Here is a 72,089-nt window from a genome sequence, read left to right on the forward strand (position 1 = left end):
AGGTCTTATCTGAAGGACCCGCAACTTTCACTTCAAAGTGCTGAACACATGGCGATGGAACAGTCGCTAGCCATTTTAATGACTCACTCAGCGAGCGCTCTACAGACTGAGCTTATTCTTATGGAGAAACGAAATAGATCATCATATCTCAATTACGCTATTCGTTTTATCAAAAAAAAAAAAAAAAAAAAAAGATTTGTTTCTTTGCCTTCGTGTGGAAGGCAGAAGATTTGAAATTTCGCTTTATAACAAATAGCCTTTTATTTATGGTAAAGACCAAGGCACAGTTTCAGTACAAATTAAGACCCTATTTTTTCATATATAGGAATTCCTTGCAGTAAGGATACACAAATCTCTTCTCTCCTATGAAATCCTAAATGCTAATTGTGACGTCATTAACTTCTGCATTTCCCCGTATTTTTTGAAATAAAATTGCAGAAGGCATCAATTTTTAGTGGATTTTTTAAGGTAAAAAAACACCGTCGCCCACAAAGATTTTGAAATGTGTGATTTTCAAAGCAGTTTACATATTATATTCAAAAACTGAAGTGGCCGAGGAAGACAGACTCTGTTTTTCTCAAGGCAAAACAGCACATAAATGAGTCATTCTGAGGCTTTTCTGCATTAAATTTAGAACAGCGTCAAATTAATGACGTCATATTTCCAGAATGGTCCTTCTTCATATAATATTTTTTAATGATTTTTCATATTTATCTACTCAACTATATTGTTAAAGTCAATCTCATAATTTTTAAATAACCTCAAAATTTTAGGGCACAATAAAGCACAAACCTTACCGTTTTCTTTGCTTGTATCATAGATATTTTATTTTTTGGAATGAACAATAAAAAATCAGTTTTCTATTTAATTGCTGTATCACTAAAATAACGGACTGAAAAAGGATGTGGAACAATCCCGCTTAGCTATAAAAACCTACATTCTTCGGTGACTTTATAGACTTTTCACAGTGTTTCAACTGCGAAAGACTACACCGTTAAGTTTGGATAGGTATTTCATATTTGAGTCTAATATTTGTTTCGACTGTAAAAGTTTGATATGTTAGTGTATTGGGAAACTTAGAATAACTGAGAAGAATAAGATTATATGTCCCAATGATTTTGCAAAAGCTTGAGGAATAAAAATAAAAATCGAGTCAGAAAAAAAGTTTCTTGATTTTAAATAGAATTCAAATTGCAAATACATGTAAACAGTTTGTATTAATTTTTTTTAAATTATGTTTTCAAATTTAGAATACTTCCCCAACTGAACCATTTTCACAAATAAGGATGCTAAATGTGTATCAGAATGTAATAAGACATGATTCAAGAAGCAACGATACAATTTTTCTCATCATACTCATTTTGATCTGTTTAGATGTAAGCGTGGATTGTTATCGACAAAAAACTACACCCATTGCAACCGCAGATTTTCTATTCCTTAATCTAATCAAACAAAAATTGTTATGTAATTTAAAAAATGCATCGAAATTATCAGGTTCAATTAACGCGTCTGTCTCTATAAGCATGTAGATATCTATGCAAATGTGTGGAGTTAAGTTTACGTCAAAGGTCAACATGTCCAAAAATTTATATGATAAATAATGATATATCTTTAAACTGTAAAAGTTCAACTTTATTCCTCACATAGTTTTGGAGCTATTGTAAAATAATTTTTTAAACATGTTGACCTTTGACGAAACCTTAAGACAAAATCAGATGAGTAAGGCTCAAATAGAAAGCTGTACAATTATATTTAATTGCATTTACTTAGTATTGTCTCGCTTCCTTTCCATTTTTCCCCTAGATTTTTTGCAATATCGTCACTTTTCATAAGTCGTGCAACTTCTTTTGATTCACCAAAGGGTGCATGTCAGGAATCCTTAGCCTCTGTTTGTAGTACATCTAGATGTCCATAAAATGAAACAGAATTTGAAGCAGCTGCAAAAGGAAAACAATGTAGCCAGTATGATTCCCCGAGTTGTGAATCAATGCAATACCACTGTGTGTTGAATAACAATTTGACGGGACTAGTTGAAGTGTGTGCAACTCCAAGGTATATTCAATGTATGTAAAGAGTTGATTCTGTTTGTCAATCATACTTATGCTGTACGTGTATTACATGTAGTATTTTAGAAATCCTTGGGATTTTTCTTGAAAAATTTTATATCTTCGAAATGATTATAACTACGGGGGGAAATCAAAAAGTTCGCGAACTAATCGAATAAATTCCATTAAAGAAACAATAAGTAGTTTCAGTGCTGATTATATTTTAAATAGGTCCTCTCCAATTTTAATGCACATCAACAACCGTTCTGCTCATGCACGAATCACGTAATATAGGTGATAACGTGACCCACCCGTAGCGTTCTGTCACAAAAGCTAAAAGTTTTTTTTTCTTTTATAACAAGAACAGTTTATTTCTCAGAAATGGTCAAATCTCGGCAACAGAATTGGTGGATAAGAATATCTTTTCCAAAAATAAGCATGACAACCATTAAAACCCAAATCTTCTGTCTCGGGAGAGACGTTTATTCAAGGTAGATAGGGAATGAATGCCTCCTAATATCATATCTAAATGTTTAAAATCTGAAATAAACCATATCTTAGGCATTAAATAATTATATTACTGTTCAAATATTCAACTATACTTAAAAGTGTAAATTTCAGGTCTTTGGCAGCAAATTGCTTAATTAAAAACACATCTCTTTTCAACCTTGCTTTCACTGGGCAACATAACAAGTACTATTTTTACCCATCTGCATTTCTTCACAAAAACAATCAATCCAACCATTGATTGAATTTGTAGAAAGTCATTTGTATTAATAAACTGTATATAAATTATCATATGCTAATGCAATGGGATTTCTAAGAAATTCAATAAATTGTATAGTCATTTGTTGAACATGTACATCCATTTTTCGTCACATTACACATTATACATGTAACTTAATATACATTCAAAATTTTATACTAGCATAAATAATGGGGAGAAATTTTCGCATATATGCCCCCATTACACAATCATGTGCCCCAGCGATTGATATTTTTCCCACAAAAGTAGATGTGACCTGAATGTATTAAATTCACGAAAAACATTTTTTCGAAAATTTCCATTCACGACTATGCATACTCATGTAAAAAAGCAGATAAAACAAAAGAAAATGGAAACTGTATTGAAAAATACTTCATTTCAATTCTGAGAAAATTATTTTTGCATGTTTATATACCTCGTACGAGTATATCATGTAGATTTACGCATCAAATTAAATTCCCCCTCTTATCTATGTCCCAAAATAGACACATTTTACAGATTAAAACAACTTATATTTTATTTATTGCTACACAGGCTGAAAACAATTATTCTGCAAAACAAAGTGTTTCCTTTTTTTGGACTTAAAGAAACAAAAGCTGAATCAAAAACAAAACTAGTTCCCTCGTCTTGAATCTTGTGAATAAATATTAAGTATTCAACTAAAGTGAATGTAGTTTCCTTGTGTGTCATGTGTATTACATCAAAATCTTTTGAATAGCCATGCATTTATATTAGGTAAACATTAGGTTTTTTTGAGGAAGTATCACTGAATATATTATTGTCCATTATATGTATATTTATATACAGATTTAGATTTTGAAATCACTGATACTGAGACAAGTGTAAATCTACCAACAAATCACCAAAAGTATGTTTGTTCTATCTTATACTTATTTCATTTAAATTTTAATTGATAACTGGCCATATGCAAATAAGAATTGACATTGAAATAATAAGATGATCATTGTCTCTTTGTATAATACAAACTTTCATGTAACTATGTCGACATCAAACTAGACCGTTTTCATTTAAATTATATATAATTTGATACCAAATCAATTTATACAAAATTGTTTGGTTGCCCTCCTTTCGACCGACTAAGAATGGCTCGACCAAAAATGTTTTAACGTTCAGGAAGTATTGTTTTTCCTATGTTGAATTGAAAATATGATTTGAAAAAGAAATAGACTTTATTGATAGTTTTAAAAATTTTCTGGGAAGAAATAGTTTTATCACCTATATTTTACAGTGAACCTACTGACCCAATATTTTCAGACAGAGTATATGGGTATATAAGCATTTTTTTTTTTTAAAGTTAAACCAAAAGTTTGCAAAATGTAGTTTTTAAGTAATAATTTTCAGGAATTAAATTATGATTGTTATATTTAAGGCTAAATGATCTTTTTATGATGCAATAATGCATATTTCTCAAATACAAGTAATGAAAGCTGTTTTCCTTGTTGCTACATGTACTTAATAAATTATTTCTACATAGTTGTTTTCATCAGAATTCATCAGAACTTGTGAAGTATACGTATTATGATATTGCTACGATTTATCTGAAGGTCGATATGTTCAGTCTTCGCACGAAGGATGTACGTATATGTGTATACAACTTTGCACTTGCTTTTCTTCATCGGTACTATGTTAAACATCAAACTCAAATTTAAATCAGTCAAAGCATTGAAAGCATGTTTTTTTCTTTTAAATAGAACCAGAAACAGATATCGGTGTTGCAATTTTTAAAGTGTTGTCAAAATTGAATTATTTGAAAATGACATGGTCAAAAGAGAAAGGCGCAGGGGAATATAATATTTTTTTAATATGGTTAACGAGGGCTACATATTAATTTAATAGTACATGTAATACCTTCTCAATCAAGTAAGAAATTTATTATTATTTTTTTTATTAAATTTATATCCTATCAAGATAATCACCCTTCACTTCAATCCATCTCTTAGGTCTTTTTATCCAGCTTTGATGCACCTCTATACTCCGAATGAGCTACACTCTTTATAATTAATTAGACACTGATACACAGGTGAACCTAATGCAGAACGAGAATGATAATGCCATCCAGAAGGATTTTTTTTTTCAATATCAACAATATAAAGAATAAAGTCCCATGGGGACAAATCTGATGAATTAGGGGGCTGATCCAGTGGGTATTTTCCATTTTTCCATAAGAAATCGTGTGTGTTCCTTGCAGCGTGTGCATTGTCCTGTAAAAGGTTGATCCCACTCATCCTGACTTTGATCCTCTATTTTGTAATGTTTTTGAGTGTACGTAAGACATATTTTTATTTACCTAAACAACTTAAGTAACACTTCTGCCCTTTTTCAGTTGGAATATGAGTGACAGCCTCATTTGAAATAAAAAAAAAAGATTGCATACAAACCCTTCCTTGCTGTCTTGCCGCGTTCAGCAATGGTAGGTCATTTACCTGGCTTTTTGAGCCAGATTGTGTTTCCCAGTTTTCTTTCAGATTCATAAAATGTAGCCAAGGCTTAACCTTCGTAACAATTTTATGTGGACGTCTTTGATCACATTTTATATAGATTTACAAAAGTTTTCGAAAAATTTGCCATCAATTTTTTTGTTTGTAATTTCAAATTTTTGAGATCTACGTTACAGATATTTCATGAGTCCCATATGTTTTTTTAAAATCTTTAAATGCTACCAGATGAATGTTCAGCTTCTTAACAATCTGATTCATGGTCACTCTGTTGTCTTTGTCGATAATGTTTTACTGCTGCAACTGATTTATCATCGATAAATTATCTAGGCTTTTCTTACTGTTTCATATTTTCAACTGAATCACTAACAGTTTGAAATGCTTCATATATCGATAAACGGTTAAGATAAATACAAAGAAGCTTCTATATAATGAAACAAGTCCTTTGAATCCTAAGATTCTATGAAAGCTCTTACTTGAAGAACTTAACAAGGAGCACCTGGGAATATAAAGAATGAAGTAACAAGCACATGAAAATCGTTGGTAGCTTAACCTAGATAAGGACGTATAGGAAGAAGAATGATATGTTGATAACAAACAATACTTAATATCAAAGTCCATAAAGCAATACAACATTGAAGCTGGGCATACACGGACCAACGAAACATCTGAGGTGAGATCAGGTGCTATGGAGGAGTGAGCATCCTCTGCTGACCGATCACACCCATCGTGTGTACATTGTCACGATCGGGAAATACCGGAACAATTAGTTGTCAATTCAGTGAATAAATAATGGACTAACAAATAGTATGAAAAACGTCAGTCTGCATTTGACTCAATTATACATTTTATTTGCTGAAAAGGTCATTGTATGGACCTTAGAACTTACGAAATAATGACTTTAAATGAGACTGCTGATATTCTTGTTTCATCATAATCAATAATTTATATCGTTTTAGAAAGTGTTAATACGTGAAGCATGCTCTTGCGTATTGAATCAACTGAGTTATACATGTATACACTCCGTATCCAGATGATGAAGGTATATTCAGGCACGTAGCATCCGGGGGGGCCAGGGAGGCCCCCCCCCACTTTTTTTCCCAACATTACCTTTAATATAGAATATGTCTTTTGAAAAGATGGTTGCCCCCCCCCCCACACACACACTTTTTACCACAGTATATACATAGCAAGGAAATATAGGAAAAAATTGGAAGTGAGAGGAAGTTTGCCTTGAAAAAAATTGGCCACCCCCCCCCCCCCCCCCACCCCCACCCCGAAATAGGATTTTCGAGTTTGGGTAATTCAGTTTTCGTTTTTTTTTTCTTTTCTTGCTTGTCAACTTTTTTTTAAGGGGGGACCTATGTCCGAAAAGTCTTTGTGTGAATTTTTCAAAACTTTGACATTTCTTTCCTGACCACTTGCTCTTAATTTTTAGGTATTAAAAACAATACCTTTATATGCTTATTTTTACACAGGAGCACGTGCAAAAACAGTTTGAAATGCTAAAAAAAGATTATTTTCAGTCATTATTGTTTTACCCCAAATATGCGCTAAAAAGAACCAAAAATGTCAAATCATATTCAAAATCAACACTTATTTAATTTATATGACTTGTATCTTTAAAATGGAGGCAAATTCAGTGAAATCCATTTCGCATGAAAAATTATAATGGAGCACAATGTAAGTATTACCCCATTTTTCTTGTCGTATTTTTTACAATTCCGACATGCATAACAGGTAATATCTTAAAAATTCTTTGTGTGAAAATTTTGTAATTCATATTTTTTGAAAGAAATGATTCATCTCTTTATTTCAACAAAGAAAAAAGTATACCTTTATGATAAAATAAACGAGAAATATGACGTTTCCTTTTATTTTTGTACTCTTGTGTCAAAAATATTGACCTTTCTGCACTAAAAAAGGGTAAGTAAGCACTGACAAACACCTGAATATAAAACTATTTTGCGGAAAACGAGTATTTTGTTTTGATTAGAAACAATTTAAATAGAAACATATTCTTCTACATTCCATTCATTCTGTTTCTCCCCCCCCCATTTCCCCGTCAACAACCAATGCCTATTAGAACCAAGGAATGACTTTATACAATCTACATGTACTATATAAATCAATAAGAAAATATACACCTGTACAAGTACATTTCTTCATTTTTTTCTTGATTTTCTCCAGAAAATCGATTAATGGTAATTATAAAATTAAACATTTCCCCCTGATTTAAGCCGCTTTCTTTCTTGAATTTTACCTCTTTATTGCACTATTATATCAGCATATTATCGGGGTATTTTTCACAACAGAAATTGCTATGAATTATTAACCAAAGGAAGAGAATTCTAATATTAACAAACTCCATAAATCAAATAAACTGTGATTAATGCTTTTGTACGTAATTGATTACCAACAATGTTATGCGTATATCACAGTTGCAAAAGTCAACAGGTAAAATCAAACGTCGCTATTGTGACGTCACATAACGCTGCCTTGACGTAGAACGACATAGGTCCCCCCTTAAGTAAGTATAAAAAATTTTCTCAGGTTGGCCCCCCACTGTCAAAAACGATGCTACGTGCCTGATATTGCTGCATAAGTAAGGGAAGTTGACGATAGAAAGTTAAAGTCATCACGTTTATCATATAGCTTGGTTGTTAGATTACCAATAACGTCTTTTTCAAGTAAAATAGCCAAGTATGAAACAGATGTGCTAGGAAGTGTCGAGAAAAGTCCATCATATATGTCCGTAAGATACAGCACAAAATCAGCACAATTACATCCCTTGATTTTGGCTTTTAGACCATTTTAGAGAATATACGGGACATTGGCCATGCAGATTACAAAGGGCCAATTAAGACACATGACACGCTCAATGACAACTGACAGCCGAGATTACGGTTTGCGTAGACAGGACTAACTGAATGGATATTGATTGATTACGGGACGCAGTTTACATCAGGTAAATGCAAGTAGTTTGCACGATTGAACGGAATTAAGCATGCACTGGCACCTAACCATCCCTGGTCTACTGAATTTGCTAAGTTAGGCAATTAAATGCTAGGAAGTCGATGAGAAGCCGCACTCCTTTGAGCATAAGTTGGTAGATGTCCTTCTTAAATGCAGGATAACACCATATACCAGAACGGGATCAGCTTTAAACTCGGGAGAGCGATGGCACACTGCTACATGACGATTACTCTACATTTAAATGGTGATCAGATGTATTGTACAAACGTGCAGTGTATATGAAGAATGAAAATGAAGATTTTCAATCTTTACAGATAAAGATAGCAATACCTACTCGTAACTTACTACGAAATTATATCCGCTTAACGAGAAAAATATTTGGTTATACTCTGCTATGTTAGGGAAGGTCAGAGTACACATTCCTTTTACGCCGAATTGGAAGTTTAATTGTGACGTCACTGAAATTTAACAAGCCACAAAAATTAATCAACGACATGATTTTGCGTCAATAACAACTTGAATTTATTTACTTTATCGATTATGTATAAAATCTTGTAAAATTGTGATACTTGATAGCAATACAGTCGAGTACTAGAAGAAAGTCTTTCGTCAAATATGACGTCATAAGCCTTGACTTGACGCATCACAGGTATCCAGAGTACTAGATTAACTGGTTTTATAATTACAAGAATGCTTAAATAAATATGATACCATAGCTAATCTTTAAACCTAATCATTGAAACTAAAAGAAAATAATTTATTAAATACAATGTGTATGGAATAAGAATTTATCTGGTAGCAATGGACCTGCACAGGGACAAGGAATGTAGAGAATATTCGCTAAAACGATGAAAGTATCTGTGATGAACATCAAAATTGCAAGGGCATAAGCTATTTTGTTTGAGCTGAAATTTGGAATGTTTATTGCTTATTTAGTGTATATTTTGAAAAGTGCTGGGAGCTGATCCTGGTCTGCATAAAATTATTTTTATTTATAACAGAATTTAAGCGAAGTGGAATTTTTTAGCTATTATAGGCATTTTCGGCAAATTTTTCAGTATGTATTTCAGTATACAGCATGTAGTTCTGAAATTGAGTGCAATCTTTACCGTTTAAAGCTGAACACGCAGGGACGTAGTATCAGGGGGGGCCTGGCCCCCCCACTTTTTTCCCCAACATTACCTTTACTATAGTAAATGTTCATTGAAAGGATGGTTGCCCCCCCCCCACTTATAACCATAATATAGTGATAGCAAGGATTGTAAGGAAAAAATTGGAAGTGATAGTAAGTTGGCTTTGAAAAAGTTGGCCACTACCCCCCCCCCCCCCCCCCCCCTGCCACGAAATAGGATTTTCGAGATTGGGCAACTTTAAAGTTTGGTTTTTTTTTTTTTTTTTTTTGCTTGTCAACTTTTTCAGGTAAGTAAAAAAAAAATTTCTCAGGTTGGCCCCCCCACTTTCAAAAACGATGCTACGTGCCTGACACGAACAGAAATTTGCTCGCCACATTCGATTAGACTCTTAAAATATAAGGACCTCTATAAGGCGGCTGATTTAGTCAATGTTCAGTTTAATCAGTCGTCATCGGTGCTTTAGAGCACTGGGTACCAACAACAATAACTACTTGCGTCTTCTCATACAAGAAAAGTAAGGTACCAAAGGGTCTTACAATAGTTGCACAGGTTAAGTGCAGTATACAAAATAACAAAAATTCATGCACAACAATAAAACACACACCTAGATAGTGCATGAGAATTAGTACGAACACGAATTATTGGTATTCCACGCCAATACCAGTGACAATAAAAAAGGATTAACAAGTAACAAAGAGATACCCCAGTACTGATTTAGTCGATAGTAATATCAAGAATGGCGTTTGCCAGTTTACATGTACATTAAACGAGTTGTATTCAGCTTAAATGCTGCTATGCACAGAGATATCGTCTAAGTATGACAATTTTCAAGGATCTGTGTGGGAGAGAAGAAATGGACATTCTTAACATGATAATGATTGTATTTAAGGTTAGTATGCATTGTAGCAGTAAAATGCTATATGAACAATAATGTTGTAGGTATTGCAAATTCTATCGTAAAAATACAAGCAAGAAGAATTGTATCAGATATAAGTATCAAAAGTCAGAGAGAGGGCTGAAATATGTTTAATATGCTTCCCAATTTCCTATTCAAAGAGCACAAAGCTGTTGTGACCGGTCGCCATGGGATGCTAATTTCTCCATGGCACCTGATCCCACCTCTGATGTTTTGGAGGTCCGCGTTTGCTCTGCTCCTATTTTGTACTGTTTTATGGACTTTGATATTAAATTTTATTTGTTATCTTCATATCCTTCTTTCACCTTAAAGTCAGTAAATAAAATATTGCTTAGATTAAATAATTTAGCATCAAAAATTGTTCAGTATGACAATGGGAGTTTCAGATCATCATAATAGAGAATGTTTATATCGGAATCAGGATAACTCGTCCCAAGACATTGTTAAGGACAACTCGAACCAAATTTAGGACAGCTCCTTCCTATTGCTTTTTCTTGTGAAATGCAAGGGAAATTAACTGTTATTCAATAAAGTACATTTATATGCAGAATTAGAGCATTATCAATATAAATTTACTATTTTTATAGCTAGTTTTTTTTAATGCATTTACATCATATTTTTGTTTAACAACATTTTATATGCATTAACACCAATCAAAGATTTATCATAATATCCATTATTCAATTTTTATTATTATTTTATTTTTCCGAAATAGAGTGAATGGTTGCTTTTTGACTTCTAGATTTTTAAAATTTATATACTGACACGCAAAAGAAACGCAACAAGCAGTAATCTACAAATGTTTGATTTTTTTTATCTAATGATTTTCAAAATTGAATACAGTTAGGCTAAACTCACTTATCAGAACATCAGAGATTTGATAAAAATGTTAAATGTTTATATTTTTATTTTACTAAGTAACATATGACTGTTTGAACACCCCCCTCCCAGCCATAAAAGTAAAACGTGCAAGACTGTCCTAAACAACAATTGCAGCTTAATTTCTACGATACAATAGCTTAATCAATATCGAGATCTGAGCGAAGGAATTATTCTTTGCCATTTTTAAATACCCGTTTCTCAGATGATTAGGTCGAATTTTCTCTGACTAAGAGCAGTGTAGCCACCCTTGGACTTCCGGTACAAGGACTGTCCTTAATGCATATGATACGTTAGGCTATGTTCAGGTGTAATGTAGTGAATTTTTCCATCAGGAACTCATCATCAGCTTTACATTGAAATTTTCCAGCCAGAGCAATGGAAATGCATACTTAAGCCATTTTCAAGAAGCCTTAGCATCGTTACGGGAAACGAAAGGAGAGTTTATTTTTTGAAATATTACTACATTACTTATGATTAACAGTCAAAACCCTTAAAGCTCCATAATATTGCTAAATAATTTTTTAAACACGCAATTTTTGATTTCTAAATAATTTTTTAAACACGCAATTTTTGATTGAAAAACTTGAAAATCGTTCACCGTAAAATTGCCAATTGAAGATATCCATAATTTAAAAGATACAAAATTCTTTACTTTACATAGTTATTTTCCCCTAAAGTAGGGTGTTGCGGTTCTTTTGCGTGTCAGCATATTACTATAATATGTAATGAAATATGTCACTTATGAAAAACAAATTGCTAATATGACCGAGGTTTTATTTATAAGGTATTCTCAATTTTTTTTATTTCTGTCCGACAGATCAGAAAAACGTATAAGGAAGTCATATTTCTGAATTCTGTGCACAAGGGATATTCACCTTTATTTATCGTTTAGAGGTCGTTGAACGAACAAATTTTGAAGATATAAAACCCTTCTTTCTATATGATAAAAAGGTAAATATTTATGTTTGCTTACACTCACTCTGCATCTTTGATGAAGAAAATTTCACATGATTTAATGCTATGAAAGTCATTTCGCACATTTAATCTTTAATTCTACTTTTACTTACGGTGCCTAAAGTCATCTTATGTCTAGATAGAAATAAATCCCGATATTCATAACGCACTATAAACAATCGTATTATTTCTTGCACTTTAGGCTATCCAATGTGTTACTTCGGAATCTTCTTATAATGTCCATGAAGTAGAAAATGTCAACATCGGTTAATTAATATCCTTTACATAAAATTCGCTTTCTGATTTAAAGTTTGAAACAATAAAACTAATATTTATCGATTCCTAAAACGTACACATCATTAGTTTGATCAGTTGATATATATCATATCTCAACAATCTTCACAATTAAATAAATATATCAACAAAAAGAAGAAAAAATCTGTGTAAGTATTTCTTATGTATTTATTTCTTTTTTTAAATTTTACGCTAGACTTGACTGTGCCGCTACAAAAGTTGGCGCGATTCAGTAAAACATTATACATGTATTAACTAAGTAATGTACATAACATTGAAAATTTTGTTTGCAAGTCATGTAAAATTTCGTGATGAGCATATTTTTTATCAGTGAGAAGGAAATATTTTTAGTTTTTTTTCCTTGTTTAAACAAAGGTAGAGACCACACAATCTTCTTTCCACACACTAGATAAAGAAAACAGTTTCCGAGTAGCGGAAACACTACTGAAACTTTGCGGAAACTAAAGTGTACTTATAGCTTCCTCAAAGTTTCAATACTGAAATGACATATTGAGTAATCAGTAATTCTGAATATAAACTTGGTAAATTGTTTTTGAGGTGAATGTAACTTTAATTTTTTGCAGTAGCTAGAGGGACTTCTATTGTTAATAATACTCACGATGTTCTATTTGTCTTTTGTGCCATATTTCCTGAAGGTAAACACAACTTTAAAATATTTTTTATGCGAAATAATTCAGATCTTAAACAGAGAGTAAAAATGTAAGCCATAAAAAATTTAAGCTATTTGACTTCCATTATTAAATATCTCATTTTCTATTTTACATGTCGTGTTTTTTTTTTTTGTTTTTGCTTTGTTTTGTTTTGCTGTGCATAAACTGGTATTCATAAATTTTAGTTCGGGTTTGACACTCTCTCTCTTCAAATCTCCAAGCTGTATCTCAGATCTACAATTTGATAGAATAAGAGCATTATAAAATAAATTTTGATAAACAAATTCTTAGTAAAAAAAAAATCTAAGAAATATTTAACATATTCACTGATTTTATTCCATTTTTATCGATGCATTCCTCTACTATGTTAACCTCATCCCAAACTAGCAGAACCATGGTAATATGCATCGGAAAATTAAGGCAAAGCAGTTAATTGATTGTAAAAAAAAATGTGGTACACAAATCGTTAGAAATGCATAAAAGCATTGCTGCTTTCTATAATAATTTTATTTTTTATTTGTCCTTAGATTTTAATAATATCAACATTTTTCATTGAACAAAAATGTTCTTTTGAGACGTCGAAAACGGCTTGCAGGGCCTCCCTTAATTCAACTTGCAGTGTATCGGAATGTCCACAAAATAAAGAAGAGTTTGAAGCGGCTGCGAGACGGAAAAAATGTCACCAGTTTAATTACGTAAATTGCAAACCTCTGAAATATCACTGTATTTTGAATGAAAATTTGACAGGATTAATTGAAGTATGTACCCCTCAACGGTATATTCAATGTAAGTGTATGATTTAATGTACAGTGTACTCATCAAATATATATGTTTATTACAGCTGCTCAAATAGCTAACAATTCAAATTTAATAAAATATAAGTATACCATATTTTTTTACAGATGGGCGGTGTGCTATATTTGAGGAAAGATTCCATGGCATTGGGATCACCTATAAACAAAACTGTACCTATTCTGATAACCCCTGTCCATCAATTTATAATTCAACAGAGTCGTATAAATGTAGGACCCCCCCCCCCCCAACATACCTGTACCTACGCTTTTACAATATACATATATAATCAGTTTTTTTAAAACATATATCGTAAATATCATTAACATAAATGATTCCATGGAATAGCATCACATAACTGTTTCTTCATACCCTCCTTTAATATATTTTTATTCATATTTATATGTCTTCGTATTGAAAAGATGTATATTATCCTTTCAATAGATAGCCAATGCTTTAAATTGGTGAATAATTCCACTGGATTATATACAAAAACTAAGTAAGATCTTAAAAAAGACCCTGATTACCTAGCGGTATTTCTTTCTGCTGAGATTAAGCTTCGCTTTGCTTCTCTTTGACAAGGCTTCAAAGATGTTGTTTTGACCAATGTGTGCCCGTCTTCTACATGTCAATCAACAATGAATCAACTTGTTAATTTGTTTTGAGAACCTTATCTTCAAATCTTTTAGGTATCTTCAAATTTACTTACTTTCATTCCTGAATAAAATATATGCCCCTCTCAAGGATGGAATATTAAAGAAAAACAGATAAATAGGTGGAGAAATTTCTTTTAAAAAAATCCACTTCTTGGTCAGAAATGAAGAAACGGGTGCTATTCTATGCACGACGAAAATAACAATAAAAAATAAATTCGCCCTTATTCAGTGGAAAAAGGGTAAAAATAATAATGTGAAAATAATCTAAGAAACTGAGAAAGTTGGAATAGAGGAGTTTTACGAAGAGACTTACTTTTACAATCGACGACTGACTGAATTTAAACATAGACAAACTCCAATTACTAGAATGTAAAATTCAGGTGTCGAATGTAAAAGTAAGCCTCTTCATAAAACTCTAGAAGTAGATTAAATACAAAGATGGCGATCATAATGACAGGAAAGAAATAAGAAACTTTATGAAAAAGTATTCTCTATTAAAGCTATCTTAAATAAGCAAACATAGGGATAAAAACTGTCAACCTAAAAGGAGATTATAGTTTATTAAGAAATGTAAAAAAGGAATTTTGAAAAAAAGTGTCAAAAAGGGAAAAAAGAGATGCTTAAAACGTAGATCTAGTAGATCAACTATCATTTGAAATAATGAAGCAATCAGACCATAAAGTATCGAATTCTAGAGGAGTGCAAATCAATTCACTCAAGAAGGAAACTGTATACCAAAAATAGAAGCAAGAAAAAAGTTATTATAACTACTATTACATTAAAACTGTCATATCTTTTTTTTTCAAAATAGAGAAATAAAAGGAGTTGAAAAAAGACACATGAATGAAGGACTGGAGAACAAATGCTATAAAATAGGACAGCAAACTAAGGGAAGCATAGAGTTTTATTAATTCAAAAAAGCAAGAACTGATAGTTCAAGCAGAACACTACTCGTAAAAAGGCATAATCCGCCATATTTCCCGTTCATCTACAACCCCTACAACCCTTATATAAGTAGCCTATATCTTAGCAGTTAAAGGTTTTTCGTATTACGATGAAAATTAGAGGTCAATTTATTATTTACAAACAGAAAATGAACATAAAAACTAGGAATATAAATGCAAAAAAACATATAAGACCACGAAAGAAATACTACATGTAAGCCACGAGTTTCGAGTGTGCAATCGGGTGTAACGAATTCGAAGGCTTTATATACCCGTCTGACGGTGCCTATTTATTAGATGTGTTCAGCTTTCAACAATATAATTATATATATTGATATTCCTCTTAGGCACTTCTTCCCGCCCCTCTGAAATCCCAGGGAATCGTGTATTTTGTCCTGCTCACAAATTTTTATTTTTGTAGATTTTTCAATGTTCGTTATATCTTAAAGCTCCCTCTTGTCATCTGTGCATTATATATGTATACTGAAAGGTAAAACGCACGAGAACATATAATATTAAATATATACATGATATATGCAGCTGAAAATCCTTACAAGTGGTCAGAGGTGAATTTTATTATCGTGCACAAAAATGGATGTTCAAAACTACTCAACCACAAAACGTTTGATGTCAGGGAGTGAAAGTGGTAAAAAGTCAAAAACACGGGCTTATTTGTGACTTGTGATAATATTTTCTAGCTTCTGATTTAGTCGTAAAAGATAGCAAGAAAATAATACAAGAGAAAAAACTTTGCAGGGAGTACAATAATATACTTGTTTATATATGTCAATGCTAAATACACTAAGTTCCAATCACTAATTTTTACAGCACGGCAACTTGTTTTTGGCATCAAGCTTTATTGGTAAACAGCAATTCGTACCTTAATTTCTTACTGCAATTCATTAGGCCTCCACTGGCGGTGATTTAATCATTAAACAGTAAAATGTAAAATTCCATTTCTAGTAAAGTTTCACTCTGCTTCATTCACAGAATAGAAACCTTTTTCACAAGTAACGTTGAGATGAAAAACATAGAATGAAAAGTTATCATCTACTGGAATTTTTTTTTCATTTTTTTTATATATGCCATTGAAACCTGGAATGTTAAATATTACGTAAAATACAAAGATATATCATGCCTTAATCATTGTAAAAAGAATCTTGGGATACACATGCTATATTAATTTCATTAAAGATTTTATCACTTTACAATCACTTCTAATTTCAGAAATGACCACTGCAAAGTAAGTGAAAAGAAAACTAGCAGTTTTCCTATTTGGATAATTATAATCATCGTTGTCGTATTGTTTGTTGTGGCCGTGACATTTGCACTGATCTACATCATATGTAGATACAAAAAGAACAAGAGAAACAGTAAGTATATACATGTAGCTATCCATAGCAAATTTTATTCATGATTTTTTTTTTCTATAAGAGCATAATAAGCACCCTGCATACATTTTATAACATAATAATATTTCTTATGCATAGCATTCTTTAAAACAGAACTTTGATGAAATTTTCTCTCTCATAATTGTAACTTTTTTTTATTTTAAGAATTATTTACGTTTTTCATCCTTTTCCTTTTATTTAAGAAATTCATTTCCATATTCATTCTAGACAGGGAAAATGCATTCTTTATTTAAACTACCGTATAATCCCTATTCACCACAACAGGCGCTGGAAAAAATACAAAGGGTGCGGGGACGTATTTTAGTATTCTCTCTATCATATTTAATGTCAATTTTTAACTTCTAAAAATCTTTTTAAAAAGAAATTTAAAGAACCACTAAATAACGTTTAACTTTACTTTAAGTGAAAATAATCCACCCAAATTCAGCTAAATGAATCATTTTCCATCAAGAAATTGGATTATATACAGGTTTCATTTTCACTTTTTTTCAAATTGTAGCTGACTTTTGATTGCTTCTTGATGATTGTAATGACTTGTTGTTCAATTCAAGAGTCAGGATTGTTTTTCAATCTCGAATTGGCTATTATGATGTTGAACATTTAAAATTTAAATATCCTTATTCGTTTCACTTGTCCGATATGCAAATAATCAAACAATAACGAAAAATTATGTGTGAAACGCTCCCCTTATACGTCAGTAGACAGAGTTACAATTAATGAATCGTGTTTATATTGGACGGGTACAAGTGATAAACAAGGACAAATTGAAGCTATTCTGCATGAATCTACAAGAGAAGTATGTCTACTAAATGAATATTGCTGAGGGATTGTGTGAACTTTATCCATTTTTTGTATAAATCACTATAAAGAGTGGAAAATACCCCTTCTTATGTTGGTAAGTTGAACTACTCGTAAAATATTTTCTTAACGAGTAAAAATGAAACCTACCCCCAGCACTTTCTATGTCCAAGAGATCAGGATTAATTGATTTATGTAACAAATTTTGCACAGTATTTTTTGCTTTGCACTTGTGCCGAAGCAATTTTTAGCACAATCAGGAATATCTACGTCACATGATCAACACAGTCATGTGACATCACAAAAATGCTTTAAAATAAATCCTGATTTAACCATTATCTCAAGTTGACTGCAATTTCAAACAAGGATTACATATTTACTTAAAATCTAGCTCAAAATAAAAAGTATATTTTTTTTTAGGTTTTTTAAGCCCTCCGACAGCGTTATCCTAACTGCGTTCTTCATAACTGTTAACTATTGTATAATCCTTCGTGATCGAGAGGCCCTGGTCCGATTCTCGTTCTCGGCGCTGCGTCAAACCTTAGACGTAAAAATAGGTAGCGACTGATCCTTCGCCAAGCGCTCGGCATCAGAAGTTAAAGTTACGGGTCTTTCGGATATGACCTTAAAACGTAAGTCCCGTATCACGGTAGGCGCTGGCATGATAACGAACCCTTACTGCTCAGTGGTCCTGAGTGCCGAGTATGGGTCTAAATTTGAAGCCCTTCACCGGCATACGGTGACGTCTCCATATGAGTGAAAAATTCTCAAGAGGGACGTTAAACAATAAACAATCAATCAATCTAATTTATAATGTGGGGAGATCGTAATGCTTTTGTGTAGAACATTTTCAATTGGAAAAAATCAATCCCACATGCAGGTGATCAATGCATACGTGTACATGTTGGCTACATTAATATACCATAGTTACACAGATGTATCAGTTTCCTTGGAGTCTTATTTCTAGTCCAGTGTGATATACATGTTCATATGTTTTGAATCACTGTTGCTGCAGCAGTAACTTCTGTCATAAGATAATCGATGTTCATCTGATAAAAACAAGCTTTCTTTTCGTATTGTTTTTTTAATCTGCTTCTTTGTAATAATAGAAACAAATATCTAAGTGCTAATAACTGTAGTAACATGTAGTATCCAACAGAAAATAAGACGACCTTGCTTCTGAATACTATATTTATTCTCTTTGCTAACTTTGTTTTGAAATAAATTGGTTTAAAACAGACGAAAAAGTGAGAATTCCAAATTTGAAAACAATTACATTTATTGATAATGTATATGTTTTGAACACTTTAAATTATACAAAAAAATGAATATATATAGAAAATCATGCATTTTAATTTTTAATTGTAACAAGTGTACGGAATCATTTTGAGTTTATTTTAAATAATAGAAAGAAGACAAGAGAAGAAGGATGCTAAAGATGGTACAGAGGATATTATGCTTCAGGAGATAGACTCACTATCTTTAAAATAGAAAGGTGTTTCAAGTGGATTAATTTTTCCTCCAATTCATTCATTTCATGTACATGTAACATTTAATTATTTTGATAAGAAACATTAACATTTTTTCTCTTTCTTTATAATTATCCTACTAATATTTAAGATCGCGGAATATAAACTGGCACAATTGGAAATATACAGCTTACGTCATTTCCATCTGTTACAATCAAAACATTCAGTGATAGTCAATGAAATGGGCGGGTACAATTCGACGCGGACGTTTGGAAAACATGGGATTGAAATTGCATATCATTTTCAATCCACCTCGGCTACGTTAGAAGGCACATTATTACTGATTGATCCAGAAGACAAATAATTTCAATTTTGGTACAGTTTGATTTTTTTTGTCCAGTGTTTTAAATGAATAAATATATAAAGGACAAATATTTCATTTTTGTTTGGTAAATATATGTACAGTAAAATTTGTCTAATCCGGACTCTGAGTACTCCGGATCTTTGTCCATTCCGTCTTAAAAAGTTTAGACCCATGCACTTCTTTAACAAATTCATTATTTCCTTTAATCCGGCCACACATAATAACCTGAGTAACTTCAAATCAATTAACACCTTTCGTGGTGGATGTGATAATCCGTGTTTACATTAACATGATAAGTGCGATGAGACGAACTCATTGAAATGCGGCGGTGACACTGCCCACTTGAAAAACAAATATTAGGCTTATATGATTAAATTACAATTTGGTATAACTCCTTTTACCACATTATTACATAAACACGAAAAATAGATGCACGCGATTTACGAATCAAAATATAAATCGGGATTGAAAATCGAACGCATTTGAAAATGGCGCCATAACACTGCGGGGGAAGACGTAATTTTTCACATGAAAATTAAAAGTCCAATCCAATAATTAGCACGTCGTAAATATTTGTGCATTACTGTGCATACATTAAATGGGCTCTTTGACAAGCGAAACCCGGTCCGCTTGACATATATAGAAAGCCTATATTATGCGTGCCTGTAGATTTTGATTTTATAAGATAGCATTTCACCCGACTTTCAAACTTTGTGAACAAACAGAAAAATACAGTAAGTCATGCGAGAATATTTTATAATTTCTAGACTCCAAAATATTGATTGATTTCATCATTTAATTGTATTTATATTATGTATATGATATACTTGTAAATAAACAACGAAATTTCAAAATTAATATTTTCCTGCATTTTTCCTGCACTCCGGATTCTGTCTAAACCGGCCAAATTTTATGGAACCGGCGGTAGCCGGTTTGGACAAATTATACTGTATATCTTTGTGTTGGTGTGTGTGTGTGTGGGGGGGGGGGGTGTAAGACGATTTTTAAATAAAGTTGTCCAACAGTTTTCAGTGAGAATAAGTATAAAACTCATGCACTCTTATAATCCTAAAATTAAAATATATTGTCATGTTAAGCCATGACCTGACTCGACAATTTTTTTACCCCCCCCCCCTTCTAGAATCAAATATCTCCTGAAAAATAATTGTTTTGTATGATCTTTCGAGTTCTTAAAATTATAAGCTAAAGCTCATATTAATGTGAACTTCAAACAATATGTATTTGGGAGTTGAATTATAGTTGATTTTTTGGATCATACATTCACTCTTTGCTTTGAAAACAGCTCAGGTGGATTGAAAATGAATTTTGATCTGCAATTTCAATCCCATGTTTTCCAAACGTCTGCGTCGAATTGTACCCGCCCATTTCGTTGTCTATCACTGAATGTTTTGATTGTAACAGATAGAAAGGACGTAAGCTGTATATTTCCAATTTTGCCAGTTAATGTTCCGCGGTCTTATATTAATTTCAAACTTTTACTTTACATTTTATTATTCATTTTACTTTAATGGATGCCAATAGGTACACGAATTACTAATTAAACCTATGACCATACACGCTAATAATTTATTTTTGCAGAGTGGTGTAGAGAAATTTGAACAATCAAATTGAGATTTTTATTCAAATGGAATGTATTTTTCTGAAATACTGAGAAGGTTACTGGGAGCCTATGAAATTATACCATCGTGTGCAGATATTACACAATGATTTTGAGGATTTTAACAGTCATTTTTAACAACCATAACACAAAGGTTAGATAAGATATAATCAACTGCTTGCAGTTGAATATGGTTGAAACTATGTAACAATCAAGACGAAATGTAGAATTGCATTTTATCATGCATAACAGAGAATTATAGGAATTTCATAACATATAACCATATACGAGTACATAAATGTTTGTCGAAATTAAAAAGTCTAGTTTAATAATATCCAAAATAAAGATTTTGATAATTTTACTTGAATTAATATTTACTAATTTATTTATGATTGTTTTCCGATTAAAAAAAAAACTTATGTTTACAATCTCGATTTTTTAGAAGGACACCTCAAAATTTGTCTTGAAAAAAAAATACTATTGTAGCTTACGTGATTTTGTAGGAAAAACACGAATTTTTCTTTTTTTTTCGTATCTTTTGTATTTCTGCCTCAGATATTTCGATTATATACATTCATGACAGTTATCTTAAAAAGTCGCCGACTTTTGAAATTTCAAAAACAATTGATCATCTGAATTGGTCAAGGAAATTATTTCAAAGTTTATTTTTTCAATGTCTAATACCTCCATAGTACAGTCAAGACAACAGTTTTTATAAGTGTCACCGCTTAAAACACTTAATGTTAAACTGCTTTATTTTTTAGCAAGACATTTTAGTTAAAATAGCTTAATGTTATTTTTAAAATCACATCGCTTTTCACATCGTATTTTTGTCATCACGTGACACTCTAAAGTCAGGTGGACTCCGATTTTAGGTCAAAAGAAGGAATGTCAAATATAACCAAAAGTTCCAAGGGGCAAGGCAAGCAAAAAATTTACCGTAAAATTTTTTTGGTTGTCCCTATGTATCTATACTTTCTCAAAAGTGATGCTCATCCAGTTACTTTACTGCTATATTTAAGTTAATCGGCCAAAACAGACAGCAGCATACGAAAAATTTGGGTTTTTTTTCCTAATTTCATCGAAAATAATAATGATAATTATCTAAAGGATAACACAGAAATGAGCATCGCTTTTCGAAAACTATACATTAGAATATACCATATAAAATCTAAATCTATTGTTTAGATTGTCGCCTTTTCCTTGAACTATTGATTAGAAATTGAAATCGTGGTGCGGTCAATTTAATTTTAGTTTTCAAAGGTATCATTGACCCAGCATGGGCGATAACTCTATAGTACTTGATATAGTTTGTTTACCTCGTAAATTGTGAATAGATATGTATCCAGACTACAATGCTATGGCCTCTTTTTTCATTTATCGAAACAGTATGCATAAAAAATCCTTGATATTACTTTCTTTTTTGAGTATTTGTTTTTTATACATTATATAAGTTATTTATGCTTGATGTTTAAAATGAATAACACAAAAATGTAATTCACTCTAAATGAATATTCAGCCCTGATTTGTTTAGACATCTAAACTTTCTTGGTTTGGATTATTTTTTGCTCTACTTCACTTGGTGCCCAGGTGGAAGAAACCTGAAAAGGGAAGGGACAATGTTCAATAAATGTTAATTTATTAATCCTCTTCAAGTTAATGTTTATATAACGCGGATATGTTAAGGAAGTATATAAGTAATTTTTTTGGAAATTTAGACTTTTGAAAGAAAAATAAGTTTGATAATATACCAAAACTGCTGATGAACGTAAACCATTATTATTTATTGCTTTAAGATTGAAATAGTGTTTAACGAAACGACGTGCACCACCAACACGGCATCACGTGACTTTTATCAATAGCGATATTTTCCTTAATATAGAAGCTAGCAGAACAAAATACCCCGGAGTTTAATTATTTCTTTGAGTAAATGATGTACATGTAGTTGAAAAACATCTATTTTGCGTTAAAAGTGCTGCTAGAATCTCACTGTCCCGTCAGTAGAATAGTTAGACCATACATTCACACAAACATTTAACCAATGATTTGAATTTTTTTACATATGAACCGAGATTTTTCGTAAAACCATGCTTACATGTAAGTCGGGATTCTAGCAGTACTTTATGTATTTAATATTTTAGGAGGCAAACTTTCCATCTGTTCAAATCTTATGTTTTTAAATATACAGCTTATTGTTGTTGCATTATTTTTGTCGCGGAGGAAAGGCCGACCGTGATACGAATTAAGCTGACTGTCTTCGAAAGAGAATAAATCGATGAAAATAAATATGCATACCTATTTAATTAATTGAACTCCATGTCAATTTTACAAAATAATCATTATATTTGTTTTTATACTCAATTTTACGTACATGTATCTTTGTACATGCCGTCTTAGCCAAATTCTCTTTACATGACATGATTAATTATTAATTTACTTAATGTTCACATATGACGTTATCGGTGGTAGATTTTAATCAAAATGACAGAATACAACATACAAAAATAAAAACATTTCATTTTTGTTAATGTTTACACGTTTTTATTCATTCTCTAGAGTTAAATTAGGTCTCTAAATACCAATATTGCGAAAACTGAATTGGCGTCATCTCGCCTTCTTTGACGTCTCTATGTAGCTCTGATTAAGTCAAAGTACATGTAAAATATTTTGTATGCTTCCTTATCCCCCCGCGATATATCAAATCAGAAATAAAAGCAAACCAAAAACACACACACACACACACCAACACACATCAAAGGAAAAATGAATAGAGTACATTTAGTTCAAACAATATAATTGGTCTGAACAAAGTATTGTTGAAATGATATAACCAATAATCTAAATATTTAGAGGCATTGCTATTGAACTATCATGATACTTTTGCAAAACCTGGAAATAATACCATAAAAAATAAAATAGAAAGGATATTATGACTTTTTTTTCATTTTTCCTGACATTGTAGGAGCCTGAATATTAAATGAACAAAATATTAACTATAGTGCACATATAAACAATTATAGTAAAAGGTGAAATCTACTTCCAAATAAATAAAAAAATCCAAAAGATAGATTTTGAAGCAATGGCTGTTTGGATTATGTCGAATATTCGACTGGGTTCTCATCCGGAACAAAGTACAGGTATAATTAATGAAGTATATTTTGCTGTATTCTTATCTGGTACAAGGTACAGGTAGGTGGAACCAAGCTCTTAGATCAGAGACCTACATGTATCTTCAGGTTAAACTTATCTTTTGAATCCCCGTAAATGTAGGGAGTTGCCGAGTTCAGTCTGGAACTATTACCTGGTACAAGCTACATGTACAGGTAGGTTTGGGAAATTTCCTTATAAGATCGGGGAAAAAATTTCAATGTAAAATAAGTCATCACCTATGTATGACAGATAGGATTAAGACGCAGTATTCTTATCTCGTACATGTACAAGGTAAAGGTAGGTGAGAGAAAGCTTTAAGATCAGGGAAGTAACTTCAGGTTTAAATTATCTTTTGAATCTCTATTAAAGGTAAGGAGTTGCCGAGTTCAGTCTGGAACTATAAGGAACATGAATAAATAAGGATTTTTCGAAGATATGTCCCTTTCTCTAGTAATCATTTGTAAATATCTCTTCCTATACAGGAGAAAATAGGATATCGATGCTGCTATGATTACATGTCAAACTAAACAGAATGTCAAAGCAAGTGTTATTTCAAAGATTTTAAATCATGACTCTAGGGTATCATTCCCCCAGGTATACTCAACAATAATTAAGACTGATCAATTTATAAGTTTGCTACATTTACCTGCATAAAATATACTTAAATCCTCTCCTGTATTTTTTCTCTCTCGATATATCTGCTTTGTCCCAGTCAGTATCATTATGTTGTCCGTTTTTTGCGCAATTTTACTGGAGTGAAAATATTTTTACTGGAGCAAAATATCTAATTGGGAATAGCGATGACCAGTGTTTTATTTTTACTGCAGTAAAAATTATTTTAGTGGAGTAAAAATATATAATTGTGAGTAGAACGGCCAATACCAACCATGGGCGTCTTCTATTTATATTTTGGAAGTAAGAAATATAACAGTTACTGTAATCACAGGACGAAAGACAACTACCTATAAGCAGGTGCTTATTGGTGACTTAATAGAAGTTTAAGTATGGTTAAAGTATTTGATTCCTTTAAGCAACAATTTAGCTGCAGCTTTTACATATTTATTTTTTCATTTTATAAACATCCCCTAAACAAAATTGAAAACTGTCTAATCCGACACCTAAATAATGCGACACACATTGCATTCTGACGCTGAATTTCTTTCCCATTTTACTATTTTCAACGTTTTAATATATACTGTGCAATCCGATTAAACATTATGTTCGACAAGAATTATACACATTGCAAAGGTAAAATTTACAGATTAACAATGTACAGATATCGACCAGTAAAAAACGACCTTTATAAGGTGTACCCATTAGTCTCTGTCAACTTACAGGAAACTAAGTACACAACGTTTAGTGGCAGTAATTGATGGTCAATTTTTTTTACCAAGCTTTATCTTAACTTAAGCATGTAAGATTTTAAAAGTTTTGTTTCTAATCAAAAGGACAATTATTTTAATACTCAATTTTAACTGACGAAAATATTCTAAAAAACGTTTGTTAACGGATCTGTTAAGTTAGGACACAATAAAAAGGCAAAAATTTTCCTCAAATAAATTTTATGAAACTTTAATATCTTGTTCTAGGATACAATATATCTATTTCTATATGATATGAAAGAAAATAAGCTACATATCTTTTGTCCAAATGGTCTGAAATATAGACTATCAGTCCTCGTGAGAGGATTGTGAAATTAGATATTATACTAGAGAATTAGCCTTATTTTAGAATTATCAATGTGTAACAAATTAAGAGTTAACTCTGGCTTTGATATCCTACTGGATAATGTTATCCAAATTGGCGTATACTGCGAAATAATAATTGAAGCCCGTCAAGCGAAAACCACCCTAATGTGCATCATAACGTTGTCGAGAAAACGAGCGCTAAAGTTGACGTCTTAAATGTTTGCCGCATTTTGCAAATAAATGAAGTGTGAAGACGCATAATTATAATCAATTATAATGTTTCTTCATACAGAACATGTTAATGCCTATACTAAACAACGTAATGAGTAGTCGTAAGTGTGATTATTAAAGCCCACTGTGTAGTACATGTATGAAAAGAAATTAATGATTAACAGCAAACTAAATGTGAAAAGCCTTTGAAGAAGCAAATTCCACGTTCTTTGCCTTCATTTTCATTTTCGAGGAGAATTTTCTCTTCACTTCTAAAACACAAATATGGGGAGAAATCGCATATTATCTTGAGACTAGGGCAGCAACAAAAAGAACATAGATATACTCCTATTCATCACTATTTTTTGTCACCATTTATTAACATTTCTATATTTATGATAAAAAGGCTAGGGAACCTATAGCTAGCTAATCAAAGTATAAAGCCAAGGCGTTGGATTTCATACGAAGGTGTGTAAGTTTATTGCAAACTAAACAGCATTACATGTATGTACCAATAATCAAAATCAAGCTTGAAGAAACGGGGAGACGGATCACAGAAATATAATTTTTCAATATTTTGAATTAGGAACAGAGACCTCTGTACAATTTGGCCGGTTTTTAATATATGAAAAGGTTCGTTTTGTTTTGCATTCTTAATTCCTTATCAAGACCTCCCCCCCCCCCCAAAAAAAAAAAAATAAATAAAAAACGAACTGCTTCCTATGTGCCTAAAATAATCTACATGTATGTTTATATGTCAACATGTACAAATACCGCTAATGAAGGGAAGTAACCTGCATTATAATAATTTATTTTTACATGTACCTTGTAACAGGAAGCGTTCAGTATTCACCATTTCCTCCAAAGATTTTTCGATTTTTCGGTACACATGTTTATCTCGTTGGCATGATTATCGATATTTAGAGGGGAAAGTAGAAACTGTTGATAAAATATCTGCTAAAAAAGAGCTAAAATACAAGTTCATTTTTGTTTATTTTAAATCTGTTGAAATAATAATGCTACATTATGAATCCTTCGATCAGTTAATCAAAGACGAATGAAGCCTTCATGTTTTAGGAAAAGATGAAATTTTTTCAAATGAAATCATTTAATGTCTAATTTTTGTTGTCTCCTAGTACTGTAATGTTTTAGATAAATATAAGGGACTTATACTTTGATTAGGTTATAGAAATACATGTATAATTAATGAAACTGATTCAAATAAAACTTGAAACTGATGAAATATTTAGCATGTGGCTAATAAGTACACGTAATTGTAGCTATTTACAAACAATCAAACCACAACTGTACTGTGACGCAGCATCCTTTTTTTAAAAGGAAGGCAGCCAGAGAAAAAAAAAGAGAATTAACTGAAATTGGTTGACGTGCAAAACAAATGGCGAAACTCGACAATCGTATTTCGTGGGGGGGGGGGGGGGGGTTACTCAACAGATTTACGACAGGTGCATTATGCACTGGACTATTCTGATGGGCTTTCGATTGCGCTTCACTCACATATACATGTATGACAAATTGACTTACATTGTTTTTGGAGTACATACTTGGCCATGTATGGTATATAAAGTACTTAGTACATGTACATATAATGCTCTCTCTCTCCTCGATCTTTCTTTCTTTTTCTCTCTCAAAAGGAACTATGTCAATGATTTTTGCATGAATTCACTCATGCATTTGTTTCTCTCGATCCGCATCTATCAAGAATTAATGTGTCGGGATCAAATTTTTCGGTCATTGTTTCCGAAGGTGGATTTCAGGGAAACTTATTAGAATCTATAGGCGACATTAGGTCTTGTATAAAAGTGTTCATGTGACAATGCTTCATATTTCATTTCTTCTAATTTTAATATAAAAAAAAATGAATGTCTCGCCAGGCACACGAAATGCGTTCTTAAAAGAGAAAGTTGCTCCTCCCTCTGCTCCTCTCACGAAACAAATAAAACATCTTGTGGTCTCATGTTTCTTTTTAAGGGGATTGTGGTGTAATAAAAACCTAATTTTTCTTATGAAATGCTAAACGTATCGTTAAAAAAAGGAACAATAACATTAAAAATAAATAAAAATCACTTAGGTCACACCACTTCAATATCTTGGTCGCCGGACCCGCGCGCACGTAATTTATAACTTTCAAAAAAATAATATTAAAAAAAATTCCCGCATCCGGATTATTTTGTTCCGTTTTCCGCATCATTTTCGACTCCTACTTTTAATTTTTTTTTTTTACATTCCAATTCACAGTTGCGTTTTAAATCAGGGCTTTCAAAAACGCACGTGTCTATTCCTGAATTACACCGATCGTATCACAATTATTTCGCGCCAGATTGTCAATATTCTAGTAACTTAAGTAAGGAGCATAGAAATATCAAGACTACTTGTGCTCGAGGAAAAAATTAGTGATCAGGAAGGAGGAGTTATTATGAAAAACACTGTTACAGATTTTACAGGGGGAACGTTCTTCGAACTGTTTGAAAAATGAGTTTACTGTTTATTCCAAAGATACTGATTCGATCGTTGAAATACGTTTACGTGAAAACCAACAAGCCCAATTCATTCTTGCATACAGTGCTGATATCGATGTTTTAGAAATATTTTCTACACTTTAATGTTAGTTTGTGCAATTAATCATAACTCAAAAACTTACATTAAGGTTTCATCAAAGGTCAACATGTCTAAAAATTTATTTTACCATAGCCCCAAAACTATGTGAGGTATATAGTTAAAAGTTTTACAGTTTATAAATTTTTCCTTGACTAATAGATAGTAAGTATCATTTGATGTAAAAAAAATACTTGGACAAAATATTAATTGAGAAAAATTCTTCATAAAAATGCATATATTTTCAAAAAATACACCTAATTAATTCTGTGCTCTTAGTGAAAACCATCATTGCAGAAACAAAATATGTTTATCAATGAAGGGCAAGTTGGACTTGGATAGCCTCTGGAAAGTTGTTTTCCCTGTTTAATTTGTCCAAATGTTAAGACTTGAAAGTGAAAGTACATTGCAAATGGCAGATTCTACAGGGGCCTTGTCTTCATACATGTCATGCTTTCAATAAAAGCCTTTCAGAGACCGTTCACGTCCAACTTGCCCTTCAGTGATAAACATATATTATTTCTTCAATGATGGTTTTCACAAAAAGCATAGAATTAAGCAGGTGCATTTTTCTTTAAATATGCACATTTTCTGAAACAATTTTTCTCAAAATTTTTTTTTTAAGATTTTTGTCATCAAGTGATACTTTCTATCTATTAATCAATGATATATTTATAAACTGTAACTGTTTTGGCTTTATACCACACATAGTTTTGGAGCTATTGTAAAAATATTTTTTTAGACATGTTGATCTTTGACAAAACCTTAACTTTGAATCTTTGTTTAAAGCATCTTTAATATGTATATAAAATAATGCATGAAACTGCTAAGTCTAGCATACAGAAGTGTTTGTAACAAGCCTAATGAAATAGATATTATAAATTAAGAAGCAGTGATATTATGTCAAATGAAATTTCAATTTTGTACTTTTTAACTATTGTCCTGAAAGGGCATAACTTTGTAAAAAACTTATTTGAATCTGACTTTTCATAAAACATTTAATAGGTGTATGGTCAAGACACAGATGATAGACAAACAGGGAAGTGTTTAAGACCCAGAAAGTTCAGGTGTGTCTACATTCTACAGTGAAAAAAAGGTAAGTAGAAAGGATGTCTTATTACCTGTTTATGGTTTGAATTGCAGTTTCAGATACTTACAAGCTTAAATTTATTTTAGATTGATATATTGTGAGACTGCTTTTTCATAATGAAAAGTTGTTGTAGGAGAAGCAATTAATTCGTTTAAAAGAGGATCATTAGTATACCTGGTACCAGAGGACACAGAGGATCTAGGAATAGTAGTAAAGGAGGCCACAACTACACAGTTATTTTTCAACTACCTTAAAGCACTACCTTCCACCTGTGTGTCCATTGCTGAAGTACTGAAAATCTTCTGGATGATACAGACCCTTATATTTCTGCTCTTTATGAACAATATTCCATTATTCGAGCTTCATTTCAATTTTGTGAAAATATTCACGGAGACCTTAGAACTTGGGGGGGGGATATTCTGCCCAAGAGGTGTAAAAGATAAAATGTTGTGAATTGGACATTTACATGATGTATGGTTCCTAATTGAATTACTATAAATTGAAATAAACAAGTTTAAAAAAAAAATATTATCGCTCGCTTCTTTTCATTTTACACCGCTCCTACGTTTTTAAATTTCAGATTTTTAATTTTAAAATTTTCAAATCGCTCGCTCGCCCCAATTTTTTTCTGTCAAAAATCCGAAGACCAAGAAATTAAATTGGTGTGGCCTTATTAAATGTCATTTGTTCTCCTAAGTAATTTTTCTTGTGCTGTTCTTTCTATACAACACAACCATTTAAATGTGAGAACAAAATAAATGACTTTATTCGATATGACGATATATTCGTCATGACAAAGAATTTGTTGTTGTTTTTTTTACTTGAAAAATATCACTCTAATATTTAGTCTTTGAACAACGACAAGTTATACATCTTTTGAAAGAGGAGAACATTGTCTATCAAGATCACGAAACAGCTCGAAATGTCAAAATATTGACTTAAGGGTGGTTTTTGCTTGACGGACATCGGTATATATTTTCGTGGGGTAATTTTTTTTAGGTCTGAGGAAAAATTATTAGTTTGCGGGGATTTGCTTCCGTGGTTGGAGAATGATTTGTAAGTAATACATGCATATGAAATTTTACATTTCGTTGTTGTCATAATTCCTTGGGTCTCTTAATACCTCGAAAACAACGAAAATTAAATTCCACGGATATAAGTGATTTCACAGTACCTTACGTCGAGTTCGGTTTTAAATATAATATGATGATTTTTTTTAAAGTTCTTTATATCATTACATGAAGTAAATATTACCTGAAATAACAGGAAATATTACGTGTTTTCCTCTCTTTTACTGATTTAAGTTTGGTCGCCTCATTAGATAATCACGTAAAAAATGCAAGATAAACATCTATCTTTTTCTTTAAAAATATCTGAAACTGTAATCACTCGTTTTCATCTTTATGCAATTTCCTCAAAATTACTTTGTGTAATTTATTGTCAAGCACGTATAACATGTATTAGTAATACAGGGAGTTGCGTTTCTATTTGTCACTTTAATTGGTCTGAAGTTTACTGTTCATATTGCATGAAATTATCGAAAATATCGAATGAAATTGTCTGCTCAAAGATAGGTTTGCCACTACATGTAGCTCTTTATGCAACATGTCTACATATATTGTCTAATGCGATTTTAGTTTAAAAGCAAACAATTGTTGGAAATATATATTCATGCGATTTTCCACAAGGTTTTTTTCCTTAGATTTAATTAGCATAAAGTGTTTATGATGGTGGTATCTTCGTTAGGGAGGGGAACATGGGTGTTGTCGCAAACTGTGTAAAAAACCGGAAACAGATTATTTATACATCCTGTCTAAAATCATTTATTACATGATTCTGTACATTTTGTTTTCAATTTACAAACACTGATGTTGTCCAGTTTTGGTTAGACATGCGGCTTTTATTTGTTTGGATTATTTTTTGCTCTACTTTACTTGGTAACCAGGGGGATGAAAACTGCAAAGAGTTTGGAGTAATGTATATTTATCGGTCTTCTTCATATCAATATGTCATATGAATATTAAATCACATATAACTGCGTACCAAATAAACACCTACACATTTCAGAGGACAGCTAAATTAGGTGTAGCCAGTGGTAAAACATCAGAAATAACAATCTGGTTCAGATTCAATATTATATTTATTAATGTTGAAATAAGACGTCAAAAACCTGAAATATTACAATTACAGACAAGATATAATAGACGACACATAGACAGACATTTAGACAGATAATTAAAACATAATAGACTTTACTTTATAATAGATTTCTTACCGGGACACACACAGGAATCATAAATATTACTATCTGTATATATAATATTGTAGAGTACACATCTAACCAATTCAACGGCTAGGCTCAGAGTGCCCGATGTTAGTGCGTGAAAGCGGGAATTCAGTGAATAGGATAAAGTCATGTGACTGTCCGTCTAGTGTCTAAAAATAACAACTACCTCATTCACACAACCTTTCATACCACATTCTCACATATACGCAGCGCAAGTATAATACGGCATTAAATAATAATAAATAACCCTGGTTACATACTCCCCCTCTTCGTTGAAATAGCTCCTGACATTTCCAAAGAAGTATGTACAATTATAGTAACCATGAAATATAAATAAAAACCAATTTACCTGATACAACTCACCACAATGAAATCAAGTAATTAAATTAAAACCTCATCAATGACCAAGTTTCAAACTTCAAACATCAACAAGACACATAATACACAAATGTACCAATCAATGTAGGAATACCTGACCAATGAATTCCTCCATATGACACATAAGTCATGAAACTATTTACACGTTTTTACACCCAAATACACCTCAATATACCTAATTAAAGTTTTACAACTTTTACGAGCTAATCCCATCAACACAAGACACAAACTTATGTCAAAGTTATTATATACAACAAGTTTAAGGATTGGGGGAATTATGAATATGGCCATTATTAGAATATTTTTTTTTTAAAGTTTTTATTCTAATTTATTAAAATCCCGGGTAAACTGCATCATAAAAAAATTTCGGCATAAAAGCAGTTTTCAGCATAAAAATCGGTTCTCGGCATAAAGCAATATCATAAAAAAACCGTTTACATTATCCATTCCCCATACCGATCTGGGAATTTTTTCATTCTGGTCGACCGTCTCGGCAAAATCGGTAAAGGCGACTGTGATTGGTCTGAAATAAACTGACTATGTGGACCGCTCACAGAAGCTCTGGTACTACTGCTGTCTGACACCTGGTGAAAGTTGACTGTCTGGGAGAACTCAAACTCTGAAATGAAGGACTTGAATTCTGAAATGAAGAAGAAATATTTTGATTAGTATCATATGATACACTAGAGATTTTAGATCCTGATAAACTATGTTGTTCTGATAATTCTTTGCTGAATTCATCTCTATTTCTAGGTATCCTTGAATTCACTTCGATTGTGACTTCATTGTCCGAACTGTCAGAATCGGACTCTGGAAGTTCATCAGAATTCCTAGGCTTCTTGTTCCTCCTTGTCACAGGTGTCCTATGAACAACAGGTTCATCAATGTCACATGCTGGTATCTGGTTAAATGGTAGCAGCATATTTCTGTGCAGTGTCTTTGTGGCTCGTCCAGAAGTATTCTTCACTCTGAAAACAGGGATCTCGGGATTTGGAATTTCTGTGATGACATAAACTTCTGAATCCCATTTGTCCGTTAGTTTATTCTTTCCCTTTAATCCTACTTTCCGCACAAGGACTCTGTCTCCAATCTCCAGCTTACAGAACCTTACTCTCTGGTCATTCTTGTTCTTGTCAGATATTCTCCTAGCTTCTTGAGAGGCATGTCTATATGCTGACACCATCCTGTCCTTAAGTTTCTCAACATAGCCATGATGATCTCCTCTCTCATGTTCTAAGTCCATACCAAAGAATATGTCTATGGGAAGCTTAGGATGCCAACCGAACATCAGGTAGTGTGGAATGTATCCCGTTGCATCATTTCTGGTCGCATTGTAGGCTTGAACGAGTGGAGCAACATGGGATTTCCAGTCAGACTTCCGCTTGTCGTTGAGTGTTGAGAGCATCTTGATGAGTGTTTGGTTGAATCGCTCAGCTGAGCCATTTCCCATCGGGTGGTACGGTGTAGTCCTTGTTTTCTTTATTCCTAGGAGTTTGCAGAGTTCTTGGATTACTTTCGACTCAAAGTTACGTCCCTGGTCGCTGTGTAATTTCTCAGGAAAGCTGTAATGTAGAAAGAAGTTATCAAATAAAGCTTTAGCTGTAGTATGAGCAGTTTGATTTTTACATGGAATGGCTTGAGCGAATCTAGTAAAGTGATCCGTTATGACTAAAATACTCTCGAAGCCTCCTTTGGATTGTTCTAAACTCAGAAAATCTATGCAAACTAACTCCATGGGTCTTGTCGTCACAATCGGTATAAGTTCTGCTGCAGGTCTCACAGGTGTTTTACTACATATGCATCTATTACAGGTCTCTACCTTCCTAGTAATGTCGTTCTCCATGCCTGGCCAATAAAATCTCTGTCTGGCTAACCAAAGGGTCTTATCTTTTCCTGGATGTCCGACATCATCATGTATTCCCTGTAATGCGACTGATCGAAAACTCTATGGTACAACTAACTGATAAGATCTCTTACCATCCTGGAAAGCGGTTTTACAAAGAACTCTATCTACCACTTGCAGCTTCTTCAAGACTCTCATATATCTTTGAACATCTGGAGATTCTTTCCGTATATTTCCTCCCCTGGGTCGGAAATCGCTTTTCAGGATGTGAAGAACTCTGTTGATGGCTTGATCCCTGGATTGTTCTTCTATCCAGTCATGACTGCTGAGTGTGTCGCTGGGGAAAATCTCCTCATCGGCCGCTTGAGGGGCATCTTCCTCGGAAACACTCTGGCAACATGGTATCTGTACTGAAGCAGCATTACAAAGAGCCTTAACTGTGTCCTTAAAACCACTGATTTCCTGGATAGACCATCAGCATCTGTATTTAAGTTTCCTGTATCAAATCTGGAAGTTGTAATTAGTAAGGCTGGCTACCCATCTCTGACTTGTTGCATCAATCTTGGCCTTGGTGAATATGTAAGTAAGCGGATTGTTGTCCGTGATTACCTCAAACTGATTTCCATATAAGTAGTCGTGTAGCTTGTCACAAACCGCCCATTTCAGCGCCAAGAACTCAAGCTTGTGTGCAGGGTAGTTTTTCTCACTGGGTCTCAGTCCTCTGCTTGCGTATGCGATCACCCTCTTCTGACCTCCTTGCACTTGATATAGGATTGCTCCTAGGCCTTTGGAACTGGCATCCGTATGTAGTATAAAAGGCTTGTTGTATTCCGCATACCCTAATACAGGTGGTGTTGTCAATTTTTGCTTGATGTCCTGGAAAGCCTTTTTCTCTGTTTCTGTCCAAATCCATGGTACTGGTTTCTTCTTGGAGTTTGGTTTACTGAGTGTCTTCTGCTTCTTACCAGTCTTGGTCTCATGGCCTTTCAACAAGTTGTTAAGTGGAGCAATGATACTGGCAAAGTTCTTCACAAATCGCCGGTAGTAGCCAATGAACCCCAAAAACTGTCTCAGCTCCTTAACATTGGTAGGTGTTGGCCATTCCGCAACAGCAGCAACTTTTTCTGGGTCCGTGGAAATTCCTGACTCTGAAATGATATGACCTAGATATGTAACAGACTGTTTGAAAAATTCACATTTTGAAGGTTTAAGTTTTAAGCCATGTTCTTCTAATCTCTGAAACACTCTTTCTAAACGTTTACAATGTTCCTCGAAAGTTTTGGAAAAAATCAAAATATCGTCAAGAAAAATCAAACACTCTTTCAGATGAATTTCACCCATGCATTTCTCCATAAGTCTTTGAAACTTTGCTGGAGCATTTGTCAAGCCAAAACACATCCTATTACATTCGTAAAATCCAAAGTTACCTACTGAGAAAGCTGTTTTGTGTTTGTCCTGTTCCTCTATCTCCACCTGCCAGTATCCTGACTGCAAGTCTAATTTACTGAAGTACTTGGCACCACTCAGTGTATCAATGACATCGTCAAAGCGTGGTAGCATGTAACAGTCTTTACGACTCTTTGAATTCAAAACGCGCATATAATTACAAAAACTAAGAGAACCGTCTGTTTTCCTAACTAAGACAACATTAGAACTATAGTTACTATGGGATTCTCTAATCACACCTGCCTGTAGCATTTCTTTGATATGCTGTCTCACTTCATCATACATACCAGGAGGTATTCTCCTGTAAGGTAACTTAAATGGAGTCTCATCTTCAAGTTTGATACTATGTTTCACCAAGTCTGTCTTCCCTAGATCCAATGGACCTCTGGAGAAAACATGACTGTACTTTGTAAGTAATTGGTTTACAGTTTTATACTGTGGTTCTGATAATGAAGTCTTATCTACTTTCACACCTAACTCTATAGGACTCACATTATCTGACTGAGAGTTATTCCCCTTTAGGGTAGATACACTTTCAATAACTTTTGCCTCCTGTAGAGAACAAAGTATTGAATTGGGTCTCAGTGTAATAGGTTTAGCAGAAATATTGCACACCTTGACTCTGACTTTGGGTTTGACAGTATTCTGTGACAAAGTGACAACTCTCGGACACACTGCATAACTGTCATTACTCTGAGAATTCTCAGTCACTAAAGTAGAAATATTTCTGTCTACACCTCTTGCTATTCCATTGACAACAAGCGACTGATATGGTTCTATAGTTATGTTTTTCTTGCTAGTTGTCTTGACACAAAATGACTTGTACTGTGTACTGTCAATAGCCAATCGCCATGCATCAGGTAACTGAGAGGACACATGGGAGTAATAATCTCTACAGATTCTCAAAATATTTGTTCCAACAATAACAGGACAGTTTCTGTTGAACTCTGTATCTGGTACTATCACGATTAGAACAAATAGTTCAATATCAAGTAACTTGATTGTACACTCAGTGTAACCTTTGTACTGCAGAACTGAACCATCTGCTACAGATATTTGCAGTCCAAGGGTAGACAACTCTTTCAACTCTGGTTTGTCTTTAAGATTGTTGTACTCTTTTTCAGACAATGTAGTTATCATAGACCCACTGTCTAATAAAGCATTCATAGTCACACCCTGTAACACAATTTCCACTTCATTTGACTCACCAATCATGTCACATTTAATTTGTTGGCCATTACCTCTGGGTACACTGGTCTCTCCTCGACCACTAGTAGAAACCACTAAAAGTTTGGGTCCTGCTTCTCTGCCCCTGAATTATGATACTGTCCCTTGGGCTTACCATATCCTCTATTCTGACCTTTCTGGTTTCCCCGACTTCCTCTGTAGGAGTTACTACTGTGAGAATTTCCCCTAAAATACTCACCTCTTCCTCTGTTAGTACTCTGTCTTCCTCTGAAGCTACCTCTCACTCTACTATAATCTTGTCTAAAGTCAACTTTAGGTGCATCAAGTTTCATCAAAATCTGACTAAACTTATCCTCAATCTTACCCTCTAACTCTTTCTGTAAATTCTGAATTCTCTTGTTAATTCTTTCCTCAGCTTCACTTTCTACTGCTATCCCATGTTGATGTAACCTGGGATTTTTATCAACACCTTGACTCACCTTTTCTGAACTCTTTTTGTTGATCATAATTTCTTTCTCAACCCTTCTAATCTCAAGTAAAAGCTGATCATAGTTCTTAAGCGTATCATACTTATGACGCGTTTGTGATTTTAACCCATCAGAACTCAACGAAGTCCAGAATTTATGACGGAGTAAATCATTCTTTGATGATTTGTTCAAATAACCATTGTTAATTGCATTTTGTAACATGCTTTCTAACCAACACCCAAAAGATGTTGCACACTCTCCCTGAAATTGATATGCATTAAAGAACTCTTGCATGATCATAGCATTATTTGACACTTCACCAAATAAAATATTTAGTTTGTCAAGTATTTCTTGTACACTAGCTTTTTCACCGAGAGGAATAAGCATGGTTTAAGCTGTACCCCGCAGAGATCTTCTGATACTCTGAATAATTACTGTCTCTTTTTTTTCATGATCATTCATAAGACACTGAACCTCATATTGCCACTCTCTATAAGTAACATCACCCTTTTGTGGGGGTTCATCACCAGAAAACTGGGGAATTCTAGGGATTTGAGAATGTGTTACCTCATAAAAATGGGATGTGTTCCCTTCTTGACTTACTTTCAAGGGATTGCTTTGAAGGGGTAAACCACTGAAACTCTTAAATTTAACCTCACCATAGGGGTCACCTTTACCAATGTCAGCTGGTACACTGGGAGGGGGTGGGAATTGGTATGGTTCAGAAGTTTTACCACTGGCTACAGAAGTTTTAGCATTGGGGAACATTAATGGCTTTTGATCTTTACTTACAACAGGAGTACTTGTTTTTGGAACATCCGCCTCTGAAACACCTGCAAAGTCCAACTTACTTTCCTCATGCAATGAACCACCCTCTTCTTTAGCCTTATCAAGTAACTTCTTGAGTTTTTCAGACACCTTATCTGCCTTTTTAGACTCTTCAACCTTATCTGCCATTTTAGACTCTTCAACTTTGTACACAAGTCAAACAAACTTTCAATAACACTAAAATCTTCAACTAATGGTCACTCAAATGTATCACTTACAAGTAATAAACTTGATAAAGTACAAGTACAAGTAACGTGTAATTACCTGTTATGTCAATTCATAAAAACGCAGCGCAGATATGCAATATGCAAATCTCATGAAAAATAGTATTGGCAAGCACATACAAACACTCAGACAAGGTAACACTCATGCACATCATCTGTCACTAAAGGTCAAGGTTGCCATGTCAGTGCAAAGGTTAGTTGCATGCAAGGGAAGTGCAAAGAAATGATGACCTAATTTCTAATACAAAGGTTTTTTCAACTAATTCCCGGTATAATCAATTTCCAAAAGTACACAAATATAATTCAATTCCAAAACAGAAATGATAAACTTTTCAACTTTTCAGAAAAAAAAAATCAAAACAAAAATAAACAAATAACCTTACAAGTAAATAAATAGCAGGCCTGAATAAAAAAAATACTTTTATAAACACCAAAGAAAAAAAAATAAAGTTCAAATGTTAAACAGAATTGAAAATAAACAAATCGAAAAACAAAATTGATCGATCAGTTGTTTACACAATTTCCGGAAGCTTGTTCTAAATTTAGATCTAAAAATAAACTCGGGAATTCCCTATGCAAGACAATGACAAAAATACAGAACAAATTCAATCTTTTGCAGCACAAATACAAACACAAATACAACACAAATACTATGTGTATTCACATCATCAGAACAAATAAACACTGAATTTCACAGTACCTGAGGCCTCGTTGCTTAGTTCCGAGTTTCCGCGCGGATCAATGCGGTTCGTGCGGGTCACGTGGTTCGCCGCGCCTTTGAATCCGTGCGTATTCCCGCCATTCGTGAAACACTGAATTCGTCGTAAAGTTGACACACTTTTTCACTCTGTCGTTCCTTGGTAATAACGGAATATAAACGCACAGGCACAAACACACACTGAATCACCTCTTCATATGGGTTTCCATGGTATCTATAGGTACTGGCGTGAAAATAGAAGTAACCGCTCCGGCTCGTCTCAGCCACGGTCCTCGTCTCAATAAGTCCGTCCCCCGGGGATTGAGATTCCAAGGAAATAAAGCTGTGGTGTGATGTCCCGGTTTATTCCCAGATAGCAGGATGTTATTGGATCTTTGTTGGGCCAACAACGCTCCTTATATTGGACCACCGTTTGAATTAAACATTGGGCCATCGGTAATTTGCTCATCGGCCCTTAATCAAACCAACTTGTTGGCTTATTGTTGGGCCAATGTAACAGTTAATATTGGGCCACTGTTGGGCCAATGTATTATTTCAATATTGGGCAAACGTCATTTTTGTACAATTGGGCCATTGTAACATGTAAGCAACTAATGTTGGGCCAACGGAAACTTGCTCATCGGCCCTTAATCCAACCAACTTGTTGGCGTATTGTTGGGCCAATGTAACAGTTTATATTGGGCCACTGTTGGGCCAATGTATTTTTTCAATGTTGGGCAAACGTCATTTTTGTACAGTTGGGCCATTGTAAGCAATTAATGTTGGGCTAACGCGGCAATTTGCTCATTGGCCCTTAATCAGACCAACTTGTTGGCTTATTGTTGGACCAGTGTAACGGGTATTATTGAGCCATTGTTGGGTCACTTATTCTTTCAATATTAGGAAAACATCATTTTTGGGCTAACGTTGGTTTGTATGTTATTGGCTCTCCATCATAACAACTCCTTTGCTCTTCATTGATTGGCCTTTTGTCCTCAAAATTGACAAACAAATAAATACAGTAAGGATATACTTTTGTAGTACAGTTTAATGGTAAAAGCCCTTTAATACTATCTATATATGCCATATATGCTAGATTAATAGTTTAATACATATTCTCAATACCTCATAGAATTGCCATCAACATGTATTGCATTGAAAGTAGCTCTACATTAATTAAAAAACTGAGGAAAAAGAAATCAAAATATAAATTAAATTATAACATACTATAATTTTATTGCTCAGTGTATGAAGAAAACATTAATAAAGAATTAAAAGTTGATGCTCACTTCAAGCGATACATGTAGGGTTACATGACTGTATACTCCCTCTCTGATGTAAATTATGCACAAGTTCAGTAAATTACAAGTATCAATAAGCACGTCTAACAAATAAACAAAACCCCCCTGTTCTTAAAATAATACTAAAATGAATCCCGTCATTTTGTTTACTTACACAAAAAAAAAATGTTTCTGGCATCTGCATCGTGTTTGTAACCGACAGACACAAAAAAGGGTAGAACTACAGGTATGTCACACTATATTACAGAAAAAAGTTAGGCGCTGCCACTTTCCATCTGATCCCTCTCCTAAGTCTCCACTTCTCTCTCCCAAGTCTCCTCCCCTTCTTTTCTTCTCTGTCTGTTTCTTCCTCCCCATCCCTGTCCTTGGCATAGCTTAGCCATTCTTTGATTGTGTTCTCCATGTCTTTTTAGAATCTCCAGTAGCACTAAAATTGTATTATTTGGTACTTAATACATTTGTTACTTTTTTCAGTAAAGAGTAAACATACGATTAAATTTACAAATATATCACTATTTGTTTAAGCTGTCAATTAAGGAATAACCGTCTTTTTTGTTTCATGGTGTGATGAAGTGTTTAGCTTGCGTGATGAAGGCATTTATGCATAATATTTAAACGCTTGATAATCATCATCACAACAATTTTGGTTCAATGTTGCCCCATATAAAATACACGTATTGAAAATTTGTCGTTACACTGAACAAATTTTAAATGATAAAACCAATTCATTTTTAGTACTGCATAAATTTTGTTTTAACTTCAGCAAGTTCAACATTTTCAAAATGTTTAATCATGTACTCGACAATAAGTGTATATAAGTAAATTAAGTGGTAGACTTCGGAAATGTAATCTACTAGACACAAATTTCAATTTAAATAAGGAGCAAATTATTTATTGTTTTAACTGTATCAAAACACATTTTTATACTTTCATTTATTTTTCTTGTATAGAAACAAAAAAAAATTAATCAATGATAATTTATTTTGTTTTAATAAATTAGAAGAATTTTAAATTCAATTTAGCTAGCTTGAATTTTTAAGTAGGATTGGTTGTAGATTTTATCTGATTGTAGAGACGATCAGATTTGGTAATATACAGATTTGTAATAATTAAATGTTTTTACAGATTGGCCCAATGTTGGTCCAATATATCGGGCTAACGTTGGGCAAAGGAGCAAAATGACACTGGCCCAATGTTCTTGTTGACGTTTCGCCAACAATGTCGCATTCATTGGGTCAATGTTGGCGCAACGTTGGGCCAATATCTGTAAAAATAACACTCTACATTGGCCCAAAGTTGGCCCAACATATCGGGCCAACGTTGGGCCGATGAGCAAACTTAGATTGGGTCAATGCCATTTGCCAACATTGGCCCGATGAAACCGATTACATTGGCCCAACGTTGGCCCAATGTTAGCATGCTATCTGTACAGTGTTGACCCAACAGCACCTAGCCTCTGCACTTCTCCCTGTCTCATTTACACAGATTTGTACATGATATCGTTTAAAAACTAAACGTTAATTCGTTAATACTTACAAAGTGGATGCAGATATGCAAGGTATCAGTCTCATTACGCTCGTGTCAGATTAAAAATGGCGCGGATATTACAAGTGGCCCGGTTGTTGTCTACCCATGATGCTCAGTCAGATTCCTGGTATGTTGGGCCAACGTAGGGCCGATCCCAATCCCCAAACAAATATTGTCTCTCAAGATAATAGTTTTATAATATAATGCCAACAATTAGCCCAACATTAGCGCACTATTATACATAACTAGCTATCAATATTCCATGTTGGGCCATTGTTGGCCCAATCAAGGTAACCCAACATAGATAATAGAACCATAATGTAAGATTTGCCAACGGTGTTTTGCTATCTGGGTAATTACAAATAAATAAGCATATACACAATTCAAAAAATAGAAGAAAAAAAAACACTCTTTGGTGCTTGATCACTTAAGTGCAAAGTTAAAATGTTGAAAATATCATATCTAAACAAAAGCAATCATCCAATGATAAGCATGGACATAGAAAGTTCTCTTAATTATTTCAGAATGTGTCAACGTTGTCCCAACGTAAAGCTCAGCAGCTAATTATAAAATTGACACCATCAATTAGTTGGCAGTATAATAATTGGGCAAACGTTGGCCCAATATAAATATCCTATCTTTGAAAGACCTAAACAAAATAACACTTGTGTGTATTACAAACACTGTGCCAACGTTGGGCCAACATACTACTACCAACTTGATAGGACACGTTCTTTAAGGGTGTATTACAAACAATGGGCCAACGTTGGGCCAACATACTACTACCAACTTGATAGGACATGTTCTTTAAGGGTGTATTACAAACAATGTGCCAACGTTGGGCCAACATAATACTACCACCCCTGCGAAATGATATTCATGATTTTAAGAACCTTTATGAGTTGTTCATAATTGTTCATGAATGGTTCTTAAAGGATTCTTAACAGGTTCATAAAAGTAGTTCATGAATAAAATTCATGAAAACATTCATAATTCATAGTTCATGAACAAATGATGAACAAATATGAATATTGGTAATTTTCAGTTTAAAGAAAAAAAAAACTTAATAGTTCAAGGTAATGAATGTTCATAAATTTTCATGAAGACTAAAAATGTAAAAATAATTGTCACAAATGATCGCCAGAAAACACTCATTACTCCCATAATACAATTTTTACATGCAGATGCAATTGTGGAACAAGCCCCTGATTAAATTAATAACATGCTTTTGTTTTGATTTTGAAAGTATGGGACCAGAGCCGAGTAGGGGAACATAAGAGGTTAAAATCACTACTCTATGTAATTGATAACTTAGATTCTTCAGGATAAAAAAAAATCTGTTATGAACTGTCTAGAATGGAGATTATAATTAAATTATGATCGTAATTTAAAGAACACTGCATCAATATTGACAGCATTATTTCTCATATTGAATTACTAATGTTTCTTTATCATTTAAATTGGCCAGCTATATTAATATTGTGTTTTAAATTATCTCATTTTTCACGATACAACATTGTTCGACCGAATTTTCTCTATTTGTCAAACTTTTAACAAGTTGTAAGTAAATGAAACAGACTTACAGTCTAAGAAAAATTTCATAATATTCGTAAAAACGTATCATAAATTTATTGACAACTAAACAATTATATCTCTTGTCCGTTCTGTACTGTACCATTCTTGGGTCGAAAAGCTTTATATATTTTGGTGCAATTATAAAGTCACATTTTTCTGTCCATTGTGTGTAAATAATACAGCACAGGCTGCATGGTTGTGAAGAAGCTATGACATGAACCACATTCGTATTTTGTAGTCTATTCTCCTATACACTTTTATGGCTTAGGGTACTCAGTTTGAGGGTGAGTGGTTCCACAGATATTTGTTGTCCTCTGATATTGAGGCGGCCATACTTGAATACGAAACTATGGCTGTACAGGTATAATGTAAAAGAAATCCAATTCAATAAATGATAAAACTTATATTAATTTAAAAAAATTAATTTCAGTGAAAAATCATTCAGATAGTGTTTGCTATTTTTTGTTTAACAAAAATCTTGGCAATTCGAAACTATTTATTAATTAGCTCTGCATGACACTTTTTAAAAGGCGCAAACTTTGAAACGCGCGAGACGTTGGAAAGTGAATCGGTAGAGTGGGACGATTATTAGCGTAGTTATTCTTTGTCAACCTTTGAAGAAAATATCAGAATACGAAGAAGGAATATCCAGAGGATCAATTTACTTCATAACTGCAGATATTAGTAGTGAGTTACAAAAAAAATGGAGGCAATCGCTAAATCTGTAAGATATTTTTCAAGATGTTACTGTCTATTTGTAAGAGTTCAGTTTTGTCCTTTTTAATGAAAATTTTGTCAAATTTTGTTATGAGTAAGGATCCAACCAAATTACGTTTCATTTAATAATTAAAGATTGAAACATTCATCCTGTTCACCTGTAACATCTTGAACTTGGCGGACCAGGGAAACAGGTTAAAATTTTAGCTTTTAATCCTGTTCGGAATGCTTTAAAAAATGGCAGTGCCTATGAAATTGAAAATTTTCATAATTATACTAGGAATCAATGAACTACATAATTTATTTATTATCGTTATCACTTTTTAGAGTTGTTTACTTGAACAAAGGTTTTGTTACCATGATTGGCAAACAAAAATTCTGTGAAATCTTTTAAGATGCTATTAAAATATTTTCTTTTACAGTTTTTCATTTTGCATAACTTACTACATTTTTGTTTACAAAAAGCAAGAACATTCATGAATAGTTCATGAACATTCCTAAATAACTTTTACAAATTATTCATGAATAGTTTATAACAATGCATTGAACTTATTAATATCATTCATTAACTTTTCTTGAAAGTTCAAGAATATAATTCATGAACTTTTCTTGAAGGTTCAAGAATTATTCTTGATCATTTTGCAGGCATTTAAAAAATCCAAGTTTGTTCATGAACAACAAATAATTCTTGAATATTCTTGAACTTGGTTTTCATGAATAAAATCCATGAAATCATGAGTGTCCAATTTTAACTTCATGGGATCTTCATGAGCAATTCATGAGCTGATTCAAGAATATAATTCATGAACTTTTCTTAAAAGTTCAAGAATTATTCTTGATCATTTCGCAGGGGCAACTTGATAAGGCACTTTTTTAAAGGATGTATTACAAACATTGTGCCAACGTTGGGCCAACATACTACTACAAACTTGATAAGGCACTTTCTTTAAGGGTGTATTACAAACAATGGGCCAACGTTGGGCCAACATACTACTACCAACTTGTAAATACACTTTCTTTAAGGGTGTTTTATAAACATAGGTCCAACGTTGGGTCAACGCCATGATTCTTCCTTCTTTGGAAACTAAAGTGAATGGAAGTTGCTTACGTAGGACCAACGTTGGGCCACTATAGGAATTTCGTCATAGTCGAAAAGGTTGACTTGGTAACATGGGTCCAACGTTGGCCCAACGTTGTTCCCCCAACGCCAACCATACAACCTTTAACAAATGTTGGTCCAACATTGTCATGCTATCTGGATTAGAATTACGTGGGCGCCATTTGTAGCCAGTGGTAAAACATCAGAAATAACAATGTGGTTCAGGTTCAATATTATATTTATGAATGTTGAAATAATACGTCAAAAACCTGAAATATTACAATTACACACAAGATATAATATACGACACATAGACAGACATTTAGACAGATAATTAAAACATAATAGACTTTACTTTATAATAGATTTCTTACCGGGACACACACAGGAATCACAAATATTACTATCTGTACAGGTATATATAATATTGTAGAGTACACATCTAACCAATTCAACGGCTAGGCTCAGAGTGCCCGATGTTAGTGCGTGAAAGCGGGAATTCAGTGAATAGGATAAAGTCATGTGACTGTCCGTCTAGTGTCTAAAAATAACAACTACCTCATTCACACAACCTTTCATACCACATTCTCACATATACGCAGCGCAAGTATAATACGGCATTAAATAATAATACATAACCCTGGTTATATAGGTATATTCTGTTCAAACAAAATACCATAAGCGGTCTTAGAAAAGTATTGTTGAAATGGTACATTTAATAACTTGATTATTTGTAGACATCAAGAATTAGATTTCTTATTTGCAACATATTCGAGTGTTATTAATAATGTAAAAGTAAGAAGAGACGAACATATTCTTTTCTGTCAGAGGAATATCAAGAATCTTGTTTAAATCAGTATTTTATAAGTGGATGATCGATTGATTGGTCTTTTACGTCTCACTCGAGAATGATTTATTCCTAAAGAGAAGTCACTATATACCGGAGAAGAGCTTAAAATTTTGACCTTTACTTGACACGGCTATTGAGCAGTGAGAGATCTGTATCGCGCCATTGTCAACTTCAGTTTTTAAGGTCTCAGCGACGGACCCGCAATATTCACTTCAAAGTGTCGAGCGTATGGCGAAGAAACAGTTGGTACCCATTTTTTTTTATCGACATACTTCAGTCGCATCCGAAATTCGAACTCACAACCTTCCGAACACTGAAAGAGTCTTCCAGCGATTGAGCTGCCATGACGGCCCATGGTTGATACATTGACTTAATATGCAAATACAGTCGATCAAGTAGATTTGAAACGATTATTATGTTCCCCAAACGAAGTTTGGGAACATATTGTTTTTACTTCTTCTGAATTTTTCTTTGTTCTCCGGTACTTTTTTGTCCGCGAGTGTTCTCGAAGACTACTCATCCTATCTAGGTGAAACCTTTTTAGGGTCACTAGGTATGTTATGTAGATGTGCGGAACGAAGGTCATTTTGCGCGCACGTGCGTGCATGTAAGCACACGTGTAACACGTGAAATGGCCAATATAATAGATATAACCGTAACTTTTTAAATTTTGGATGAAATGCTTTGAAACTCATAATATAAGGATACATTAGTAGTATAGACATGATGACATGGACAAAATTGCAAGATCTCAGGCGCATGCACGTGCGCTTCGCTCCGATTGGCTGAAACTAAAAGTCTCAATAGCTTTCTTGTTTTCTGACAAAATCCTTTGAAATTTTGAACATAGTCATACATTATGAAGATATACAGCATAATATATAAGAATAATCATGAACGCACATACATGCATGTGTGCTGTAATCTTCTCAATAATACAGGGTGAAATTTCGAATATGAATAGATATAATGAATGTCTACATTATACCACTATCAAAAGTAAATGCAAGGACGTGCATGCACAAGCACCCGCACACAATGCATTAAACGACAGTATACTTGAGTTTGTGATGTTCATGCAGAATTAAGAACTTCTAAATGTCAAGACATGTAACATACTGAAGCAGGCAGATCTTTTGACCTTTGACCTTGAAACTTAGGTCAAGTTCACTGGTAACCTGAATAAAATGTTGATATTAGCTATATACCAAAATCAACTTGACCTATGAACTTGAATTCGACCTTAACCTTTGTCCTTGACCCAAGGGTAAAAGAAAAATGAAGTACATGTACATGTATCTAGAAACACCTTTCAGAGTTTATTTCGGTTGGCAGGATAAAAGTTAAAGAGGTGATGGTTTTTAATGACCTTGACCTTTCACCCAAATGTCACAATCAATCTTAAGTTCTTGGAGTAAGATACAAGATTCAACTCCAACGTTAGATAGTTTAAGAATAAAAATACCCCCTCCCCCTCAACAACCAAACAAATCAAATAAATGGCAACGTAGAGAATCGCTGTTAAACTCAAATAATACCTCGGACCCACATAAAATTTCACGAAAGTCTATTAAAATTTTTGATTTGAGTTTCCAAAGTATATAGAAACTATTAATTTATACGGAAAAAAATTACAAATCCTGTCGTGTTTAAAATTAAAGTGCAGATGAACAAAGTTGGTATATAAGCCTTTTATAGCCTATTTAGTCAGATGTCGTTAATAGCATTCAATTCTACTGATTTGAAATAATATTTTAATACAAAGCATTCTTTGTTTATTTTATCTTTGAAATTTATTTGAATTTTTTTCTGAATAACGCAATACCCAGAAATAGCGATTTTCAATATATAAAAAAATCAATATACAGGTACGCTCCTTCCTAAAATAATCAGATATTTGCATTCATGAAAAAAATATTCATAAGAAGGTGTTAAACAAAATTGGTCACATTAGCTAACACGAAGGTCTTTTTAAACATCTCTTGTAAACCCCCTAAGCATTGGAAAAAATGAATAGTTCCGGTCAAAAACCTTTATATATTTATTTACAAAGTATATAAAATTTACTAGGCACAGGTACCAGCGTTGTCAAAATAGCCTGAGAGAAAATATTTAAAAAATTCCGAACAGAAAGGAAAATCCGTTTTCCGTGTATGGAACTACTATTGAATAAGTTCATTTTGATTGGTTTGATACCCTTAGTCGACTTTTACCCTGCATTGTCGTCGGAATAAAACCAACTTTGAGCCCGAGGTTAAAATCAGTAGCTCTAGAAATAAAATGTGAATCGATATATTAAAAAATGACATATGCTTGAAAAATGGTAACTTTATATATGTATTTTTTTTTTGATTCGCGGAATAGAAAGATATGTTAATCGCTTATCCAACAAGCCATAATCATCTTGCATATGCAAAACGTTAAACGATATATAGTTGATATCATTGTAACTTTTATATTCTTAAATGAAATCCTTGGATACTTAGCATATTTATAAAAGGTCTAAGAGGTATAAGGCACGAAGAGGGACATGGGGAGCGTTTGGGGAACATCTGTAACGGTCCCCGTTACAATTAGCACTAGTTTAATTTATATTTAAATGATTAAATGTTTTTTTGATGAAAGGTGAAAGTAACGATCTCTAATTATGTGCCAAATACTAAAATTCTAAATCTGCATTCCGTGTGAAAAAAACTCTTATTATGTAAAATTACAGATGGCAAAGATCGACTGTATTTGTGTTTTTTTTGTGTATATTGAGTTTTTCATCTAAATACTATTTTATTTTAATAATATATTGCTGTCTTTGGTTGTTAGTGAGGGAATTGATGTCGTAGCTGTACCAGAATTTTTTTTTTTTTTGTGCAAAGCTGCGAAGTTAATTCCTGAACTAACAAAAATGTTTTTATTGTTTGTATTTACATATGAATGAAAAACCATTCAAAGTAAAATATTTTTTTAAACAGTGTTTTTAAGATGAACATGTAATTGTATGCATACATGTAAGTGAATGGAATATCCATTGTTCAAGAAATCTACGCACGTGATTTGCTTAGTGTCATTAATGCACTGATTACTGGCAATGGTCGTCATAAGAAAAACAGAAAATATTAAATGGTTGAAAATAGATAAATCGATATATTTTAAAACTCTGTTCATTCCAGACACAAAACTATAAACAACATATCAAATTAACTCGATTTATTAGTAATAAAACAGCATTAACATTTCGTGGCACACATATGTCGCAATCTATTTATACATTATATATGAAAGTAAACCGGCGGAATCCAGGGAATCGCTACCTGCCTACTGGGATGCCCTCCCTACTAACCTGGCGCGATAGCGCCCCCACGGGAAAAAATAACTGTGGTGGGAACAGACCTCTTGGAACCGAAGAGTGACCGTCACATACGAAAAGGGATTTCAAGTTCTGACCCAGGTCCTCACTCTTTACTGTCTCCCCTGGTACAAAACAGCATGGGGATAACACCCCCAGGGTTAGCTGGGTACCTTAGACCCTCAAAACCTGTCCCTAGTCCCACAAGGGTCAAGCCGGTCCCTCAGGTGCCGCTGAGGTAACCCCCAAATCTTCCCCAGTATTGAGGATAGATAACACAGAGTTTTGAGCCAGACATGGTAGAAATCCTCATTCGTGGTAATCCCCGAACTCCGCCAAATGAACTTGTCTATACAACTTCACTTGCCATGAACACGTTGTGTACCCTATACGCCTACGCCTTTAATGCTTTCACCCACCGATCCTTCCATGTAACATATCAAAATCATAAATGCAAATATTAACATACCTTTATACGCATACACGTGAAGGCTAATTGTTTGAAAATCATGTTATCGAGCTGTGGGAATACCTTTACATCCCTCTGATTGTCTAAGAAGGCTTCGAGACCACCCTGCAAACTATTGAGAAACACAACACAGAATTTCCTAAATCATTAAAATGTGTGCCATCATATCTAAACAGCTCTTTTTGGACAAAAGTAATTGTTGGATGTCTGATGACATACCCCCTTCTGCTTTAAGGAATTGCTTTACTCTGCGGTTTACATCTTTTCGTATAACATCAACTTTGGATGCAGATTTAGCATTGTGCCAGTATAAACTTGGTAACATATCAGACTAAATAACAAACATGTTTGGAGCCAGTTACTTGCAACTAAGGAAGGAACATTTGATATTTTCATAAAGTAGTCTTCCTGGCACAATGCCTAGGTCATTAGAACCCAAGTGAACCACCAAATAATTTGGTGGAGGATTAGATTTCAGTTTATTTTCAAAAAAGGAGACAAATTCTTCCCATCTCATTCCCCTGACACCAAATCACATTATGGAGATGTTCTTATCTTGCAGAGTGAGGTTTCTTCCCCCAGGTCTGTCGTTGATACTTCTGGATGCCCAGGATACTATGGAGGATCCCACTACCCACACTACTCTCTTACCACCTACAAAACTTGAAATTTGTAAGGAAAACAAAATTAAGTGAATCTTATGTATGAAGAGTACAATGTATGCACCTGACTTCTATCTGATGTCAATGTCGCTTTGTTGCAAAGGTCGTGAGTCCTGCCCTCTTAGTGATTTACAAGTCAATTCGCCTACTCTTAAGAAGCCAAAAAATGCCAGGCAAAAAGCAGCCTTAAAAAGGTGAACTTCATAACTAGAGGAACAGACCTTTTCTAAAGCCTGTAGAAGTGCTACCAGTATCTCTAAAGTAATAGGGGCTCGTGTATCTTGTTTTGGCATCAGCCTTGCAGCCCCTTCCAACAACTTTGAAACAATAAAAGATTTTGTGACGTCTGTAAAACCATGAATCTTGTACATGTATGACAAGCCCAAAATGTATGTCTTAATAAATCCAGGTGATTTCCCCTCAGTTGACATATAAGTTATATAATGAACTACATGATCTACCGGAGCTGGCCAAGTAGACAGAAAACCAAACAAATACCTGAAATGCTTGAAACTTTGGAAAGCAGCCTTATATGTGTGCCATGTATTCTCAGCCATAGAGGCCTTCATCAGTTTATTGGTTTCCAAAGTCAGATCTCCCAGATTTCTAGGGGCAACTGGATAGGTGCTGGGTCTTCTTGTGGAGCCAAATCCCGAAAACGACGCTACTGGCAACGAGAAATAAAATCTGCAATTGCGTTTGATTTGGTATCTATGTACTCTGCCTTAAATCTTTTGTTAAAATAAAGGGTATTAAGCACAAGTTTCCTAACCAGTTTCATAACGTCTTCAGATTTAAAAGTTTGTTTGTTGACTGTGTGTTCAACTGCTTGATTGTCAATATGGAATAATATCTTTTTATTAGCCAACTGATAACCCCACACTAATATAGCTACTGCCACAGGGAACAACTCAAGAAATGTCATGTCACGCAGCCTTCCTGTTTCCGACCAATGCTGAGGCCATCTACCAAAAGCCCACCTATTATGAAAAAATATTCCAAATCCCCCCGACCTACCCCTTACACTATCTGTATATAACTGGAGAGTATCATTGTAGACCCATAGTCTCTCAGGAAAGAGGGTCACTCCATTATAATGGTTAAGGAAATCGAGCCACATAACTAAGTCTAATTTCATAGAAGATGTTACTCTTATTACGTGTTTTGCCTTCCTTACACCTATCGTGGCATCTATGAGTCTCCTAATGAAAGCTCTACATGCTGCAACTACCTGACAAGCAAAATTCAATAACCCTATTATAGACTGTAGATCTCGTAAAGTAACCTTTTTGGCCTTTCAGGTGTTTTGAATTTTAGTACGTAGCTCAGTCAATTTGACTTGTGGTAAGCGCATAATCATAGACACAGTATCTAATTCCACTCCTAGAAATGTCAAGCAATGTTGTGGGCTCTACTGTTTTGTCGTTAGCTATTGGGACCCCCAGAACAGCACAGACCTGATGAAAGGTATCAAGAGTATGTTTACAAATAGAGTCACCTGCTTTTCCTGCAAATAAAAAATCATCAAGATAATGTATTTGGTTTTGATTATTTGATTTTTTTACTATAATGAGCCAATGCAAGAATGTACTAAATCGATTAAATAAGGCACAAGAAAGCTTGGAACTAAATGGCAAACATTTGTCATAATAATATTTTCCATTGCATTTGATGCCTAAAAGGTCAAAGTCCCCTGGATAAATGGGCAATATGCGGAATGCACTCTTAAGGTCAGTTTTGGCCAATAAGGTACCCCGTCCCAATTCCTGTATCATTGATACTGCTTCGTCTATATTGCTATACTTCACAGTGCAAATGTCCGGGTCAATAAAATAATCAACTGAATCGAAGTCTGGGTTGGACAAGTGATGAATTAAACGAAAATCCCCATCTTTTTGGGGCACAAGGCCTACTGGTGATACACGAAGTGTGAGTAAAGGAACAACGTGAAAAGGACCAGCCATCCTACCCAAGGTGACTTCTTTAGCGAGTTTTTGCTCTACAACTTGAGGGGCAACTCTGGCCGATTTAAGATTTCTTGCTTCCCTGTAAGTTCTAGGGCCGGCGTAGTGCAACAGAAAACGAATTTAAAACCATCTAACAGTTGCTGTTCCTTTTAATTGAAAGGATATGACTTTTATTCGTTGTACAGTTTTGTGTTTAATGGGTGTGGCAGCAAGGTCATATAGTGTTGTATCGGCATTATTTCTGCCTGAAGGAGCAGTTGATTCCGGGGTGAGGTCCCCCACCGTTTGTGCATCTATGTCTAAATCTGCAGGGATTAAATGAGCATGAGCCCCTATTAAAGGCATAGCAGTTGTCAACAGACCTTGGTGACTGTGATTTATTAATTTTATAGCCCTGGTTGAATCCGGACCCCCCACATTGGGTTGTTGTTCAGGGATATTGTTTGAGTCCGGGTGCGAAAGGAACTATCCCATGCGTTTCCTGAAAGTATGCCCATATGAGATGTTTGTGAAGCAGATTGTTCTGGCTGCCCCGGTGTTATCAACATTACCCCAATTCAAAATCCACTTCCTCACATGATGAAATATAGGGTACCTCTCTTTTTTTTTAAGCGAAATTGCTCATCATACTTTGACCAATCCAAATGACCCTGTCTACTAGCGGCCAATCGAATACTATGCATATACTTAATCATTTCTTGGGCTTTCCCTGGAAACCTCTCAAGGTATATTGACATGCATATAATAAACGCGGTAGTTCAAGTGTGTATATTATTTATTGACTTCAAGCGTTGTTTTTCGACAACTAATTAGCCATTTTAGATCACCAACTCCCCAGTAATGTGAGGGTCTGTCCTAAGGTCATGAGCCTGTTTTAACAATAATGCCAGATCTATGTAAGAAGCTGCCCATATTTATTCTCGAATGGCTACAGGCACATGGCTGCCTATAAGATCACAAATGCTAATTTCAGTCGATGGGCGACTACTTGTAACCTGCACCTGTTCCCCAGTCGAAAAACTCCCTTTACATTGAGCTACAAAATTAAACGAGCCAGACTGATTCGTGTCCAAGCTTCTTGCTTCGTGCAAATTTTTATTAAAATCAATGTTTATACCTGGCCCTGCAACCTTGTCCGGCTGTGGTGGACCCTGTTCCCTCTGGTTACTAACGCTTTCATCTAATGAGGGCACTGCCGGTGCTGCCTCGCTCTCTGGTTTGTCTGAATTCAGAGGCCCATCAACCAACCGTCTGCTCAGTTTTCTTTTTCTTTTCGAACCATCGGAGGTTCCTTGTCCCTCCTTGCACCCCCTCTTCCTTGTTTTTTGGAGGCATTGTAGCAACCTCTGGAGTTTCGATGACAGTGGATATTCAGGATATTGGACTAAAAATCTTTAAAATATTTTTTTAAAAGTCTGTCTACTTCCACGCTCTTTATCCAGAATGATCTAAATCAGTATCGCTGAGGGCTTGATTTAATTTACTCAATTTATATGATATTCATGGCCTTACGAAAGCTTGAAATTCGGGAATAAGGCTACAATAGTTATCGCCCTTTCACTGGAATTAAAGGCATTTATCACAATATGGTAAGAGTAAGAGTAGTTTATTGTGAAAAAAGCCCGAAATAGTATGCAGAAGCAAGGTCTTCTTATTATCTGTTGGACACATCAAATTATGTCCCTTATTAATTTGTAGACTCTTGTATATTTTATTCCAAAGAACAAAAATTTCTTTTTTTTAATTAGTATAATTGACAAAAAGTGAGAATTCCAAACTTAGAAAACAAAAATTACATTTTTTAGATAATGTATTAAATTTATATTTGAACATTTTTAATCATGCAAAAATGAATAATATATAGAAAATCATATATCTTAATTTTCAATTATTGCAAGTGTCCTTAATCCTTTTGTGTTTGTTTTAAATAATAGAAAGAAGACAAGAGAAAGAGGATGCTAAAGATTGTACAGAGGATATTATGCTTCAGGAGTTTGACTCACTCTCTTTAAAATAGAAAGGTTTCTCAACTGGATAAATTTTTCCTCTAATTTATTAATTTATTCATTTCATTCGTTATTGCATTTAACATATGTTTTAATAAGATGCATTCTTATTTTTTAAACTTTCTGTACAATTATCCTATTTCATTTATTTTACTTTTAAACTTTTTTATTAAATTTGATTATTTATTTTAATTTATAGATGCTTATTGGTACTCAAGTTACTGATTTAAGCTATGAACATTAAAATAAATATCATTTGTGCAGAGCGGTATGGAGAAATTGGAACAATAACATTAATATTTTTATTCAAATAGACATGTTAATGGTCTACCTTATTTGGATTGCAGTTATCCGATACAAGTTATATGTAAATATATAATGTCACCCAACACGATACACTTAATGTTTAACTGTTTTATTTTAAGCTTGAAACTTTAGTTAAAATAGCTTTAAGTTATCTTGAAATGCTTATTGCTTTTCACATCGGTATTTTTGTCATCACGTGACCCTCTAAAGTCACGAGGATTTCGATTTTAGGACAAAAACTGAAATGTCAAATATAACCAAAAATTCAATGAGCAAGGCAAGCAAAAAGTTACTGTATAATGTCTTAGGCTGTCCCTATGCATCTAGCTATACTAGTATACTTTCTCAATAGTGATGTTCATTCAGTTACTCTTCTGGTATATTTTTAAGTTATTTAGCCAAAACAGACAGAGGCAGATTAAAAATATTACGATGTTGCCCTAATTTCATCGGAAATCATAAAGTATCTAAAGGATAACAAAGAAATGAGCATCACTTCCGAAAACTATACATAAGATTAGATAAAATAACTTTCTTTTTTGTGTATTTGGTCTTTATACATTAAATAAATTATGTATGTTTGATGTATAAAAATAATGTGCATGTTATTTTCGACAATTCCTTTTTATATAGCATAATTTGTCAATGGTAAAATACTCTTCAATCGAATTGAAAACATGGGCACTTCAGCAAATTGTGTAAAAAATCGGAAACAAATTATTGTCTTCATCCTGTTTAAATCATTTATCCATGATTATGTACCATACAGATTTTGCTTAAAATTTACAATCACAAAAATGTAATTCATTCAGCAAATTGTGTCAAAAATCGGAAACAAATTATTTTCTACATCCTGTCTAAATCATTATTAATGGTTTCATACCATAAACATTTTGCTTAAAATTTAAAAACACGGAAATGCAATTCATTCTGAAATAATATTCAGATTTGTTTCAACATGTGGCTTTTCTTTGCGTAATTTATTTTTTGCTCTACCTCACTAGGTTTCCAGGTGGATGAAGCCTGCAAAGGGTATGGGTAATGTTCATTGAATGTTTATTTGTTACCTCGTATTCATATTATTTTTTTCTATAAATATCAAATCAGAAATAAACGCAAACAAAACAAATACCTACACAGATCAGAGGACAAATGAATAACGTTTATTTACCGGTAGTTCAAACAATATACCTTGTCTAAACAAAGTATTGTTGAAATGGTATAACCAATTATCTAATTACGGACTTTATTTAGAGGCAATGCTATGGAACTTTCATGATACTCCTGCAAAACAGCATGAATATATCAGTATTTTTCTAACATCTGTCCTTTTGCCTAAATAATCATTTGTTAAATATCTCCTTCCATACAGGAGAAAAATGGGATATAGATGCTGCAATGATTACATGTACAACGAAACTACGAAAGAATGTCAAAGCAAGTATTATGTTAAAGAGTTTGAATTATGACAGTCACTATAAGATATCACACCCACAGGTATATTCAAAATGTTTGCTACATTTACTTGATTTGCATCAAATGAACTCAAATTCTGTAATCCTGTATTTATTACACCTGTAATTATTACTCTCAAGACAATATCTTCTTTGTCCCAGTTAGTATTATTATGTTGTCAGTTGTCCACGTGGCACAGTGGTTATAGCTTCGGTTCTAAAATCGCAAGGTAAGGAGTTGATTCTTACGTCGTGGGTTAGCTAGAATCTCACTGTGCACCGTAGAGTCCGGTCCTTCGGATGTGACTGTATAAACCGAGGTCCCGTGTCGAGGTAGATGCTGGCAACAAAAAGTTACCTCCATTCTCAATGACCCTAAGTGCTGAGCATAGAACAAATCTTGCCGCTCTCCATCGGCAAGTGGTGGCTTCTCCATATGAGTGAAAATGCTCGAGAGAGACGTTGAATAATATAAAATCAATAAATATGTCACAACTTTAGGCCAACAAGTCTGGTTTTATTGGTTCATTGATGAATGGCAATCATGACCAGCATCTACGATTAAAATGTCCCTTGTTTGGCAAATATATTGGCACTGTACTAGCCAATCATTGCATTATAATTACATGGTCGTTGTCCAATATCATCACACTTTAATTGAAAATTATACCGTACGTTTTCCTAAGGAGGTGTGAGGTCGTTCAATTCTTGTTTACCTTTAGAGTTCAATATTCAAGTTGCCAAAGCTACTATATATATATACACACTGTTTATTCCAAAACAAGTTTTTCTTTGGTTGTAAAGGTCATTACGCAGTACAGGTAAGGTTACAAATGGAAGTATCGGCGATTTTTTAAGATAAAAAATACATACTTTATTAGGGTGAGCGAATCTTTTTAGGATTTCACTGATATCAAAAAAATGTAATGTGGTTTAAATCTACATGTTGGGGACATTTAGATTTTTTATTTAGACTTGTCATGTGATGTCGACGTCACATGACTTTGGCAATTATACTTGCAGTTTAGAGGTCATCTATAAATTCCAATATTACAAGGGCATAACCAATCTAAAAATCTTAGTTTATTTTATAATCCTTTTCAACACTATATGTAGTTTGTGAAAAATGCTGCGAACCTATATAGATTCCCCTTTTTAATTGGTAAAATTTAATTTGATGGACGCAGGTTGAATATTTTGCTGGACAACTACATTGAATATAGCTATAATTAATTTATTTGCAAGATTTCAAAAGGTTCGCAGCACTTTTCAAATATCTTAATGCTTCTTGAGTTTATGTGTAAAATTTTGACAAGATACATTGAGGGTATGCCCTTGCAATAAATCGATTTATTAGGGCCCTTCCATTACTTTTTCCATGAATCTGCATACAAACACACGACAGTATCGATTGTCTGATAAATGCACGTACAGTTTATGAATAAAATACTAAGATAAACATCGAATCCAATTTAATGGCTTTTTATTTTACCGCAAATAATATTTTATTTGGGAACAAAACACATTTTTCATTGTACAAAATGTGACTTGATCAACCTCTGACTGTGTAAAAACTGCGTCATTTTTGCGAGATGACGTCACATTGACAAGTGCATTGCGATCGATGCATCGTTTATATACTGTTGTGTGGGATTTAATAAACGACAAAATTGCATGTAATAGTAAGTTTGTATGTGGTATACAGCTATCCATCTGTTTGAAATAGCAAATAATTTCATTTTGTGGTATTTTGAAGACCTTATATTATGCGTGACGTCATAGTAAACATTTCCCGTACAAATTAGGCCCCGCCTCCTTACTGTAACCTTAACTGTGCTGCGTATTACGCATTTCGTGTCTAATTTTTAGCGAAAGGAATATACTTTGATATAAATTTATTTGTTAACTTAACTTCATCGTCGATTTCTTGTGAAGAAAATGAAAAAAAATAAAGAAAATAAAGAGGCATACATTTCAAAAATAGATAATTATATAAATCACCAATGAAAAATACAAAGCAATCTAACAAATATGTTTTTTTAATTTTTAAAATAGTATGTAAAACTAGTGGAAACATTGAAACAAAAAAATCCAATTGATCAAACTTACCCGGCATGTTGAATTTTACCAAAATTGCAATGTGTTTATTTTTTATGTTCCTGTTTTACAAATTGTGACATTCTGACAAAATCGTAAGCATTTCCAAAAGTCCATGTTAATAGATTTTAGAATTGTTTGTAAAATTTTTATGTATGTCGATCACAAGTCGCAATCATATATATTCAAAAGAAAAAAAACGTGAGGAAATTCGATGCCTTTAATTAATGTTTTTTTTTTTGGTGACTCACTCATGTTATTTTGTAATGAATGGTTTGTTGTTTATGATTATCTTGTGTTATGAATTTATATGTTAGTCTTTGCATTTGAGTGACTGTGCAATCAAGTGCAAGTTCGGCTGGGGCATTACGGTTATCCTTTTAATCTAGGCAAAGGTTGATTAAGGAGCTCGAAAAAACTTAATTTCATTGCTAGGATCTTCGGTCTTCTCCGGATCCTTTCAAAATATAGATAAAATCAGAGTTCTGTGACATACTAGTATATATGAAGCAGAAAGGTTTACCAAAAATTAAAAATGAACTCTTGTCACTGAAAAAAAAATGTAACGATGATAGTTCAAATTTCCTCGACGATACATTTCATAGAAAATGATTATACAGCATCCTTGACCCAACCACTTATATTTCTATCTAAAAAATAAACTACAAAATCAGAAAAATTCAAGCAAAAAAATTATCAGATGTAGAATGTCAATATTTATTTATTTTTTTTTTTTTTTGGCAAATATTTTGTTATAAATTCTGAAAGCATACACTACAAAGTACTAATTTTCTAACCCTAGTCCACGCACTTTTTGATAACATCTAATCGTAATTTTGATTAGACGTTCAGCAAATATGAAAAAAGACGAATTTGCAATATGCACTCTACGTCACTTTCTCCTAAAGAGTCGATATCGAAATTATTGAAGCGAATATCTAAATTCATACAAGAGGCCCGTGTATATCAGATAGGAAAAAGTGCAAACCAGTATCAACTTGAGGCGCTTGTGATGATGCATCCATATCAGTAAAACATTTTAATGTTGTTGTTATTAAAATGAAAATTTTACAAATATTGTCTTCCTATATACAACTATAGAAGAATTTGATCCTCCGGTATGACCCTTTCCTGTCTACAGAGATCATAAGATCATAATTTGAAGAATATAATCTTCAATACATGAAGAGATCTATATATATATATATATATATATATATATATATATATATATATATATATATATATATATATATATATATATATATATATATCCAAAATTTAAATAGTGTCTCAGTAATCGGATAACGATATTAAAAAATGGTAAAAAGAAAACACAAAAATCCTCAGTTAAGCTTTAGCGCTTTCATTTTCAATCTTCAGAAGCTTATAATAGTATCATAGTAACAGTGATTATGACGTCATGTTAAGCGGAACGTTAAATGTTTATTATGACGTCATAGATACAATATGACAAAAGTACGGGGAAATCACAAGTAATTTATAAAACACTATTAAGTTTTGGCTGAAAAATACTAATAAAATATTTTTCTTTTTCCCGTCTCTGGATATCAGTGGCACAACTGAGTTTATAGAAAGGAAAAATTCTGAATTGTTTTTTACCACACGCCTCCAGGTGCGAACTTAATTGAATTTGTCTGTATTCGGGTGTACTAATGTGTTGCTTATGTACACGTACACGGGCACGGAGAGTGTTGCCGGTTTCACCAATATAATATTCCTTGCATCCAGGACATGTGATGACATAAATGACATTTTTTGTATCGCATGACATGTTTTCTTTAACTCTAAATTCACGCCCATTGAAATTATAGCTGGTCCCTTCTGTAATGTATTCACATGTACCGCATCGAGGGTTCTTACACTTAGAGACTGTATAAGTATGGTCGTTGAATTTGGAAGAACAAAGTATTCTCTTTAGGTTTTTGGGTTGGCGTTTACTGTTGATAAAACGACAATTCTTGTATACGTTTTTCGTTTGTTCGTCCTCTCTAAGAACGTTGTTCAATTCATGAATAATTGAACTCACGTTTTGATTTCTCGGGTTATGCGTGTGCACAAATGGAATTATTTCAACGTCATTCGCACGACGTATGTTTAAAAGTAACTGACTTCTATCGCACTCCTTGGCTTTCTTTATACCATTATCTACAAGTTGTTCTGGATATTTTTGGTTTAATAAATACAATTTTAATTCCTCCAGTCGAATATCCCTGATATTGGTATTACTCACAATGGTGCACATCCTTCTTGCGAGGTTATATGGTATAGCTGTTTTAGTGTGATGGGGATGGCTTGATCCAAAATGCAGATATTGGTGTGTGTCGGTTGGTTTATAGTAAATATCCGTATTTAAGCTGGTATTATCCTTTGTTACAAGAACATCGAGGAATGGCATTTGCAAATCATCTGTTTCCATGGTGAATTTAATATCCGAATTCATTTGGTTAAGTAAATAATAAAACTCCGTTAGTTTATCGACATCCTCCTCCCATAAGATAAAACAATCGTCTAAAAATCTTTTCCATTTAGACCGTATTTTGTTTGCAGATTCTATCCCCCACAACGTACACAGTTGATCATGTAATTTATGTTCTAGATAACCAAGGGTTAATGTTGCATAGGTAGGTGCGACTTTTGTCCCCATTGCTGTTCCCTTAATTTGGAGGTAATGATGGTCTGCAAACTCAAACGTATTGTTATCTAGAACTAATTTTAGAGCCTCTAGGATGAAGTCCCGTTGAAACCTGTTGTTTAGAACATCGGGATAATTTTCAGTCCAGAATTTGACAGCTAGCAATTCCAATTCTGTAGGAATATTTGTATACAAACTTACATCATCCAGTGTGACAAGTTTGGTGTTAGAGGTGACATGAGTAGGTAAATGATTTATAAAATCAAGATCGTCTCTCACAAAGCTGGGTACTTTTTGACAATATGGTTTTAAAAGTATATCCAATAAATGACTCAGTCTTTGCGTTGAAGAGTTCGGTCCTCCTACAATTGGTCTGAAGCTTAAATCAGCGGGATCAGCACATGTAATACATATACTATTTTGCTCTTTTATGGCATCCTTTATAATTTTAGACTTGTGCACTTTAGGTAAACCATAGAATTGACTCTCTCGGAATTCAAAGTTTGTCAGGTAGTCCTTTTCCTTATCTGTTAAACCCTCCGATAGTGGTCCATATACTAAGTTTTTTATTTTTGTAATTGTTTTCTTTTCATGACAGTTGCGCAATTTTTCATAAAAATTATTGTCTTGCAACATTTGTAAAATTTTACTTTTGTAAAAATCCTTATTCATAAGGACGACTCCGCCTCCTTTATCGGCCTCTTTGATTATGATTATCAAAAGTAAAATTTTACAAATGTTGCAAGACAATAATTTTTATTATTAAACTAAAAATATCCAGAACAACTTGTAGATAATGGTATAAAGAAAGCCAAGGAGTGCGATAGAAGTCAGTTACTTTTAAACATACGTCGTGCGAATGACGTTGAAATAATTCCATTTGTGCACACGCATAACCCGAGAAATCAAAACGTGAGTTCAATTATTCATGAATTGAACAACGTACTTAGAGAGGACGAACAAACGAAAAACGTATACAAGAATTGTCGTTTTATCAACAGTAAACGCCAACCCAAAAACCTAAAGAGAATACTTTGTTCTTCCAAATTCAACGACCATACTTATACAGTCTCTAAGTGTAAGAACCCTCGATGCGGTACATGTGAATACATTACAGAAGGGACCAGCTATAATTTCAATGGGCGTGAATTTAGAGTTAAAGAAAACATGTCATGCGATACAAAAAATGTCATTTATGTCATCACATGTCCTGGATGCAAGAAATATTATATTGGTGAAACCGGCAACACTCTCCGTGCCCGTGTACGTGTACATAAGCAACACATTAGTACACCCGAATACAGACAAAATCAATTAAGTTCGCACCTGGAGGCGTGTGGTAAAAAACAATTCAGAATTTTTCCTTTCTATAAACTCAGTTGTGCCACTGATATCCAGAGACGGGAAAAAGAAAAACATTTTATTAGTATTTTTCAGCCAAAACTTAATAGTGTTTTATAAATTACTTGTGATTTCCCCGTACTTTTGTCATATTGTATCTATGACGTCATAATAAACATTTAACGTTCCGCTTAACATGACGTCATAATCACTGTTACTATGATACTATTATAAGCTTCTGAAGATTGAAAATGAAAGCGTTAAAGCTTAACTGAGGATTTTTGTGTTTTCTTTTTACCATTTTTTATATATATATATATATATATATATATATATATATATATATATATATAGAAAGCACAGAGAAATTCACTTTTAAAGGCACAGCAATTACAACAATTTCCGTACCAACTATTTATGTTGGATTTAAACTGGTTAAAAGTAGTAATATTTCTAAAAGATTCTGGTAAAGAATTCAAAAGTTTTGCTGACTCATATCTAAAAGACTTCAACCCATATGTTGTTGATCTTGTTTTTGGTAAAACAGCAGTTTTCGTGTATCTAAAAGAATAAGGTGTTTCTTTAATATGAATAAAATCATGCAGGTAAGACGGGCTTTGTTTGTTTAAAATCTTAAAACATTCTATGGCTTTTGTTTGAATACGCCTGCGCTTGAGGCATGGTAATTTTGATTTGTCCAGAAGATAACTATATGAATTTTTGTAGTCATCATAAACAAACCACAGTGCTCTTTCCTGTATTTTTTCCATTTTTCTTGTTTCTCGTTCACCACAAAAATGCCAAACTAATGGACAGTAGTTGAAGTTTGACATGATAAATGCATGATAAATGGTAAGTTTTCCTAATTTGGTCAGGTGTACCCCTATTCTTTTAAGTACATTTAATTGTTGTGAAGCTTTTTTTACAAATGTTTGAAATATGAGAGCTAAACTTAAGCTCAAAATCTATTGTAACACCAAGTAATTTTACTTCGTTTTCTGGATGAATCACATTACCATCAATTTCAAAACAAATGTTTTCCTGTTTAGTTTTCTTTCCGAGACATATAGCTTGAAATTTATCAGGATTTGCTTGCATTTGATTATCTCCAAACCACTTAACTAAGTTCGAACAATTTGATTCTAAGGTGTTTTTTAGTAATGTAATATCGTCACTTGAGTTTGAAAGAGTATTGTCATCGGCATAGTTGTAGAGATCACAGTCTGACACAAAATGAAAAATATCATTGATAAAAATATTAAAAATAACAGGACCAAGAATTGAACCCTGTGGAACATCTTTGTACAATTCTAAAAAATTGCTACAAACTTCACCCAGTTTTACACACTGTTTTCGATCGCTTAAATAGCTTGAGATAAGACTAGTAGCTGCATTTGTAAAACCATATGCATTAAGTTTTGCTAAAACTAGATCATGTGGAATACAATCAAATGCTTTAGATAAATCCATCATAATTCCTGCTGTATATTTTTTATGATCAAGGGCATACTTCCAATCCTCAACAATCTTTAGCAACACACTCTGACAACCATACCCTGGTCTAAAAGCTGATAACATATCATTAAAATGGCAATTAAAAAAATCAGACAATTGACTATGAATAACCCTTTCAAAAATCTTTGACAATGTAGGTAAAATGCTAACTGGTCTATAGTTTCCTTTTTCCAAAATACTTTCCTTCTTGTAAAGTGGAACCACTTGTGCAATTTTCATACGATCTGGAAAAACATTTTTAGAAAAACAAAAATTTACAATATTGGTCACAGGGTTCAATATATGTTCATGGCTAAGTTTTACAATTTTAGCCGAAAAACCATCAATTCCAGTAGCTTTTTTCAAGCCCAATTTGTTGATGCATTTACTTACAAAGTCATTGTCTACAGGATGGAAAGAAAATGATTCAACAGCATCCTTATCTTTGATATTCTCACAGATTTTTACAATACTAGGGTGTTCACTATTGACATCAACACAATCTATTCCGATGTTTTTCGCAACATTTACAAAAATATTACCGTATATACTCGCCTATAAGTCGGTCCGCCTATAAGTCGGTTGTATTTTTTGACGTTATTTTGGTGGGATATGCTATTGACCCGCTTATAAGTCGGTACAATTTTTGGCCAAAATCTGGTGACAATTTCAAGTTAATCCTTTGATATTTTAACATGGTTTCAATTAATATTTTTCGAAATGACACTGATATTTAATCTTAAATTATTAAACAAAAAGGCAATGCTCACTTAATTTACAAATGAAATAAAATAAGTAAATACGTGTACTTTATATATATAATCTAAGATTACATAAATTATCTCATGTATCCAGATATTTTCTTTGATAATCGTCGGAAATGCAAATAAGATACTACCTTTTAGCTTCCAGAAAAATACCAATCTCTTTATGACTCGCCTATAAGTCGGACATAGAGTTTTAGACCAATATTTCACTCCCAAAATGCCGACTTATAGGCGAGTATATACGGTATCAAAAATATTGCATACTTCAACTTGATCAGACACAAGACTTTCGTTTTCTGAAAGAATAATATTTTTATTGATATTTGTACCTTTGTTGGTCAAAAATGGCTTTATAGTCGGCCAAAAATCTTTACTATTTGGTCCACCTGCACACCGTTCAATGAAGTATTGGTTGACAGACTGACGTTTAACTTTTGTAACATAATTTCTTTGTTTTCTAAAATTTTCCCAATTCTGCTTAGATTTGTTGGAGGAATAAAAATTATGCAGTTGTCGTTTCTTAAAAATTGCACCTTTCAACCTCTTATTCATGAAGGGAGTTGGTTTTCCCAGTATTTTTCTTTTTTTCATTGGAATGTGTTTGTCGATTACTCGAGTAAGATCATTGTGAAAATTATTAAAAACAGTGTTTGGGTCACCTTGTAAAACACCATAGTAAGATTCTTCAATAGATCTTAAGTCTTCCGTATATAAATCCATATTTAAGCTCTTGAAGCTTCTATAATTTCTGTATTCGGGAGTTTTTAACATGGTTTCCGTTTTCAACTGTACTGCAATTATGTTGTGAACATCGCTTATTCCACAATTAAAATTATAAAATCTGAGAGGCATTGCCTTGTTTGGTAAAACATGTTTTGCCTTTTATAACATTTTCTAAATCAAATATATCACAAATATCCAATAAAGGTTTACATTTGTCACCATCTGCTAAATCAAAATTCAAATCTCCCAGCATAAAAAAGTATCATATTTGACTGATATTTTGTCAAGTGTTGACATAGAATCATTTAAAAAATGTTTGTCTCTCATACATGGTGGTTTGTAACAACCTAGAAAAAATGCTTTAGTAGAGTTTATTAAAATTTCAACCCCTATGGATTCTATTTCATCCGCCTCCAATTCGGGTCTGCGGGTTTCGGCGACATCGGATCTGAGATAAGCTATGATACCTCCTCCAGAGGAATTTCGATCCGCACGCCACATGTGATAATTGTCCACGGAGAAAAGAGCATCGGGAAATGAAGAATCTATTTTAGTCTCACTAAGGAATAATAAGTCTACGGTGTTGTTTGTCAGCAGTTCTTTTATATATGTAAACTTAAAACGGAGACTGTTTATGTTAAGGTAGACACACATAAACTTGTTTGGATTTCGTGACCTAGTTTCACACAGCTGATCAAATATATTGTATACCTCGTCGTTATCACTTTCTAGGTCATCTGAGGTAGTAGATGTGTTCGATTTGATCTCTGGTATACATTTACTACATGACCATGCAAGATTATTTTCGTTTATTGTTATCTTTTTTCCGATTGCAGTACATTTAACATGGCATCTTTGTTTACAATTTACACATGTTAAAAGTCGTTGATTTCGTCTTGTTTGCTTACTGCAAATTATGCATGGAAACTTTATCGGGCCGGGGTTGAGTGATACATCCCCTGCTATCAAAAGTCTGAGTATGAAAATGTATTTGTATAACGATTCTTCTTTGACCCTTCTACTGTCATGGCGGGTAGTAAACAAAGGAATGTATTATTTGATAGTACTATTTCTGTTGCTTCTGATATAAAATCCTTTGTAAATTTGCCGTTAATTTTTTCAGGATTTTTACTTATCCAGTAATCCACGGCTTCTAGTCCTAGGGAACTTGATATATTGCTGTACAAGTTTATTATATCCAGTGTAACGAGTTTACTGTTATTTTCCACTTTCTCGGGTAAATGACGTAGAAAATCAAAGTCATCTCGTACATAACTTTTGACTCCAGAACATAACGGTTTTAGAAGAATGTCTAGTAGATGACTAAGTCTCTGTGTTGGTGCCGATGGCCCACCTACTATTGGTCGAAATGTGAGATCTTCTGGATAGGGACAGATTATGTATTCCGAGCACTGGGATTTGATAGCCTCTTTTATTTGTCTAGATTTATGAATCTTTGGTAGTCCATAAAAATTGCTTTCACTGTATTCATAATCGGTTAAGAAGTCTTCCTCTTTCTCTATTAAACTTGATGTAGTTTTATGGCGTTTCAAAAGATTCTTAATTTTTTGCATTGTTTTTTTTATCGTTGTTGTTTGGAATTTCTTCATAGTACTCCGTATTCGATAGCATGTTCATTATATGAACTTTATAAAAATTAGAATCCATGAACATTTATTGCTTAGTTTTTGTATGCTTTGTTAATGCATTGTTCTATGAAAGTACGGGAAAAATATGACGTCAATCAAAGACTTGTTAACGTTAAGTTATTATGACGTCATAATAGACGTTACCATGAGTATTGTAAAACATCATGAAGAAGAAATGAAAGCGCTTATGTTTTACTCGTTCTCTGTGTTTTTATATATTTAAAATAATTCTCATCTATATATATATATATATATATATATATATATATATATATATATATATATATATATATATATATATATATATATATATATATATATATATATGATTGCGCCCATGACAAAAGGGTCCTTATGGCATTTCTGCTAAAACAGAGAAATAACGTCATAAAGATGTGACGTTGCAGAATGACGGTGAACTTCGACGCAGATTTTTTTTTAACCACGTGTTTTGACGTTTGACTCATCCAGAGTTTTAACACGTGGAATTTATTTTCATTTACAAATTAATTTAATCAATATCTGAATCTCCTAATCCATTGATTTTTAAAAGATGTAAATAAAAACATTTAGAACTGGTTTCTTAACAAACATTATTAAATACGTCTCTAATAATACTAAGTTTTCCTACATGCGTAAATGTATGATATAGAAGCTGTAGACAAGGTTTTTTCTGATAGGATAATGAACCTTTAAACTCTAGATATATTTTATTTACATATTTATACCATTTTTAGAATACATCTTAGACAAGGTATATCGTAAAAAAAAAAAACTGCAAAGGAAAATTGTCTTCCTACTTCTTTTAGATCCGCTCCACCATTCTCAAATATACATCGCAATCGCGTCGATCACACGTAAACATTGATTCATCAGTGCATACGGTTTAAACTGTTGTTAAATTGTTTGTACAAATGTTGAAACTAAACATACATCTTCCACGTTTTCTACAAATCTAGCAAGAATGTACATAAGAACGATAGTCAAGATTATTTGTATTTTCTATAAATAAAAAAAGGAGAGATAACTCTGATGTCAACAATCGATGTTACAGGGGTACCAGACAGGGACATTCATTTTAATTGCGTACTTTTTCACATTTCAGCCAGCTGCATGTTCGCATGAATTTACTCCCGGATTATAAAAGAGATATTTTATGACCAAATAAAAACACTTTTAATCGTCAGCTTAATCATGAATTTTTAAATAAAAAAAATATTGTTGTACTTCGGGAATAAGGTTAATGTAGAAAAAGGAAAAACAAAGAAAAAAAAGAAAAGAAGGAAAACTGCAAAATTGAACAGACTTCAATTTTTTTTTCAAATCTCTTATCTATAGCTTTTTTTTTGCATGAAATAATTTCATGACGAATTTCATTTTTTAAAAAATAATAAAAATGTAAAGCGTCTACCTTATAATCATGATTAAATAAATTAAACTTTTAAAAATGTTGTTTTGTCTTATATTCGTGTTGCACAAAGAAACTTCAATTTAGAGAAATTAAAACAAGCAAAAACATCCAAATGAAAAAAAATGTTCTAAATGTTCTAACTTAAAAGAGCTGGTCAAGTAAATCTGATGAGAGAGAGAGAGAGAGAGACAGAGGATGGAGGGTAGATAAAAATATTCATATTGAATCTATTTATCTAATTTTGAGAAATGTGAAACTCTATTGAAAAAGATGAGTTTTAAAAACAAATGAAATAATAAATGAAAGAAAATATCATTTTTGTTCTCTAAGCTATATATACATGTACAGCTATTTATTTTCAATATTTCCAAATTTAATATACATGTAGCTCTTTGGTACTTACATTTTTTTCATACGGTGTTCAAATGTTTTAAGCATTATCTCCAAATAATTCCTAAAGCCATGAAGAACTTTGTCTTTCACAAAACTCGATCAGCATTGAATGTCTCTAATAACAGATTAATTATCATGCTAAAAACTCAATCATCACTGAACTGATAATCCCATTGCTGTTATCAGTGTGGAATAATATATTGTTTAACCTGCCATTAAATTATGGATAAATATTATTGAATATGCTTAAATATGATTTTATTTGTTTTGATTGATAAAAGAATCCTTATAAGTTCAGGGTCGGGTTTTATTTCTACATGTAAATGCTAACAGAAAATAAAATTCAATGCTGAAAATACATGACATAAAACCGCAACAATATGCTTGCATTTCGTTTTATTTTGGCCGCAGTGCAGGGATGGGGGTGGGGGTGTCCACATATATTTCCGTAACATGTAGGCTTTACAAGGCTTAGCATATCCAAGCTCCTGGCACCAGGCACGTAGCATCGTTTTTGAAAGTGGGGGGGGGGGGGGGGCAGAGAATTTTTTTTTTAATTCCCTGAAAAAGTTGACAAGCCAAAAAAAAAGGTTAATGTTGCACAAAGTCGAAAATCCTATTTTGTGGGGAGGGGGGTTGGTAGAGGCCAACTTTTTCTAATGTCAACTACTTTCAGTACCAATTTCTATACTACGTTTTCCGTACATCACTAATAGTAGAGGGGGTAAAGGCGTAGAGGCCAAATTTTTTTAACGTCAACTACTTTCAGTACCAATTTTTATACTACTTTTCCGTACATCACTAATGGTGGGGGACCAGCCAGACTTTCAATTATCAATTCCTATAGTATATAAGTAAGGTTGGGGAAAAAAGTAAAGGGCCAGGCCCCTCTGCCCCCACCCCCCTGTTGCTACTTCCCGGGGCACGGGACCAGAATGGAATTCATACTCTTTAAAACTCACTTTATAGAATAAATTAGAAAACAACATTAGAATGAAGGGGATTTTTTTTTAAATTAAGTTATTAATAATATGATGATTTTCTAAGATGTTTACATCCCTAAAAAATCTGACATTTCAAAGCTCAGCCAGTTCACAGACAATTGTCAGGAAATATATTATACAAAACAGTCATATTCAACTGACTGAATATTTAGGCATAAACAATTACATGTCATTAATCTTTAACCCACCCCTACCCCAACAAAAGCTATTCATATAAACCGTAAATGGCATCTTTAATTTAATTCTATGGGTGTGCTTCTAAACCCATCCATTTCATAAAATAAAACCAGATTTTCTAATTCTAGGGTATCATTATATACATGATTAACAATACTGAATTCATAGCAATTCAGTTCCAGGCTCATAATTTTTATGATCGCTGTGCAATTTTGAAAATGGCAATGCTCAGAATTAAAGGTACAAATATAAAATGAAGACTAATAGGCAGTTATTTCGAATCTAAATTTAAAAAAAGTGAATCTGCAAGTTGTAGGGTAAATGGTACTGGGTGCACCTAAAACTTTTGAAGTAAAAAAAAATTATTTATTTTAACTTGCGTTCACAAGAATTGTAAGTTTCTGCCATTTAGATTTTTAATCCCCCCCCCTCACCAACATACACACAATCCTACAAATGTTAATCCTGGGTTTATCTATTGTGTAAATGATAGCGGATTATAACTCATTCACTTGTTTGTAAAATTTCCACCTTTTGATTGGTTAATATTAAAATATTTTTACTACTAGACTGAAAAATATTTCGTGTATCCTTTATATTTTCAAAAAAGCAGTATCATTATTGACCCAATGCAGACAGACAACCTTATAGATGCAGTGAATTAACCGAATTTCCTTTTTATTTACTGTCTATTGTGTATCGTAATTACAAATGTACATGTTACATGTACCACACTTCACAATTTTTCTGTTTTTATATAAAATTAAAAAAAGAAAGAACAATCAAATAAATTTGCAGTAGCATTTAGGTAGCGTAATGTTGTTCCAGATATAATTAAATTTTTTTTCTCACATATATGGTAACCAAAGATATATCGTTTATGCTGAAATCTTGACCTATCGAGAGCAATGTTTAAATTAAAATAATTTTCAAATGAATTCTACAGGCTTATCAAATTACTCTTGCATAGATTACCAGTAAATATTTTGTTTGAGAAAATAATTGTTTAAAAAAAAATGAATGGATGTTGCCCGCTGTTCAGGTCTCTCCCTGGTGTCATAGAAAAGTGAAATGTAAAACAAAAACTCACTCATAATACTATACTCCACTGATGAATCCATAATAAATAATTAACTATTAAATAATTATTAATAATTAATAGAGACAATGAGATAAAAATAATGTGCATAGAAAAATATTAAATATTATACAACTATTAATCACCGTAGTAAAATTACAGAAGAAAATCATTTAACGTTCACTCTGAAAACGTATGACGTTGTTGAAAAACATGACGTCATTATTAACCTGTTAAAGTATATTTGATAAAAATGAAGAAAAAACCTACTTAGAATTGACGTAGGACCATATAAATTCATATTTAACAACTTCTAACCTTATTCTATCAGAATCCGTGAAAAACTCAAAATGCATAAAAATTGCCATAAGGACCCTTTTCACATGGGTGCAATCATATATATATATATATATATATATATATATATATATATATATATATATATATATATATATATATATATATATATATATATATATATATATATATATATATATATATATATATTGAAGATTCGAATTCTGGTGATAATGATTTAAACAAACTTGAATTTACATTTACATTAAGTCCAAAAGCTATCACAGCTTTAGCTTTTCTAGTGCACTAGTTCTTGAGAAGAATATTTTAAAATGCACCTACCAAATTTTCACTATTTTCATTGTTATCACTCCTTGGAAAAGGGTGTTACCCTTCATTTAGATCAAGTGGATTACCTTATCATGATCTGTTTGAAGTTTGATTGATTGTAGCTACAAAGGTTGGGAAAATAAA

At 33.1% G+C, this 72,089-nt stretch overlaps 1 protein-coding gene across 3 annotated transcripts; it reads left to right on the top strand.

Annotated features, from left to right (window-relative positions):
* Positions 1-12,049: 12,049 nt before the first annotated feature.
* Positions 12,050-55,245, top strand: LOC134248745 (uncharacterized). Of its 3 annotated transcripts, none has more exons than XM_062731143.1 (7): positions 12,050-12,125; positions 13,007-13,078; positions 13,621-13,879; positions 13,996-14,115; positions 14,330-14,384; positions 16,713-16,858; positions 54,697-55,245. In XM_062731143.1, the coding sequence occupies exons 2-7, from the start codon at positions 13,043-13,045 to the stop codon at positions 54,777-54,779; spliced, it is 699 nt and encodes a 232-aa protein (XP_062587127.1). In that variant the 5' UTR covers positions 12,050-12,125; positions 13,007-13,042; the 3' UTR covers positions 54,780-55,245. The 3 variants fall into 3 exon arrangements, with proteins under 3 accessions (XP_062587127.1, XP_062587125.1, XP_062587126.1); XM_062731141.1 differs by lacking the exon at positions 54,697-55,245 and adding an exon at positions 19,104-19,226; XM_062731142.1 differs by lacking the exons at positions 12,050-12,125; positions 54,697-55,245 and adding an exon at positions 19,104-19,226 and having other exon boundaries at positions 12,993-13,078.
* Positions 55,246-72,089: the final 16,844 nt, after the last annotated feature.

The sequence above is a fragment of the Saccostrea cucullata genome, unplaced genomic scaffold, assembly GCF_032062105.1.
Source record: "Saccostrea cucullata isolate Sc308-1 unplaced genomic scaffold, CSIRO_AGI_Scuc_v1 ctg1828, whole genome shotgun sequence".
Taxonomy (NCBI): domain Eukaryota; kingdom Metazoa; phylum Mollusca; class Bivalvia; order Ostreida; family Ostreidae; genus Saccostrea; species Saccostrea cuccullata.

What these genes read in the sequence shown, in the direction of transcription:
- LOC134248745 (XM_062731143.1), top strand. Translation starts at nt 13,043, where the DNA reads ATGTTCTATTTGTCTTTTGTGCCATATTTCCTGAAG. An exon ending in TTGTGCCATATTTCCTGAAG is followed by an intron (nt 13,079 to 13,620) that starts GTAAACACAACT and finishes ATTTGTCCTTAG; the next exon opens with ATTTTAATAATATCAACATT. An exon ending in CAAAAAGAACAAGAGAAACA is followed by an intron (nt 16,859 to 54,696) that starts GTAAGTATATAC and finishes TTTAAATAATAG; the next exon opens with AAAGAAGACAAGAGAAAGAG.